The sequence below is a fragment of the Zingiber officinale genome, chromosome 7A (genome assembly GCF_018446385.1).
Source record: "Zingiber officinale cultivar Zhangliang chromosome 7A, Zo_v1.1, whole genome shotgun sequence".
In the NCBI taxonomy this organism is placed as follows: Eukaryota; Viridiplantae; Streptophyta; class Magnoliopsida; order Zingiberales; family Zingiberaceae; genus Zingiber; species Zingiber officinale.
Genome location: NC_055998.1, coordinates 51,738,057 through 51,810,145, shown reverse-complemented (window position 1 = coordinate 51,810,145; position 72,089 = coordinate 51,738,057). Strand labels below are relative to the sequence as shown.

Genomic DNA, 72,089 nt, shown 5'->3' with positions numbered 1-72,089 from the left:
CTAGTGTGACCATCATGCTTCTTCTGTGCCAAAGCCTTGGTCAAGGGATCTGCGATGTTAGCCTCTGTAGGTACTCTGCAAATCTTCACATCTCCTCTCTCGATGATCTCTTGAATGAGATGGAAGCGCCGTAGTATGTGTTTGGTCCGCTGGTGTGAGCGAGGTTCCTTCGCCTATGCTATAGATCCATTGTTGTCACAATAGAGCTCAATGGGGTCAGCAATGCTAGGAACCACCCTAAGTTCAGTGATGAACTTGCGGATCTAAACTGCCTCCTTTGCTGCCTCTGATGCAGCAATGTACTCGGCTTCTGTTGTTGTATCCTGCTTCGAACTCTTCCAGCTGACAGCACCACCATTAATGCAAAATACGAACCCCGACTGCGATATATAGTCATCCTGGTCGGTCTGGAAGCTAGCATCACTGTAACCCTTTACAGCTAGCTCATCATTACCTCCATATATCAAGAAATATTCTTTAGTCCTTCTTAAGTACTTAAGAATATTCTTGACCGATATCCAGTGACTTTCAGATTGATATCTGCTCGTCATGCTCAAAGCATACGAGACATCAGGTGGAGTACATAGCATGGCGTACATGATCGATCCTATGGCTGAGGCATAAGGGATCTGATCCATAAGGTCTCTCTCCTCTCTAGAAGAGGGACCTTGAGTCTTCGAAAGACTCACGCCATGTGACATCGGCAGAAATCCCTTCTTGGAGTTCTGCATGGCAAACCGAAGGAGTACCTTGTCAATATATGTACTCTAATTAGGCCAAGCAATCTCTTAGATCTATCTCTATAGATCTGTATCCCTAGAATACGAGATGCCTCACCTAAGTCCTTTATTAAGAAGCAACTCCCTAGCCAGGTCTTGACAGACTGAAGCATAGGGATGTCCTTCCCAATGAGTAGTATGTCATCCACATACAATATGAGGAAGACAATTATATCCCCTATAACCTTCTTGTAGACACAAGGTTCATCTTCGTTCTTGATGAAACCAAACTATTTGATTGCATCATCGAATCGAAGATTCCAGCTCCGAGAAGCTTGCTTTAGTCCATAAATGGACCTATGCAGCTTGCATACTCTACTAGTATGCTGTGGATCTACAAAACCCTCAGGTTGTGTCATGTACACATCCTCGAGCAGGTTTCCATTCTGAAACGTGATTTTGACATCCATCTGCCATATCTCATAGTCATGGTAGGCTGCAATAGCAAGCATGATCCGAATGGACTTAAACATCGCTACTGGAGAAAAGGTCTCATCATAGTCAATACCATGAATCTGCTTGAAACCTTTAGCTACCAAGCGACCCTTATAAATCAGTCCATCCATGTCAGTCTTTCTCTTAAAGACCCACTTGCACCCTATGGGTTTTACCCCTTCAGGTGGATCAACCAAAGTCCAAACTTGGTTGGTGTACATAGATTCCATCTCAGATCTCATGGCCTCTAGCCATTTCTCGGAATCTGGTCTCATCACAGCTTCCTGATAGGTGGTAGGCTCATCCTCTATGAGCATAACGTCATCATGGTCAGACAAGAGAAATGAGTATCTCTCAGGCTGATGACATACCCTATCAGACCTGCGAAGAGGAATGTCTACTTGAACTGGTTGTTGTTCCTCAATTCCTTGTGGAACATCATCCACAACACTTTGTGGTTCCAGTTCAATTTCCATCGAGGCATCAGTGCAATTGTTCGCATCTTGAACTTCTTCAAGATCGAACGCGCTCCCACTAGTCTTTCTAGAAACAAAGTCCCTTTTTAGAAAGACCCCAGCCTTTGCCACAACTACCTTGTGCTGACTGGGAATGTAGAAGTAATATCCCTTAGTTTCCTTGGGATATCCAATGAAATAGCACTTGTCGGATTTGGGTCCTAATTTGTCTGAGACTTGACGTCGTACGTAAGCCTCACAACCCCAAATCCTCATGAAAGACACCTGGGCATCTCTCCCAGTCCATATCCTATATGGTGTCTTTATCACAGCCTTGGATGGAACTCGGTTGAGTATAAAAGCTGCCGTGTCTAGAGCATAGCCCCAAATGTATGTCGGAAGATCTGTGTGACTCATCATCGATCGTACCATATCTAATAGGGTACGATTCCTCCTTTCGGATACACCATTCCACTGTGGTGTTCCAGGAGGAGTGAGTTGGGATAGAATTCCACACTCAGTTAGATAGTCACGGAACTCATGGCTAAGGTATTCTCCACCTCGATCGGATCGAAGTATCTTAATACTCTTGCCAAGCTGGTTCTGTACTTCATTCTTGAATTCTTTGAACTTTTCAAAGGATTCAGACTTATGTGTCATCAAGTACACATAACCATATCTACTGAAATCATCAGTAAATGTGATGAAGTACCTGTAACCGCCTCTAGCAGCAACATTGAAAGGGCCACATACATCACTATGTATGAGTCCTAACAAATCAGTTGCTCTCTCACTGTGCCCACTAAAGGGAGTCTTGGTCATCTTGCCTCGTAGGCATAACTCGCATACCTCATATGATTCAAAATCAAATGAGTCCAGCATACCATCCTTATGGAGCTGGGATAAGTGCTTGTCATTTATATGACCTAAGCGACAGTGCCAGGGGTAGGTTTGGTTCATGTCATTTGACTTGAACCTCTTGGTATTTATGTTATAGATAGGGCTCTCAAGGTCTAGAATATAGAGTCCGTTTATCAGAGGTGCACTACAATAGAACATATCGTTTAAATAGACGGAACAACATTTGTTCTTTATAGTAAACCAGAAACCTTTCTTGTCCAAACAAGAAACTGATATAATGTTCTTAGTTAATGCAGGCACTTAACAACAATCGACTAACTTTAGTACAAGCCCAGAGGGCAGAGATAGAAAGTAAGTCCCTACAGCAACAGCAGCAACCCGTGCTCCATTGCCTACTCGTAGGTCCACCTCGCCCTTTGTCAATGCCCTGCTATTTCTCAGTGCCTGCACATCAGTACACATGTGAGAAGCACATCCAGTATCTAATACCCATGATGTAGAAATAGATAGATTGACTTCTATAACATATATACCTGAAGTGAAAGTCTCACTTCGCTTCTTCTTAAGATCCTCCAAGTATACCTTGCAGTTCTCTGACCGCAGTGGAAGCAGGTAGCATCCTTGGCGACCCCTCCTTTAGGCTTCAGTGCCTTGCCTTTGCCCTTGGCTTGGGACTTTCCCTTGCCTTTGGGCTTGCCCTTGCCCTTATGTTTCTGAACCATCAGAACAGTGTTGGGCTTAGCCTTCTTAAGGTTTAGCTCAGCAGTTCTCAACATGCTAAGCAGCTCGGGCAGTGACTTGTCAATCTCGTTCATATTGTAGTTTAGAACGAACTAACTATAGCTATCCGGCAAGGATTGCAAGATCAGATTAGTGGCCAGCTCTTGGCCAAGTGGGAACCCCAACCTTTGTAGGTTCTCTATGTACCCAATCATTTTGAGTACATATGGGCCTATAGGAGCCCCGTCTGACATCTTGCACTGAAACAGTGCCCTTGATATTTCAAATCTCTCATGCCTCGCTTGTCCTTGATATAGTTGACGAAGATGTTCAACCATATCGTAAGCGCCCATTAACTCGTGTTGCTTCTGAAGCTCAGAGTTCATGGTCGCGAGCATTAGACAGGACACATCTAATGCGTCATCTTGATGCTTCTTGAAAGCATCTCGGTCAGCTCGCGGGGCAGTGGTAGGAGGAGCCTCCGGAATGGGCTGCTCCAGAACGTACAGTTTACGTTCCTGAGTGAGAACTATTCTCAGGTTCCTGTACCAGTCCAGGAAGTTTGCTCCGTTGAACTTGTCCTTCTCAAGGACAGATCGCAGGGAGAAGGTGTTCGTATTTGACGTCATGGTTATCTACAACAGAATAAAAGCAGAAATAAATATCATATTCTTAATCATTTAATTAGGCCTTTAACTAAATGATGCTCCCACTGAAATATATAATTCATGTGGGACAAGATCCACATCATACTAACCCTTGAGTTAGCTTTGGCTAATACGCCCAAGACTTAGTATGATCGGTAAGTAACGATTACCAATTACATCTCTATGCAACTCTTGTTTATAGGATGAAATCCGCATTTATATTAAAACTCGAGTTAGCTTTGGCTAATACGCCCGAGAATTAATATAAACGTGATTTTGTCCTATCTTTCCAACCATTGGAAGAATGCCTATAGTTGTACTCGATCCAACCGAGTAAACTAGGAATACTCAATCTAATTGAGTCTGTACTCGCCCATGCGTTGATAGGCGGGACCAAGATTGTCCCTCCGTACCCTACCAAGATAGTATGTGTTGCTCTGCTTTGGCAGATTCAACAACATCATGCGATCGAGGTAGTGGTAGGTATCACGGCATGGTAGGCATTTTGAGTTGTCGTGATTTAGATCTAATCTAAATGATGTTGTATCATATACACGAAATAGATCTAATCTAATCGATAGAGTGCATCTTGTACACGATGTAGATCTAATCTAATCGTAAGGGTGCATCTTGTGCACGATTTAGATCTAATCTTAATCGCTAGGCACTAATTAATTACTTAATTAAACATGCATCATCTACACAAGTAATTAACTAAGTTTTGTGATTAATCATGGCCCTACTACGATCTTCTCAAGCCAATGAGAAGACCGGATGGTCAACCTAAGGTCAACTTCTCAAGCGCCTTCCTTTTGACCACCTTGTGTTGCTCGCGCCTTCCTCGTAACTCCGTCTCGAGTGGACCTTCCACAGCTCCAATTTTTTGTACAATACAATTTTGAAACTCGAGTTACATTCGAGTCTAAATCTAATTTACAACCAGAATAAAAGAAAGGCACGACGCGCAGGTCGCGAAAAATAAAATAAAAATAAAATACAAGCACGCACATCACATAACGGCACGCAGACCGTATTATGAATTACAACATAATTGTCCAATCGAATTGGGTCTTTGGGCCATGATTATCACAAAATTAATATATAATTCAAAATTATATATTTCTGTAATTTTTCATAATTTTACAGATTTTATGAATAAATTTTTTCCGGCGGTCCCGATTAGCGATTTCGGGCGCAATCGCGGAGCAAATCCCCTTGCGGGGTTAGGGGCAGTACCCCTACCCGCGATCTAACCATCGCGAGTTGCTCCTAAGCGATCCAAGAGCACCTTATCCCGCTGTCCCAAAAAGATTTGGGTCGAAACGATGTCGTTTTGGGAAAAACTTCTCGGTAGTCGAAGCCTACAAGTGTATAAACACTTGTGCTTCGCTTCTACGAGAAATATTACTCTTAAAACTATAAAAATCATAAATTTACAGAAATGTACAGAAGCTTTAATTTTTCATAAAAATCAAATTAAACTCGTACAAGCTTCGCACGTGGCTCTGAAACCACTGTTGGATTTTTCGGGCCGCGAAAACCGCTTTTTCGCGTCGCGGAAACCCCGAATCACCCTAGCCAACGGATCTCGTGCGAAGAAAAATTCGAAAACATACGAGTACGAGTTACAAAACTTCTAGATCTACATGATGAAGATCTTTACCCTTGTTGCGTGTCCTTTTGCGTATCCCGCTCGTCCTCGGTACGCCGGATCTCAAAGTTGTCAATGTAGACAACTCTCTACACGTATCCACACGAACACACTAGGTGGAGGTGACCAAAAAACCAAGGTGTGCTAGCACCTATGTGGTTCGGCCAGGGAAGGAGGAGAGGGAGAGCTTGAGAGGAAGAAGATGCAATAATCACACTTGAATGAAAAATGAATCCATTTCATTCAAAAATGTGGCCGGCCACTTCTCCATGTGTAACCCCAAATTAATTGCATTAATTGCAATTAATGTGAAGCCATTAAAGAGAATGGCTTTGTAACTTCCATGAGGTGGCACCCATGATGATGTGGAGTAACATCATTGGTCCACATCAATGTCAACTCACCAATGAGGTGGCATAAAGTCAAGTCAAACTTGACTTTTAATCTTTCTCTCAAGTCAAGTCAAACTTGACCAAATCTCTTCCATGGTTGATCTAATCTAACCATTTGATTCAAGCCAACTTAATATAATGAATCTAATTCATTAAATTAAGTTGATTTAATGAGTCATAATCTAAATTAGACTCATTGAATACATAAATCCACTTGAGTCCAACTCAAGTTAGCCCAATTAGGATTACTCTTAATCCAATTTGATTCATCAAATGAATCTAATCCTCTTGGTTCATCATATGAACCTAATCTCCATCTAATTGTCCTTAGTGTGTGACCCTATAGGTTCTTGTAACGTTGGCAATGCCCTAAACTCATTTAGGAGCATAAGTAATGAGCGGTATCTAGCAACACATCATTACTACCCAAGTTACAAGAATGTCGAGATCCGACATCACCTTGTGACTACTAATTGTGACTCCTCACAAACTATGACAAGTGTCCTTCTATCCTAGACATCTAGATTGATCAATGTGAGGCATAGACCGTGTCATCCTCTGACCAATCTAAATCTTGAACGTCAAGTAGACTCACTAAATCAAATGAGCTCAATATCCTATATTGACTCATTTGGGCATGGTCATGCACTTCGTGGTCTCACTCTATCAAGAATACCGATGTCTCTCCCGTCATATAGGAGGGATAGATCCCATCTACATCACTTACATCCCTCTGCATAATTTGTTATATACCCAGTAATCGCCTTTATAGTCCACCCAGTTACGGGTGACGTTTGACGAAACCAAAGTACATAACTCCTTATGTAGGGATCTATGGTGACTTCAGGTCTAAGGACTAGTAGTCATACTAATAGCCACATGAGAAAGTATATGACACTCATATAACGATCCATGATACTTTCTCATGGCGGGTCATTCAGTATACATTCTCTAATGTATACCCATGTGTCAACTTGATATCTCTATATCCATGACTTGTGAGATCAAGTCATCGAGTTGACTTACATGCTAGTCTTATTGCATTAACATTGTCCCTGAATGTTAATACTCGACTAGGAATGATTAAGAGTAGTGTTCCCTTATATCATCTCACTATCGGTTCAACTAACCGATTGATATAGGTGAGAACCGTCTACTCAAGAACATTATTATACTTAGTTTATTTGGCACCAATACAAATAAGTATAATAACCAAAATCAAAATTCCTTTATTTATATAGAATATGATACAATAAGTCCAAAATACAATCATCAAATGATTGGCTCTAGGGCTCTAGCTAACATAAAGCACCCCCGACACTGGTGTTAGTATTAGCCCTTAGAGCCAATTATGAGATGATTGATAAGGGAACTTTTGTATCATATTTCATTAATAAAATATAATGGTTATTATATTTACTTTAGATTTTTGATAGATGAATAAGTATAATAATGTCCTAGGATAATAAGTTCTAGTCTACAGTATATCAATTGGTTGAATTGATAATAAGAAGTTGTAGATATATATAGAACACTACTCTTAACTATTCCTAGTCAAACATTAATATACAATGACAATATTAATACATTAAGATTACCATGTAGGTCAATTGATGACTTAATTCATAAGTCATGAATATAAGATATCAAGTTGACCCATGAATATATATTAGAAAATATGTACTGAATTGACTCGCCATGATAATGTTTCATGGATCATTATATGAGTGTCATAAACATTCTTATAGTAACTATTAGTATGAATAATCCTTAGATCTGAAGTCACTACGATTCCCTACATAAGAAGTTGTGTACTTTGGTATCAACAAGTATTACCTGTAACAAGGTGGACTATAAAGTTGATCACTGGATATGTAATAACTTATATGAAGGGATATGAGTGATGTAGATGAGATTGTTGGGTTTTTCGGGCCGCGAAAATCATTTTTCGCATCGCGGAAACCCCGAATCACCCAAAGCCATAGATCCGTGCAAGGAAAAACCGAATGAAATACAAGTACGAGTTTCAAAACTTTAGATCTACTCCTAGATCTATGTGTTGAGAGCTTTTACCTTTGAAGCGTGCCCTCGCAAAATTCCCGCTCGTCCAAACGGTGCCGGATCTCGAGAGTGTCAAAATAGACACTCCTCTAGAAGTATCCACACGAACTAATTAGGTGGAGAGAAACTAAACAAAGGTGTGCTAGCACCCTTGATCAGCCACGGCAAGAAGAGGAGAGGGAGAGCTTGAGAGGAAGAAGATACAATAATAATCACTTGAATGAAAATGAATCCATATTCATTCAAATTGTGGCCGTCCACATTTCCCAAATGTAACCCCCTCATTAATGCATTAAGTTGTCATCAAAGAGGGAATGTAACCTCCATGAGGTGGCACTCACTAGTAACTCCCATGAGGTGGCAACCATGATGATGTGGTGCATCATCATTGATCCACATCAATGCCAACTCACCAATGAGGTGGCATAAAGTCAAGTCAAACTTGACTTTTAATCTTCCTCTCAAGTCAAGTCAAACTTGACCAAATCTCTTCCACGGTTGATCTAATCTAACCATTTGATTCAAGCCAACTTAATATAATGAATCTAATTCATTAAATTAAGTTGATTTAATGAGTCATAATCTAAATTAGACTCATTGAATACATGAATCAACTTGAGTCCAACTCAAGTTAGCCCAATTAGGATTACTCTTAATCCAATTTGATTCATCAAATGAATCTAATCCTCTTGGTTCATCATATGAACCTAATCTCCATCTAATTATCCTAAGTGTGTGACCCTATAGGTTCTTGTAACGTTGGCAATGCCCTAAACCCATTTAGGAGCATAAGTAATGAGCGGTATCTAGCAACACATCATTACTACCCAAGTTACAAGAATGTCGAGATCCGACATCACCTTGTGACTACTAATTGTGACTCCTCATAAAATATGACAAGTGTCCTTCTATCCTAGACATCTAGATTGATCAATATGAGGCATAGACCATTTCATCCTCTAATCAATCTAAATCTTGAACTCCAAGTAGACACACTAAATCAAATGAGCTTAATATCCTATATTGACTCATTTGGGCATGGCCATGTACTTCGTGGTCTCACTCTATCAAGAATACTGGTGTCACTCCCGTCATATAGGAGGGATAGATCCCATCTACATCACTCACGTCCCTCCGTATAATTTGTTACATACCCAGTAATCTCCTTTATAGTCCACCCAGTTACGGGTGACGTTTGACGAAACTAAAGTACATAACTCCTTATGTAGGGATCTATGGTGACTTCAGGTCTAAGGACTAGTAGTCATACTAATAGCCACATGAGAAAGTATATGACACTCATATAACGATCCATGATACTTTCTCATGGCGGGTCATTCAGTATACATTCTCTAATGTATACCCATGTGTCAACTTGATATCTCTATATCCATGACTTGTGAGATCAAGTCATAGAGTTGACCTACATGCTAGTCTTATTGCATTAACATTGTCCCTGAATGTTAATACTCGACAAGGAATGATTAAGAGTAGTGTTCCCTATATCATTTCACTATCGGTTCAACTAACCGATTGATATAGGTGAGAACCGTCTACTCAAGGACATTATTATACTTAGTTTATTTGGCACCAACACAAGTAAGTATAATAACCAAAATCAAAATGCCTTTATTTGTATAGAATATGATACAATAAGTCCAAAATATAATCATCAAATGATTGGCTCTAGGGCTCTAGCTAACAATCTCCCACTAGCACTAGTGCCAATCAGTGTAGGCTCTAAGTCCAAATGACCTAGTGTGACCATCATGCTTCTTCTGTGCCAAAGCCTTGGTCAAGGGATCTGCGATGTTAGCCTCTGTAGGTACTCTGCAAATCTTCACATCTCCTCTCTCGATGATCTCTCGAATGAGATGGAAGGGCCGTAGTATGTGTTTGGTCTGCTGGTGTGAGCGAGGTTCCTTCGCTTGTGCTATAGCTCCATTGTTGTCACAATAGAGCTCAATAGGATCAACAATGCTAGGAACTACCCCAAGTTCAGTGATGAACTTGCGGATCCAAACTGCCTCCTTTGCTGCCTCTGATGCAGCAATGTACTCGGCTTCTGTTGTAGAATCAGCTACTGTATCCTGCTTCGAACTCTTCCAGCTGACAGCACCACCATTAATGTAAAATACGAACCCCGACTGCGATCTGGAAGCTAGCATCATCGTAACCCTTTACGGCTAGCTCATCATCGCCTCCATATATCAAGAAATATTCTTTAGTCCTTCTTAGGTACTTAAGAATATTCTTGACCGCTATCGATGACTTTCACCTGAATCTGACTAGCATCTGCTCAAAGCTTCGAGACATCAGGTCGAGTACATAGCATGACGTACATGATCGATCCTATAGCTGAGGCATAAGGGATCTGATCCATGCGATCTCTCTCTCTAGAAGAGGGACCTTGAGTCTTGAAGACTCACGCCATGTGACATCGACAGAAATCCCTTCTTGGAGTTCTGCATGGCAAACCGAAGGAGTACCTTGTCAATATATGTACTCCGACTTAGGCCAAGCAATCTCTTAGATCTATCTCTATAGATCTGTATCCCTAGAATGCGGGATGCCTCACCTAAGTCCTTCATTGAGAAGCAACTCCCTAGCCAAGTCTTGACAGACTGAAGCATAGGGATGTCCTTCCCAATGAGTAGTATGTCATCCACATACAATATGAAGAAGACAACTATATCCCCTACAACCTTCTTGTAGACACAAGGTTCATCTTCGTTCTTGATGAAACCAAACTGTTTGATCGCATCATCGAATCGAAGATTCCAGCTTCGAGAAGCTTGCTTTAGTCCATAAATGGACCTATGCAGCTTGCATACTCACTAGTATGCTGTGGATCTACAAAACCCTCAGGTTGTGTCATGTACACATCCTTGAGTAGGTTTCCATTCAGAAACGCGATTTTGACATCCATCTGCCATATCTCATAGTTATGGTAGGCTGCAATAGCAAGCATGATCCGAATGGACTTAAACATCGCTACTGAAGAAAAGGTTTCATCATAGTCAATACCATGAATCTGCTTGAAACCTTTAGCTACCAAGCGACCCTTATAGATAAGTCCATCCATGTCAGTCTTTCTCTTAAAAACCCACTTGCACCCAATGGGTTTTACCCCTTCAGGTGGATCAACCAAAGTCCATACTTGGTTGGTGTACATGGATTCCATATCGGATCTCATGGCCCCTAGCCATTTCTCGGAATCTGGTCTCATCACAGCTTCCTGATAAGTGGTAGGCTCATCCTCTATGAGCACAACGTCATCATGCTCAGACAAGAGAAACGAGTATCTCTTAGGCTGACGACGCACCCTATCAGACCTGCGAAGAGGTATGTCTACTTGAACTGGTTGTTGTTCCTCAACTCCTTGTGGAACATCATCCACAACACTTTGTGGTTCCAGTTCAACTTCCATCGAGGCTTCAGTGCTAGTATTCGCATCTTGAACTTCTTCAAGATCAAACGTGCTCCCACTAGTCTTTCTAGAAACAATGTCCCTTTCTAGAAAGACCCCAGTCTTTACCACAACTACCTTGTGCTGACTGGGAATGTAGAAGTAATATCCCTTAGTTTCCTTGGGATATCCGATGAAATAGCACTTGTCGGATTTGGGTCCTAATTTGTCTGAGACTTGACGTCGTACGTAAGCCTCACAGCCCTAAATCCTCATGAAAGACACCTGGGCATCTCTCCCAGTCCATATCCTATATGGTGGTGTCTTTATCACGGCCTTGGATGGAACTCGGTTGAGAATGAAAGTTGCCGTGTCTAGAGCATAGCCCCAAAGGTATGTCGGAAGATCTGTGTGACTCATCATAGATAGTACCATATCTAATAGGGTATGATTCCTCCTTTCAGATACACCATTCCACTGTGGTGTTCCAGGAGGAGTGAGTTGGGATAGAATCCCACACTCAGCTAAATAGTCACGAAACTCATGGCTTAAGTATTCACCACCTCGATCTGATCGAAGTATTTTAATACTCTTGTCAAGCTGGTTCTGTACTTCATTCTTGAATTCTTTGAACTTTTCAAAGGATTCGGACTTATGTGTCATCAAGTACACATAACCATATCTACTGAAGTCATCAGTAAATGTGATGAAGTATCTATAACCGCCTCTAGCAGCGACATTGAAAGAGCCACATACATCACTATGTATGAGTCCTAACAAATCAGTCGCTCTCTCGCTGTGCCCACTAAAGGGAGTCTTAGTCATCTTGCCTCGTAGGCATGACTCGCATATCTCATATGATTCAAAATCAAATGAGTCTAGCAAACCATCCTTATGGAGCTGGGATAAGTGCTTGTCATTTATATGACCTAAGCGACAGTGCCAGAGATAGGTGTGGTTTATATCGTTCGATTTGAACCTCTTGGTACTAACGTTATAGATAGAGCTCTCAAGGTCTAGAATATAGAGTCCGTTTATCAGAGGTGCACTACAATAGAACATATCGTTTAAATAGACAGAACAACATTTGTTCTTTATTATAAACGAGAATCCTTTCTTGTCCAAACAAGAAACTGATATAATGTTCTTAGTCAATGCAGACACATAACAACAATCGTCTAACTCTAGTATAAGCCCAGAGGGCAGAGATAGAAAATAAGTCCCTACAGCAACAGCAGCAACCCGTGCTCCATTGCCTACTCGTAGGTCTATCTCGCCCTTTGTCAATGCTCTACTATTTCTCAGTGCTTGTACATTAGTACAAATGTGCGAAGCACATCCAGTATCTAATACCCACGACGAAGAAATAGAGAGGTTAACTTCTATAACATTTATACCTGAAGTAGAAATCTTATTTCTCTTCTTGTTAAGATCTTCCAGGTATCCTGTGTTCCTCTTCTAGTGCCCTGCTTGTCCTTGATATAGTTGACGAAGATGTTCAACCATATCGTAAGCACACATTAACTCATGTTGCTTCTGAAGCTTAGAGTTCATGGTTGCGAGCATTAGACAGGACACATCTAATGCGTCATCTTGATGCTTCTTGTAAGCATCCCGGTCAGCTCGCGTGGTAGTGGCAGGAGGAGCCTCCGGAATGGACTGCTCCAGAACGTACAGTTTACGTTCCTGAGTGAGAACTATTCTCAGGTTCCTGTACCAGTCCAGGAAATTTACTCCGTTGAGCTTGTCCTTCTTAAGGACAGAACGCAGGGAGAAAGAGTTCGTATTCGACGTCATGGTTATCTACAACAGAAAATTTGCAGAAATAAATATCATATTCTTTTAAAATCATTTAATTAGGCCTTTAATTAAATGATGCTCCCACTGAATTCTATAATTCTTGTGGGACAAGATCCACATCATACTAACCCTTGAGTTAGCTTTGGCTAATACGCCCAAGGCTTAGTATGATCGGTAGGTAACGATTACCAATTACATCTCTATGCAACTCTTGTTTATAAAATCAATATCCGCATTTATATTAAAACTCGAGTTAGCTTTGGCTAATACGCCCGAGAGTTAATATAGATGTGATTTTGACCTATCTTTTCCAATCGTTGGAAGAATGCCTATAGTTGACTCGATCTAACCGAGCAACTAGGAATACTCAATCTAATTGAGTTTGTATTTACCCATGCGTTGATAGGCAGGACCAAGATTGTCCCTCCGTACCCTACCAAGATAATATGTATTGCTCTGCTTTGGTAGATTTAACAATACATGTGATCGAGGTAGTGATAGGTATCACGGCACGATTAGGCATTTAGAGTTGGTTCGATCGAGATCTAATCTAATCGAAAAGGATGCATCTTGTGCACGACTTAGATCTAATCTAATCGCAAGGGTGCATCATGTGCACGACTTAGATCTAATCTAATCGTAAGGCACTAATTAATTAATTACTTATTAAACATGCATCATATACATAAGCAATTAACTAATTAATCTATTTGTGATTTAGTCGTGGCCCCACTATGATCTTCTCAAGCCAATGAGAAGATCAAATGGTCAACCTAGGGTCAACAGCTTCTCCAAGCTCCTCCCTTTGACCACCTTGTGTTGCTCGTGCCCGCCTCGGAACTCCGTCTCGTGTGGACCCTCCACCGCTCCAATTTGTACATTACAATTTGAAACTCGAGTTACATTCGAGTCTAAATCTAATTTACAACCAGAATATATGAGAAAGGCACGACGCGCAGGTCGCGGAAAAATAAAAACATACAACACGCGCAAACACATAACGGCACGCAGGCCGTATTATGAATTACAACACAATCCAATCATATTGGGTTTTTGGGCCATGACTATCACAAAATTAATATATAATTCAAAATTATATATTTTCATAATTTTCTATAATTTTAAAATTAATTTTTTACAATTTTTACGAGTAAAATTTCCCGGCGGTCCCGTTTAGCAGTTTCGGGCGCAATCGCGGAACGGATCCCCTTGCGAGGCCAGGGGCAGCGCCCCTACCCGCGATCTAACCATCGCGAGGGTTCCTTTGCAATCCAACAGCGCCTAAACTCGCTGTCCCAAAACGATTTGGGTCGAGACATTGCCGTTTCGGAAAAATCTTCCCGGCAGGTTCGTTTTTAGCGATTTCGGGTGCAATCGCGGAGCAAATCCCCTTGCGGGGTTAGGAGCAGTACCCCTACCCACGATCTAACCATCGTGAGTTGCTCCTTTACGATCTAATGGCACCCAAGCCCGTTGTCCCAAACGGATTTGGGGCAAAACGAAGTCGTTTAAGGAAAAACTTCCCGGTAGCCGAAGCCTACAAGTGCCGAGATACTTGTGCTTCGCTTCTACGGAAAAATTACCCATAAAAACATAAAAAAAACTAAATTTTACAGAAAATCACAGAAGGTTTAGTTTTCATAAAACCAAAAAATTAAACTCGTACAAGCCTTGCACGTGGCTCTGATACCACTGTTGGGTTTTTCGGGCCGCGAAAACCACTTTTCGCGTCGCGGAAACCCCGAATCACCCAATGCCGTAGATCCATGCAAGGAAAAACCGAATGAAATACAAGTACGAGTTTCAAAACTTTAGATCTACTCCTAGATCTATGTGTTGAGAGCTTTTACCTTTGAAGCGTGCCCTCGCAAAATTCCCGCTCGTCCAAACGGTGCCGGATCTCGAGAGTGTTAAAATAGACACTCCTCTAGAAGTATCCACACGAACTAATTAGGTGGAGAGAAACTAAACAAAGGTGTGCTAGCACCCTTGATCAGCCACGGCAAGAAGAGGAGAGGGAGAGCTTGAGAGGAAGAAGATACAATAATAATCACTTGAATGAAAATGAATCCATATTCATTCAAATTGTGGCCGGCCACATTTCCCAAATGTAACCCCCTCATTAATGCATTAAGTTGTCATCAAAGAGGGAATGTAACCTCCATGAGGTGACACTCACTAGTAACTCCCATGAGGTGGCAACCATGATGATGTGGTGCATCATCATTGGTCCACATCAATGTCAACTCACCAATGAGGTGGCATAAAGTTAAGTCAAACTTGACTTTTAATCTTCCTCTCAAGTCAAGTCAAACTTGACCAAATCTCTTCCACGGTTGATCTAATCTAACCATTTGATTCAAGCCAACTTAATATAATGAATCTAATTCATTAAATTAAGTTGATTTAATGAGTCATAATCTAAATTAGACTCATTGAATACATGAATCAACTTGAGTCCAACTCAAGTTAGCCCAATTAGGATTACTCTTAATCCAATTTGATTCATCAAATGAATCTAATCCTCTTGGTTCATCATATGAACCTAATCTCCATCTAATTATCCTAAGTGTGTGACCCTATAGGTTCTTGTAACGTTGGCAATGCCCTAAACCCATTTAGGAGCATAAGTAATGAGCGGTATCTAGCAACACATCATTACTACCCAAGTTACAAGAATGTCGAGATCCGACATCACCTTGTGACTACTAATTGTGACTCCTCACAAAATATGACAAGTGTCCTTCTATCCTAGACATCTAGATTGATCAATATGAGGCATAGACCGTTTCATCCTCTAATCAATCTAAATCTTGAACTCCAAGTAGACACACTAAATCAAATGAGCTCAATATCCTATATTGACTCATTTGGGCATGGCCATGTACTTCGTGGTCTCACTCTATCAAGAATACTGGTGTCACTCCCGTCATATAGGAGGGATAGATCCCATCTACATCACTCACGTCCCTCCGCATAATTTGTTACATACCTAGTAATCGCCTTTATAGTCCACCCAGTTATGGGTGACGTTTGACGAAACTAAAGTACATAACTCCTTATGTAGGGATCTATGGTGACTTCAGGTCTAAGGACTAGTAGTCATACTAATAGCCACATGAGAAAGTATATGACACTCATATAACGATCCATGATACTTTCTCATGGCGGGTCATTCAGTATACATTCTCTAATGTATACCCATGTGTCAACTTGATATCTCTATATCCATGACTTATGAGATCAAGTCATCGAGTTGACCTACATGCTAGTCTTATTGCATTAACATTGTCCCTGAATGTTAATACTCGACTAGGAATGATTAAGAGTAGTGTTCCCTATATCATCTCACTATCGGTTCAACTAACTGATTGATATAGGTGAGAACCGTCTACTCAAGGACATTATTATACTTAGTTTATTTGGCACCAATACAAGAAAGTATAATAACCAAAATCAAAATGTCTTTATTTGTATAGAATATGATACAATAAGTCCAAAATACAATCATCAAATGATTGGCTCTAGGGCTCTAGCTAACAGAGATATATCCCTTCCATATGACGGAAGTGATATTTATGGGTCTCTTGATTAAGTAGGAATACTAATTGCATAGTTATGCTCAAATAAGTCAATATGAGATATTGAGCTCATTTGGCTATGTGAGTCTACTTGGAGATCAAGAAACACAAAGATTGATAAGAAGATGACATAATTTATACCTCATCAATCAATCTAAATATCGAGGATAGAAAGATTAAATCATACAAGATAATAAACACAGAAAAGGTTAGGTTGGATCTCTACATTCTCGTCACTTGAGTAGCAATGATGCATTACTAGATGTCACTCATTACTTATATTTCTAAAATGATTTTAGAGACATTGTCAATGTTATAAGAACTTATCGGGTCACACATAAAGAACATATTGATTTGGAAAAGAGTTTATTTTAATTTGACTAAAATATAATGAACCCTAAGATTATGGGATTAAATCTAATCTGAATTAGACTCCTTGAGTTAGACTCAAATGAATTTGGATTAGACTCATTGGATTAATGGGTTAGACTCATTGGCTTATTGGCTTAATGACTTATTGGATTAATGGTTAATCCAATATACTAAAATCCAACCCATTAAGAAGATTAATGTATATTGATGGAGATTAAATGGTATCATTGATGAAAGAAGACCAAAAGGCAAACTCTTTGTATTCCTTGAAGAATATAAAAGCCTTTTGAGTGAAAATTTTCATAAGAAACTTTTGATCTTCTTCTTTCCTTGGCCGAACAATTTATTGTTGCTAGCACAACAAGGTTGTTCTTCTCCGAATCTAAGTTTGTACAATGAACGTGGAACGTGTTCATGTAAATATCGAAGAGGCGTGTCCGCTCTGATTGTGCTGAGATCCAATGAATCAAAGTTGTTGCTGGGATTGTATCATTTATGCAATAAAAGTAATCATTCTATCTTGATGGAGTAGAATAACGTGTATACTGCATTCGCATGGATCTTTGGAGGGATCTCTTTTTTGGCTATGTATTTTATTATTTTTTGCATAAGATCACTATAGCTAGTTTATAAAGAAAAAGAGTAGGTGCAGATCCATCCCAACCGACTGGAAGCCACCACTCAAATAGCAGTCGATCTGATCCCAAAACTCAAAGCAGAGCTAACCATGTGTTTAACACATAATAATAATTCCTTCACCCGGACTTCCAGGAAATCATAGGTATATCACTAACAGTTATAGAACACAGGCTCCATATTTGCTCGAACGCTCGACTAGTCAACAAAGAAAGTGAGATTTCAGAGTCAAGCAAAACACAATCATCCAAGCTGAGTTAGATAAGCTACTTAAAACCTGATATATCCGAGAAGTACAGTTCCTAAGTTGGTTGGTCAATATGGTGTTGATGTCTAAACCAAGGAACAAATGACGCGTCTGTGTGGACTTTAGAGATCTGAATAAGGCGTGCCTGAAAGCTTGTCATCCTCTAACATACATCGACTAAGTGATAGACTCAACTACTGCTATGAGCTGATATGCATGTTGGATGCATATCAGGGCTACCATCAAATCCCTTTAGCCAAGAAAGACTAGGAGAAGTGTTTTGAAAGCAGATTGGAAGGAGCATAGAGGTGTATGTGGATGACATCCTGATCAAGTCTGTCCAAGTGGCTGATCTGTGCGCAAACATAAAGGAGATGTGTCAAATCCTGAGGGAGTATGAACTCAAGCTCAACCCTAGCAAATGCTTATTTGGGGCTAAAAGTGAGTGCTTCCTAGGTTACATAGTAACAAAGAGAGGGATCAAGGCCAATCCAAATAAGGCGCAAGCTCTTTGAGACATGGCCCCCCATGCAATCTGAAAGAAGTATAGTGTCTAATCGGGCAAATCACAGCTCTGTCTCAATTTATTTCGAGATCGTTCGATCAGAGTCTACCATTCTACAAAATACTTCGCCAAGTCACTAATTTCCAATGGGATGTCGAGTACGATAAGGCATTGGAAGAACTCAAAAATTATCTATCTGCTTTGCCTATACTTGCAAAACCCATAACTGGTGAGCCACTATGGCCATACTTGGCTGCCACTAAAAGTATCATCGGGTTGGTGTTAGTATGACAGGAGGGCAAGGAGCAACAACCATTGTATTTTTTAAGTCATTTATTAAAAGATACTGAATGTTGATACACTGTTATTGAGAAATTAGCGTATGGACTAGTCTTAGCAGCTCGAAGGTTACGTCCAGACTTTCTTTCTCATTCAATAATTGTATTGACTAATAGCACCCTGAGCCAAGTGCTCATCAACCTAGACGCTTTAGGAAGATTTATCAAATGACCTACAGAGTTAAGTGAATATGACATACAATATCAACCCCGAGCAGCCATCAAAGCTCAGGTCTTAGCCGATTTTGTAACCGAGATACTATAAGTACCCCAAGATAGTTTTCATGTGATCAACCAAGTTATGTTAGGTCCTGTTGGTATTTAACCCTTGTATCTAAGTGTGCAGAAACTTAGGAGCACAGGAAGCCGAGCGAAAGAAGCAGCTAGCTAGAAGGACGACACAAAAGAGAGCTAACGAGCCCGGTGTGTCTGAGGGATGAGGTACTGTGGAAGAGTATGCGGACGGATGAGAAGGAGGTGCGTGGCATTTTCGAGAGATGAGAAGCCGGAGCGGAAGATTACTCGAGAAGGCCGAAAGTTAGGTTCGGATGAGCCCTATTCCGGATGGTCAAGATTACCCAAGCAAGCGGAGTCAGAGTGGAAGACCTGGACCAATGCAAGCAGAGCCAGAGCGGAAGACCTAGACCAAGGTGAGTGGAAATGAAGCGAAAGACTAGGACTGAAAAATCAACAAAAGCTAATTTTTCTGTCCAGGGTGACCTGAGCTGGTCTGAGGCGTCCTGAGTTGGTCCGGGGCACCCCGAGCTTGTCTAGGGTGCCCTGAGCTAGTCCGAGGCAGCTAGACTTATCTGGGGTGTCTAGAGCAGAAAATTATTCGAAACGCGACGTGGCGTGTTCCCTTGCGACGGGGATAAAAGTTTATCTCCTCCCAGGAGTCTGGAACCCTTCCAAGCGCTCCGACTAGGGCTATTATTACAACCCTAGTCCCAATGATTCAGAACAACACTTGTAAATGCTTTTAGTTTGTTCTACTATTTGTTTGTGAGCCATCAACGCTGTAAGAGAATTTCAGCCTCAAGGAGATTGTTTACTGAGCTTTCAACTTCCTTGGATTAACAATCTCCTCAGTTGTAAACAAGTAACCCTTTCGTTCCTCTACTCTTAGTTTACTTCTTTTTCATTCTTTTATTTTGTTTATGCAAGTGTTAGTTTAATTAAGTTGTAAAAGTTTGAGGAAGGTTCGTTTTATATTGCAGGGTCATTTAACCCCCTCTTGCCTACCGCCAAGGGTTCTACAATTGGTATCAGAGCGGGTTCACTTCAGGAGGACTAACTACCGAATGAAGCACACGAGATGACCGGACTGAGCATCTACCCACTGAAATTCGAGGGGGAATTCTCGAGCTAGAAGAAAAAGATGGAGATATTTTTCAAAATAGATTTTGAATGATTAATAATTATAAAATATGATTTTGCAGCCCAGAAAGATAAAGAAGAATATTAGTGGACGGAGAAGGAGCAAGCCGACTTCGTGGCAAACGACAAAGTAGAGTTTCATTTACTTAGTGTTTTACCACCTTAAGAAGTCAACCGTATCGAAGTCTACGAGTCAACCAAGGAGCTCTGGGAGAAATTCTTGGAACTAGATGAAGGAACCTCGGAGGCAAAACTAGCGAGATGGGACCTGCTCCGGAACTAAATCAGCAACCTCCGGTTAGAAGAAGGTGAAACCGTTGCACACCTCCACTCAAGAATCAAGGAGCTCATCATCGGACTCATGAATCTAAGAGAAAAGGTAACCAACCAAGATTCACTAAGGTACTTAACTCATTTCCTAGAACTCCAGAATGGTTAACCTTAGTAGATGCGTATTTCGTCTCTAAGGATTTAAAGATAAGCACTTTAGAAGAACTTTTTTCAACCTTTAAAATTTATAAGTCAAGATGTGCTGGTATAAAGAAGGAATCAAGGAAAAACATTGCATTAAAAGCAAAAATGGATGAACCAGATTCTGAGACACCACTTGACGATGACAAAACGTCACTCATGGTAAGAAAATTTAAAAAATATTTAAAACTAAAAAAATTTAATCAAGTGTAGGGTAAAAAAGAAAAAGGAAAGTAAAATGCTACCACTGTAATGAAGAAGAGTATGTCAAAGATAACTGTCCAAAATTGAAGAACAAGGACAAGGAGAAGAACAAGAAGCCAGCCCGACCCAAGCATAATCTAAAGGCAAAGTAGGACGACACGTCATCCGAATCCGAAATCTAAGACTATGCCTGACTAGCCATAATGGCAAACCATCAAAAAGAAGACGAAAGCAGCTCAAAGATAAGCATCAATGAAAGGGAAGGATCATCAGAGGAAAGCTACTATGAAGGGAGAGCATCAGAATATGAGGTAAGTCAGGTACATGCCTTATCTCCTGAAAAGTCATTTCAATTTATTAAGATTCTTTCTAATTATTAGCCAATGCATGCCCCTTAAATTTGTTTGATAGTTTAAAATTAAAAAACGATAAATTGAAAATATAAATCGAAAGTTTGAAAAATGATCCTGCATGTTTGAAACTAAATAACTTTCAAAAACCAAAGTATGATATGTTAAACTGGTACATTAGAAAATACCAGGGATAAATTAGAAAAGTCCCCAGAAGTTACGTACCTCCCAAATTTTTAGTAAATCCAGTAGGTAGGAACCTATACTAGGTTCTAAAATCATATTTAAGTTAACTGTTTTTCTGGACTTAGGGCTTTTAGAAAGAAAATTAAATATTTAATTTCTTTAAAAGGCTTTGTCTACAAAGTGGTTGTTGTTCCAATAACCAAGAAAGTCTAGTGTCTCGCCACAACCTAGAAGTCAATTATTAAAATAAATATTTAATTGACATACTGTGAAGTATTTAACTAATGTTTTAAATTTTTATTAGAAAAATTTATTTAGGTCTGATCATTAAAATTTGTTTAAGTTATTTTTTTTAAAACTTTAATCTAAACAATCTGTTGAAAATTTTTCGTTAGAAAATTTTTATGAACTAATTATCAAAAAGTAAATTTTTTATTTTTGCCTAAAATTTAACTTTTTATGAAATTTTGATTTAAACAATCTGTTGATTTTTTTCCATTAGAAAATTTTTATGAACTAATTATAAAAATGCAAACTTTTTATACTACCTAAAATTCAACAATTAAAGGAGTTTTTTAAAATCAAAGTTTTTAAAACTTAATCTTTCATATATTTTTTTATTTTTCTCTTAGACTTTAAGTTAGTTTTTCTAAAGTTATTTAAAAGTATCCCATTTTTAATTTGAACAAAAGGGGAAGTAGTAAAGATTAAGTCTAGGGGGAGGGTAGTTAGTATAATTTTTGTTTTACCAGCAAAATTTGTTTAACTTGTAAAATTATAATTGTTATTTGTTTATGGTTTATTCTAACTTAACTTGGGTTTGCTCACATCAAAAAGGGGGAGATTGTAAGTACCCCAAGGTAGTTTTGATATGATCAACTAAGTCAGGTTAGGTCATGTTGGTATTTAACCCCTGTGTCTAAATGTGTAGGAACTTAGGAGCATAAGAAGTCGAGCGAAAGACGCAGCTAGTGAGAAGGAGGGCACGGAAGAGAGCCGATAGGCTTGGTGCGTTTGAGAGATGAGGTGCTGCGGAAGAGTACGTAGGCGGATAAGAAGGAGGCGTGTGACATTTCCAAGGGATGAGAAGCCGAAGCGAAGATTGCTCGAGAAGACCGAAAGTAAAGACCTAGACCAATGCGAGTGAAGCTGGAGCAGAAGACCCAAATCAAGGCAAGCAGAAACAGAGTGGAATATCGAGACGAAAAAATCAACAAAAGTTATTTTTTCGGTCTAGGCCGCCCCAACCTAGTCTGGGACGCCCGGACTCCTGGAGCCTAGAACCCTTCCGGGTGGTCAGAGTAGAAAATTATCCGGAACGCGACGTGTCACGTTCCATTGCAACGAGGATAATATTTTATCCCCTCCCAGGCGCTTAGAATCCTTTCAGGCGCTCCAACCAGTGCTATAAATATAGCCCTGGTTCCAATGGTTCAAAACAACACTTGTAAACGCTTTTAGTTTATTCTACTATTTGTTTGTGGGCCATCAATGTTGTAAGAGGTTTTTCCATCTGACGGAGACTGTTTACTGAACTTTTAACTTGCTTGGATTAACAACCTCTCCGGTTGTAACCAAGTAACTCATTTGTGCCTCTACTCTTAGTTTACTTCTTTTTCAGTGTTTTATTTTATTTATGCAAGTGTTAGTTTAATTAAGCTACAAAAGTTTGAGGAAGGTTCATTTTATTTTGCAAGGCTATTCAACTCCCTCTAGCCGTCCGCTAAGGGTCATACAGATACAAAGCCCGAAGCCAGAAGAAACTTGGAAAATTTTTATGGATGGGTCGTTTACTCAGCAAAGCAGTGGAGTCGAGATTCTTATGATATCACCTTGCAAAGATAGAATGTAATTGCCCATTTTGTTGGATTACTGGGCCACTAATAACGAAGTTGAATACAAAGCATTGATAGTCGATCTGCAAGTCATAAAGCACTTGGAAGCTGCCCGAGTCTTAATCTACTTGGATTCCCAGCTAGCAGCTCAACAATTGTCAGGCAATTTTAAGATTAACAATGAGTGACTAAAGTTGTACACGGAGGCCTTTAAGAGCTTAAAAGCAGGATTTCAAGAAGTGACCTTATAAAAAAATTCCTAGAATGGAGAACCAGAAAGTAGACGAGTTAGCCAAGTTAGCCGGTCCCTTAGTTCCCTGGGCACTAGATAGGTCAGTGGAGCAAACACTTGTAATAGACCACATTAAGCGGCAAGTTGAGCTAGAACTACAATGTGATTGGAGAGCACCTTTAATTTCTTTCCTCCAGCAAGAAATTTTACCCTCCGATTGGGAGAAAGCACGTATGATCAAGAAGAGGGTTGATCAATTTACCTTAGCAGGAGATCGCTTGTACAAGAGAGCTTTCTCTGGTCCCTTGCTTAAGTGTGCATGTCTAGAAGATGTACCATATATTCTACAAGAAATCCACCAGGGCTCCTGTGGGAGCTATGCAGGTGTCTAGTCGCTCGTTTGAAAGATTTTGTTAGTCGAATATTTTCAGCCCACCTGCAGGCCAACCCAGCTCGGCTAGTAGCCACTTGCTTATCATGTCAAAAGCATCAAAATATCTTGTACTATCCCACAAAGTTGTTGAAGACTGCAATTATTTTATGCCCATTAGATCAATAAGGGATGGATATTGTAAGACCCTTCCCGATGGCATCTGCTCAGAAAATATTTCTCTTAGTGGCTGTGGATTATTTTTCCAAGTGGGTGGAAGCTGAGGCATTGACAAAGATAACCGAGCAAAAGGTTATCAAGTTCCTATGGCAGAACATCATTTGCCAATTTAGAATTTACTACAAGCTTGTCTCAGATATGGAAGGCAGTTTTAGGGCCAAAAAATTTAGGGAGTAGTGCTCAAGTTATGACATCTTATAAGCTTTCACCTCTGTGGCTTATCCTTAGAGTAACAGTCAGGCAGAAGTCATCAACCGAGAGATCCTTAGAGGACTCAAAACCAAGATGGATCACGTTGAAGGGAGTTGGGTGGATGAACTACCCGGTGCATTGTGGGCTTATCGCACTACGCCTTGAAAGGCTACAGGTATAATCACTTTTCATCTGGGTTATGGTGGAGAAGCAGTTGTCCAGATAGAGGTTGGCGTGGATTCTAATCAAAGGCAATTTTATGATGAAGACAATGTTGGTTAGCACCTCATAGAGCTTGATCTGGTGGACGAGATCAGAGATAAAGCAGCAGCTTGGTTGGTAGCCTATTGCCAGTGGATGAAGCAAAACAATAATCGGAGGGTCATCCCTAGATTTTTTTAGGTGTGCGACCTAGTTTAGAAGCAAATCAAGCCTGTTGGGATGCTAGCAAGTTTGAGCCGTGGTGGGACATGCCATATAAAGTAATGCAAAAGCTCACCTTGGGTTCCTATTATCTTCAAAATATGAAAGAAAAGAATTTGGATCAATCATGGAGAGCAAATCATTTACAGCCTTATCATGCTTGAGAGTATGCATGTGATAACTTAATGTATCTTGTTAAATATTTATGCTTAATGAACGCAGGCAAGCTCAACTCACGAAGCATAATTTCCAGACTCTCGTGTTGATCGATCGAGTTATAACTGTGCTTACTCATGCGCCAATGTCCTAGACTCTCATGATGATCGACGAAGTTATAAGCATGCTTGCTCACGCGCCTATATCCCAAACTCTCGTGTTGATCGACCGAGTTAAAAGCATGCTTGCTTATGTGCATATGTCTAAGACTCTCATGATGATCGAGCGAGTTATAACCATGCTTGCTCACGCGCCTATATAGTTATAAGTGTATTTGCTCATGCGTCTATATCCTAGACTCTCATGCCAATTGGGAGAGTTATAAGCGTGTTTGCTCACATGCCTATATCCTAGACTCTCTTGCGAATCGGCTGAGTTACAAGCATGCTTACTCATGTGTCTATATCCCAGATTATCGTGTCAATCATTCGAGTTATAAGTGTACTTGCTCACGTGCCTATGTCTCAGACTTTCATGTCGATCAGCTGAGTTATAAACATGCTTGCTCACATGCCTATGTCCTAGACTCTCATGCCGATCGGGGCAAGTTATAAGCATGCTTGCTCATGTACCTATGTCCTAAACTCTCATGTCTATCGACCGAGTTATAAGCGTTCTTGCTCATGCACCTATGTCCTAGACTCTCATGTCGATCAGTCAAGTTATAAGTGTGCTTGCTCATGCACCTATATCTCAGACTCTCATGCAAATCGATCAAGATATAAGTGTGCTTTCTCATGTACCTATGCCCCAGGCTCTCATGTTGATCGATCGAGTTATAAGCATGCTTGTTCACACACTTATGTCCTAGACTCTCGTGTCGATCGACTGAGTTATAAGCATGCTTGTTCACATGCTTATGTCCTAGACTCTCGTGTCAATCGATCAAATTATAAATGTAAGTATCTTGAATTGATTTTGGCTCAACGATCTAATATTTATTTTTAGCATCTTATGTAACCGTTGTTAGGGAATCAAGGGAATATTCTCCTTGTCAGCGGTACATAGGAAGTTTCTACCTTATAAAGTGCAGGAATTACGGGTATATTCTAGGAAAGGTGTCAGGATGCCATAATGGTTGTTTCTATTTTGGTAATGCATTGAGATTCGTGTAGAAAGGAAAAGTAATACTATATAAGGGGATCTCTGCCTATAGGCGCAGGCACATTAAGCATTGCTATCAAAGTTCATTTCTTCATCGTTTGGGACGAAGCCACTCAAGGTTTGTCCTGGGCTATAGCACAACCCTTGAGTGGCTCCATCATCCATGACACTAAGTAAGAGAGAAAAAAAAAACCACAAACACCATAATTCTCAAGTCCCAATCATCTGGTAAATACCAAGTCAATGAAAAAAAAACATATGCTACTTTGTTTTGAATTATTTTCTTTTTATTAATTCAAAATCTTTTAATTTACTTGTGAATTGGAGATAATATGACTGTGAGTCCTTCGTATTTTTACAAAAATTTTTGGCACCCTATAATTTTATTTTTAATTCAATTATATATTTATTTAATTATTATTTTTATTATAATTATAAATACGAATCTCATTTTTCCGGTCCAACTTGTAATATACTTATTTGTTATTTCCTTAGCTATCAGCTAACTCTAGCTGTGGACGGTAACTATTGCTTCTATCCTCCTCGTCTTCGACTTTGAGACGACGCTCCAATTCTCCTTTAACTTTAGTTGTCTCACTTGCTCCACTCCTTCCGTCATCATCTTCTACCCGTCCTCCCTTGACTATATCGTCTGCCTTCTCAGTCTCGCTTACTCTTCCCCATGTCCTTTCTCTATCACTGCTTGTGGCCAGACTCTCACCCCCGAGGTGTAGTTATCAACAAGACTGCTCTCAGCCACTATGACCTCCAAATTTTCAATATCTACTAATTGAATATTAATACCGATAAATTAACTTACCGATTTCATAAATAATAAAAAAATATTTTTTTAAAAATAAAATTTGGTGAAATATAGGAAATGATGAAATGGTAACATGATTGCACGAAATGAACTAATACTTCTTCTATGACGTCCTTGATAGACTTAATCAATTCAGAATTAGCCCAGTCCATCTCTAATTCCTAAATCCGTCCCTGTTCATTGTTATTGTTCATCTTCTCCACCACCGTTTACCTGAGTTGAGCGTAGAGTGCTTGCACCAGGAATCCCTCCTTGGTCCGGTGACTGACATTTTTCACCTCTAGTTATTCTATGTGGTACGCAGATCCGGTAGCGGTGCCATAACCTTATTATTTGAAGTCTCCTCATGGTCAATATCGACATCACATAACCAATATACTATCTTCCTCGATTTCAGACAAATCATTTATGAATATATAAAAATTCAATGTAAATTATAAGAACAGTGATAGTTAAGCTTGATTAATAATGTTCATAAAAATATTCATGAGCAAGTGTGAGTTGGACTAGAGCTCGATAATATTTTTAATAAACAAGTTTAAAGAAGCTTAATAAGTAAATAAATAAGTTCCAAGTTAAACTTAGTTTGGCTGGTCTCATTTACACTTATACCATCATAGTAAAATTGCTTAACTTGATTAAAGTCAAAATGGCTTAGTAACATAATTATAATAATCATGGCCATTACTAATTTAATATTGTTAAAATAGTTTTGATTAAGTTCAAATAATTTTAATAGAATTTTTTATGATAAAAAATATTTTGATACACAGTACTCCAAATATTATAATTTTGATAAATTAAAATGATTTTATTTTATATTTTTCAAGATGAAAACACATGATAAGGTATCTTTTAATATTTTTTAAATGGGCCGCCTGGGCCTTTTTTTGATTTTTAATTTCACACTATATTAAATTTAGAAAAGAAAAAGAACAAGAAAAAATAAATATAAGCTTGAGTTTAAATGGTTAATCAATTATAAAAGGTAGTTTTAGGAATATAAATGTGAAATCGTGTGGGTTAATAAATAGTTTTAAATCAATGTCGATCAACTATACAACTGATGTGCGAAAATAAAAATAAAAAAAATACAAAAATGTTATTATGCATATATGAAAATACATTAAAAAATAATTACAATAGATTTAATAGACATAATGAATTTGTTTTTCAGGTGTTAAGTAGACCTTATGCTGCACAAAAAGGCTCATTAAAAATCATCTGTTGTAATTAAGGGGGCGTTTGGTATGAGCATGGGAATAGAAATCGGAATGAGAATCATTGTATTGTGGAATGGGAATGGGTATGAGCATGGATATCACTCTTAAAAGCAATGTTTGGTTAGTTGCATACTTTCTATCGGAATAAATTAATATTTCCTTTTTTACCCTTAAAGGAAAATAAGAGAAAAAAAATTAGATGTGAGAGAAAGATGGATGTGAGAGAAAAATATGATGAAAGAGAATGATGAGAGAGAAAGTATGATGAGAGAGAAAATGTGATGAGAAAAAATAAAGAGAGAGAAAGTGTGATGAGAGAAAATGAGAAAAAAGAGTGGGATAGAAGAGAGCATGATGAGAGATAAAATATGATGTGAGAGAAATTATGATGGGAGAGGTTGAAGAGATAGAAAATGTAATGAGAAAAAATGAGGGGAGAGAGAGTGTGTGATGAGAGAGATTGAGGTGAGAGAAAGTATGATGAGAGAGAAAGTGTGATGAGAAAAAAAGAGAACAGTGAGTGTGGTGGGAGAGATGATGAGAGAGAAAGTATGATGAGAGAGAAAGTGTGTTGAGGAAAAAAAGGAGGAAGTGTGACAAAAGAGATTGAGGAGAGAGAAGGTGTGATGAGAGCGAAAGTGTGATGAGAACGAAAGTGTGACGAGAAAAAAAAGAGTGTGATGAGAGAGATTGAGGAGAGAGAAAGTATGATGAGAGAGAAAGTATGATGAAAAAAGAAGGAAGAGAGTGTGATGGAAGAGATTGAGGAGAGAGAAAGTATGATGAGAGAGAAAGTGTAATAAGAAAAAAGAGGAAAGAGGGTGTGATAGGAGAGAGAAAGTGTGTGATAAAATGATAAGAGAGAAAATATGATGAGAGAGAACAAGGAGAGAGAAGTGATATTAACAAAAAAATAAATAAATAAATTTTGATATTTGATATTAAGGGAGAAAATTTTAGTTTTAGGTCAAGGGTATTTTTGGAATAAGAGAATATTTTGATTAATGAAAATAGGGTAATGACTCATTGAAGGGGAGGTACATGGGAATGAGTTATTACCCAAATTCAAGGATTCATTCTCTTATTCCTATTCCTATTCCTATAATCCAAATATTAACAATGACAATCAATGATTCTCATTCCCATTTTTCATTCCTATTCTTCTAAATCAAACGCCCCCTAAGGTCTTATGATGTGCTCAACTATTTTAAGGCCTACACATATCTCTCTCTTTTTGTCTTTCCTCATCGCGTGTCTTTCTCTTTCGTCTCCGCTTTCTCCGCCGGCAGACAGCCATCAACCTTCTCCAGTTCCTTCCAAACCCTCTGAAAGAATATGTTCAGTATATGCGTTATCCTCTGAATCATTCTCCAATATGCCATGCATATCCAACGCCTTAAGACCGATCGACACCAGATGCTGGGGAGTAGGTGGAGCTGGAGGAGGCGGCACTCTCTGCCAATCTGCCAATTTGTTGATTTAGATTTTGATGGAGGACCTTCAGTTGGTACAGAGTCAGAGCGGTGGAAGCGTGAAGGAGGAGGAGAGGGAAAGGAAGAAGGGGTCGGCTTACTCGTTGCTGCGGAAGATGGAGTTAGAGAGCCGCTACGCCTCCTCCTCCTCCTTCGCGTCTTCTTCCAAAGTTGTTATCTTGGCCTGCGACGCCACGAGGGAGCATAACGAGGTCGAGATGCGCCTGACGGTGAACGCCATTCGCATGAGAGGCGACATTCTCTGCGGCCGAAACACCCTGATCGTCCTCGGCGTCCTCCACATGGTCACCAACCCCAGTGAGATTTCGTTCAAATTTCCCAACGTTTTTTTATATTTGCATGATCTTGTTTTCTTTGAGAGAAAATTAGTGACGGCTAGAAAATTGTGTGAATAGCATCCAATTTTATTTCCAACTGTCAACACTGAGAAGAAAGTAACCTTTTTTCCCTCCCTTCCCTAAATTTAGCTACTCATCCCTTCCCTTCCCTTCCCTCAACTCTCACTCTCCTTCCTTTCAAAAGCTGCTTTGGTGTAGAAGTAATTTCTCACAAGTGCCTCCTACTGGCATTGCATGGTATAAACATGGACTATGTTGTTTCCTCCCATTGCTTGGTATATACATGTAAACTGCAATTTCTACCACCACCGCCACTACTGCTCATAGTTAGCACCACTAGTATCTTCTTCACTAGCGTCTCTGTTATACCCATCACCATTGTTAATATGGCTCAGGTACTATGCTATACGCAAATTTTATAAGACAACTATGTAACATTGGTTAATTGTGGTAATGATGGTAAAATGAATAGAAAATATGTTTGATAAAGCCTGTAAAATGACTATACACTTTATCTTATAGTCATCATAAATTTTGGTGACCTATGTTCTAGCTTCTAGTGCTTGCTAACAAATCTATTGTCGAATTAGCTCATGTTTCTCATGACTCAAGAGTTTTCAGTTTAGCATTTTAATTTACAGTTTTGACAAACATTTACTGTGCCTGATTTCTGAAAAAATAAATCTAGGAAAATTACTGTAATCAGTAGAATCAGATACTGATTGAATAATTGTTGATTGTATGAAATAATTGTGAATCATTGGCTTTATCATCTCCAAACTCCGAACTAATTATCCATCATAAGTTTTGCAGGAATAATTGGTTCACATTGCGATATAATACCTATTTATGCAACAAAGTGGAGTGTGTGAAAAATTACAACATTTTATTGTTATCTGATGTTTGCAATTTGATTTGATGGTCAATATAAGTACAGAAGAAGTGGAACTTGTAATTTGGCATGCTTTAGTGTGTGTTATCTCATGATCATTATATTTCTGTATCAGTGGGATATCAAACAAAAGCATGCACTGATTCATTTGGTGGGACAAGTTCTCGGGCTCTTGAAGAGGAAGTCTGGAGGAAGCTTGATAAATATGAAAGCATGCTTCAAGAAAGTGTTGAGAAATGCAAAAATGAAGCAGTAAGACTTTCCTTATCTGTTATGAGCTGATTTACTTTTATCCTTTTTATTTATAGAGCTTCTGAGAAGATGAAGTTTCTGCACTTCATTTATTTTCACATTCTAATTTTTCACTGTGATTGTCTTTACATATTTATGCCCTATTATTTCAGTATATACTGATACTAAATGAATTTACTAGCTAAGAAAATATCTTTATGTTGTATGTTATTGTTGTCCTAATTGATGGGGAGCTTATATATACTAAATTCATAGCTTGAAATTCAGAGATAAGCTTGAGGAAGTAAGGGCATGTTTGGTTCATGAAAAATTGAAAATACAATACAACACATATAACATAACATAAATATGATTTGTGAATACTATTATATTACTAATTTATAATATAATAATATTATTATATTATAGGAATAGTATATCATTATATATTAAAAATAATTAAATAGAGAAAATACAGGTCAAACTTAAATACAAAAATATTATAAACACTATATAAAATAATTTTTTTGCATTGTATTGTAATTCTATGTAAATATTATTTAATATTACAATAATATAATTCTTTTACATAGAAATAATAAATTATATTCAATAATATTGTAATATAGGTAGTATTTGTTTGTTTAAGTTTATAAAATACAGATAGATACATGAATAATATTATTTAATACTGCAAACCATCATAATTATGTGTTTTTATTCAAAAATTTATATATTAAGCTTTCTTTTTCTACAAAATATAATATTTAAAAATACTATACAATATAATATAATCTAACTCAAGTTCCCTTGCTTGTATTATCAAACAAAATAACACCCAACTTCAGATCCTTACCCAAATAGCAGAAACTCTTGAAAACATCCATACTGACCTTCGAAAACTCCTTGCAAATAAGAGTCCTGCACCTTTACCTGAAGATCTTATTGAAAAACTCCAAAATCTCTCCCTCCGACAAATCGAAAAACCTAAAGAAAAGCTAGGAAAACTTCTAGTCTTTAAAGATCCCTATCAGATTCTCAAGTAAGAACAACATAAGCTTAAATGACTACAAGAACTCAAACCATGCAAACTCCAAACCCGACCCCTTTATTCGAAGACCAAATTAGAGAATACAGACAAAATCAAAGGCGTTTGCATAATGCACAAAGGGCAGTCCGAAGGATAAGCAGAAGACTAACTGGAGGAAGCACCCCAGTATATACGCTTGAGCAGCAGCTTGAACCTCAAGTACAACTTCAGATTTCCATGCAAGAAAGAGCATCAATTATTCCTGTATAAGTCCTTTACCATTCGAGACGAGACAACATACACCATAGAGTGTACATGCACAGGTCAGAAGAACCTATACTTGTCATAAATTCTAACCAACTAGACAGACCGTTTATACAGGAGGAAAGCTTTAATCAGCTCCAAAAGAGTCAAATGCAATTTATACACATTGACATCCTCCAGGTTAGAATTCAAACATTACATCGCCAAGAAGAAGGAGTCATGACGCTCATAGTCTTTCGAGACAACAGATGGCTTGGAGATCAATCAATTCTGGCAACAATGGAAACTGATTTTACAAGAGGAAGCCAAATGGTCTATGTAATCCCTGATATGATGATGACTATCGGAGACTTCTTTAGAAACATCCAAATAACCATTCTTACCAGAGGGTATGATCAATGGCGAAACAGTGAAGCCAATTTATTAATAACAAGGGGTATGGTTGGACGCTTATCTAATACCCCCAACGTTGGTTTTGAATACTCCATTAACGGAGTTGTTGATTATCTAATAAGTCATGGAGTAAGAGCCCTTCCTGGACGAAGGTATTCTACTAATGCACTCCAAGGACTTGATTGGGTAATAAGACCCACCCAAGTAAATATACCTTTACAACCATAAGAGGTAAATAGCCTCAATTTAATTGATGGAAGAATTTCTTTAAGTTTTACTAATTATACTGCAGCAAGAACAAATCCCTAACTTGAGCACGCCAAGAAGAATTTCCATTCGTCTTGGTACACTTACTTTCTAATACAGCTACAAAACCCGAGACAAAGTCCTCAGGCGTTGTAGGATTTGATTTATCTGCCGACGCGGATTGTATCATAGAGCTCAGAGGGCGAGCCCTGATATCTACAGGACTAAGCCTGGAAATTCCCTGGGGAACGTATGGCCGAATAGCAACAAGATCAAGTGCCACATGGAAACTTGGCCTTGATGTGGGAGCAGGAGTGATTGATTCTGATTATAGAGGTGAAATAAAAATCCTAGTATTTAATCACTCTGACAAACAAGTTGTGTCTTTCAGGGGATGTTTGTTGCATAAATTATTTTCGAAAAGATTATATACCCTGATATTTATATCGCTCCATCCCTTTCTGATACAACAAGAGGCAATCAAGGATTCGGCTCAACGGATGAAGCATCACCATCCCAAAAACAGCCGCACACCACCAGACACAAACCAATTGGGATATTTTTCTACCAAAAGAAAAACAAATAATCTCTGCATTTGCGGAAGAAGAAACTCTCATCTGGCATCTACAGAAAAATCTGGGGTTAGACTATGCAGGAGATACAAGCCCAGGGGCCACTGTACTCTAGTCCATAGGCCCTGCCCTAGAAAATCCTATAGACGAAGATGATGATTTATCTTACATCCAATATCTTGCAGAACTTTCATCACAACCAATCACTTCAACCATCTGGGATGAATATCCAGATGATGATGAGTGGCTAAATCCATTCGCAGAAGGTGGTGGGGATAAAACCCAATTACTAGCGGTAGGTCACGAACTCGAGTACCCAATTCTAAGGGAATTAGCAACAACAGTACTCCCTGAACAACAACAAATATACTCCACAAGTACTGTGGTATCTCCGTATAGACCATCGCAAGACACAGCCATGGGCCCCTCGGATACCCACCAGCAGCCCAAGATCTAGGGACTTCTCAGCCAATACAACCTACCTTTCATAAAAAAACTAATAGCAGGCTATGAGGAGGAGTAAATAATGAACTATGGACGCTCCCCTCTGCCCAACAACAAGGGGGAGCTATCTTTGTGATTCCTGAACAGCTCGACCTCTTCCATGATGTTTTCTCAAGATGGGAGTCAATAACCCTAAATCATGTGGCAGCCCAAGGGATCACTAACTCTAGTGATAAAATAGAATATATAGAAAATCTCTTAGGCGAGATTGAAAAATTAGTCTGGATCCAATGGCGCATGATGTATCCTGAGGAATATGTTGCACTAATACAAGCAGGAGAAGGAAGAAGAAGTACTCAGAACATAATTTTCCAAATGCGTCGGGTATTTTCTTCAGAAGACCCAACACAAGGATCCACCGCAATACAAGATGATGCTTATAGAAGTCTCGAAAAATTATCTTGTGACAACATGAAGAATATTATTCAGTATATGAATGACTATATGAGGCTAGCATCAAAATCTGGGAGATTATACACAGGATCAGAATTATCAGAGAAATTCTGATTTAAGATGCCAGGTGACCTTGGAAAAAGAATTAAGGCTGCCTTTGATGAAAAGTATGCAGGACTTACTATAGGTGTAATCCCTAGAGTCTTATTTGCTTATAAATTTCTGGAGCAAGAATGCAGAGATGCTGCATTCAAAAGATCACTAAAGGACTTATCTTTCTGCAGTCAAATTCTCATCCCTGGGTACTACAAGGGACAAGGGCAGAAGAAATATAGTGTACGAAGAAGTCATACCTACAAAGGTAAGCCCCATGATACACACGCTCGCATAGAAAAGAGGAAGCACCTTCTGAAAAATAAGAAATGCAAGTGTTATTTATGCGGCCAAGAGGGTTATTTTGCTAGGGAATGTCCCAACGACAAAAAAAGTTCAAAAAGAGTAGCCATGTTTGAGCAACTCGAAATCCCTGATGACTGTGATATCTTGTCCGTCCAAGAAGGAGAAGAGCAAAGCGATGTTATATTTAGCATCTCTGAAGGAGAAGAAGATAATAGTGATCTCATCAGGTCTGTCCAAACTGTAACTATAAATGAAAATATCTATATGTTAGGACAGGTTGACGGTGGCTACCGGCAAAAGATAAAAGTTACAGATGAGCAATTCCAATGCCAACATGACTGGCAGTCTAATGAAGATATCTTCCTGCCACAACCAACAAAATGCACAGGGTGCATGATGGAAACTATTAAGCGGGCGAGAATTCACTGTTCCAAATGCCTTGTTACCTCGTGTAACTTATGCGGGCCATATTATTTTAACAAAAAGGTACCTATAGCACCAGCTTCTTCAACTCCATTCTTTCCTAACCGTTTACTACAGGAACAACAAAAGTATATTCTCTGGTGTGAGGCAAAAATCAAAAGACTTCAAGACGAGGTCACATTCTATAAAGGGCTTCTAATGGAAAAGGAGCTTGAAAAAGACTTTATTACCCTAAATAAAGAAAGAAGTTCTGAAGATGAACAAGAAGCAGCAAATATGCTATACACATAAAGAACTAAAAAAATATCAGCAGCAGAAGGGCAAGGCCCATGCCTTATTAAAAATATGCTTTACAATCTCCAAGTAGAGATAGATATCCCGGGAATTCCAAAATTTCTATTACGGGCTATATTGGACACAGGAGCAACAATCTGTTGCGTGGACCAGAGGTCAATACTTGAAAAGGCTCTTGAAGAAAATACATTTATAATCCATTTTAGTGGTATAAATTCCCAACAAACGGCAAAGTTCAAGATGAAACAAGGGCGAATGACAATAGGGGATAATAATTTAAGGATCTCTTATATATACAGTTTTCCAATGACATTAGGAGACAAGATCCAGATGATTATAGGCTATAATTTCATACGAGCCATGAACGACGGAGTTAGTATGGAAGGTAATGTAGTTACCTTTTATAAAAATTTAACTGTTATAAATACACTCCCCACGGCTAATACTGCAGTAGCAATTGAAGAATTGGACCTTGAAGAAAATGAGTATATTCAAATCAAAGAAATTATTTCTTATTCGATTGGAAACTCCTCTCAAAATTTTACAGAACAGTTTGGGCCATTACTCAAAGAATTAAAGGACCAAGGTTTTATTGGGGAAAACCCCCTTCAACACTGGTCCAAGAATAAAATCTTATGTTATGTGGATATTAAAAATCCAAACTTTATCATCGAAGGTAGGCCGTTAAAGCATCTTACACCCAAGCAGAAGGAAGCATTTTCAAAGCATATACAGTCACTATTAAATATTGGAGTAATCCGGCCAAGTACAAGCAGGCATTGGACCACTGCCATCATAGTCAATTCAGGAACAACAGTAGATCCTGAGACAGGAAAGTAAACAAAAGGAAAAGAACGAATGATATTCAATTATAAGAGGTTAAATTATCTTACAAACAAAAATCAATACAGCTTACCGGTATAAATGCTATACTTCAAAAGGTAAGCCACAACTCCATTTACTCTAAATTTGATTTGAAAAACGGGTTTCACCAAGTGGCAATGCACCCCGAATCCATAGAGTGGACCACCTTCTGGGTACCTGATGGGTTATATGAATAGTTTGTTATGCCATTTGGGCTGAAAAATGCACCCGCAATATTCCAGAGGAAGATGGATAATTATTTCAAGAGGACAGGTGATTTTATTGCTGTTTATATTGATGATATCTTAGTCTTCTCCAGGAATGAAGAAGAGCACTCAAAGCATCTCCCTTCCTCTCTTTGTTTGCTCTTACCTTGAAGATTCTTCTTGAGCCTTAGGAAGCTTCCTTCTTTGTTGTAGAGTTTTGGGTGGATTTTGGCAAGGTATTGGTACTCCTCTTTCGTTATTGTTCTTCATGAAGGTTTGTTTTTGGAGGAGTCTTCCAGGATTAGTTTTTTTGACAACCTTGGTGCTTGGTTTGGTGCCTCCTTTTCTTTTCTTCATGAAGAGGCTTAAATATTTTTACATGACTACGGCATGGTGCCATCCCTTCTTTCCTTCATCTGATCCCATGGACTCTTTTTATAGAGTCTCAATCTATAATTTCCTCTCTTAACTAAGGGATGTGAATTGATGAAAATATTTATTTCCTTATTTTGTCTGCTTGCCATGGGCGATCGGAGATTATAATCTCATCATCATAGGGATTACAAATTTAGAGAATTTCTCCTTATTTTGTTGTAGCAATCAACAACCTCACTTTTGCATATATTTATATTAATTAATTAAGGTTCTTTCCTAATCTTTTTGATATATACTTGATGCTTTTGGTTCGTGTATGGTGGTGTTTGATTCTTCAAGATGCATATCCAATATACTTTGTGATGGTTATCCAATCTTGTATTGGTCCCATAGGATCTTGAACCAATGTTTTTTTTCTTCGTTTTTTCAATTTACATGTGTACATAATTTGTTAGAAATCATGACGGTCCAAAAAAAAAAAAGAAAATTTAACCTCAACAATAATCAACATGTTATATTGTTGAATTGAATCAATCAGAGTTAAAGGTGTAATACGACAATAATCAATATGTTAAATAGTTGAATTGAATCAATTAGATTAGAATTAAAGATATGACTTAGAAGTATCAAATAATTTCATATTAATTAGAAGTGCTTCAAATAGTTGGGACAAATATGAGATGATGATGATGAAACATAATCGATCTAAATCACCCAAGAATTCATAGGCAGAATGCAATTCATGTAGCTTTACTCAAAGAGTTGGGATATATACAAGTGCTTCTTAAGAATTAATTGATGCCATTGTATCTTTATTTATAACAGCAAGATTTTCCATTCTTACCTGGTTTCTGAGTTGAACCTTTTCCTTTGTCAATACTGAATAGTTTATCCAATTGAACTTACTAATTTATTCCACTCTTAAAATTCTGATCCTTGCATATATTTTTCTACAAGGCAACCTTAGACACTTTGAATATGCTTTTAAAGAATTCAATAATCTACTGATTGTCTCTTTATATATACTGTTGCTTCTTGTGCTAGGTTAGCATCAATATCAAAATAACCGCTGGAACACCAGCCAAAATTGTGGTTCTTCAGGAAGTTCTTAATAATAAACCTGCCTGGCTTATCCTTGATAGGTACTGTTCTTCTGCTTCTGATTGTTTTGATTCTAAATTTTGTTGTGCCATGGTACCAATAGGGAGTTTATGGATATGGTTTACTGTGAATAGCTACTACTAAGTACAGAAGTTCTATATTGAGCCAAAATCTGATTCAAATTTGTAAATGCACGTTAGACCAAGTCCTCCACATTTTACTTCAACAATAGCCAAGTTGTTTTAGACAGAAAAGTCTTTGATCCATGTGCCTGCGCGTCTGACAATTGATTTCATCTAAAAATATAGCAAACTTAATGGTATATATGTGTGTGTGTGTGTGTGTGTGTGTATCTGATGCTTTTAAATTTTTAGATGTGATTTCATTTATAGATGAGGTTTTCAAGTTCATGTTCATGTTCATGTTCATGAAGCTTACATAAAAATGTGTGGAATTCAGATAGCTCTTTAATTGTTTTTGTTAAGAATAATCCATTTCACATTCTTGTTTATGTATTCAATTAAAACACATTAATTGCAAAATGTTTATCTGCTTCAACAATCATAAATAAATATTGAATATGGACATTTCACTTCTTTAGAAAATAAAATGTGAATCCCAATGCTTGAAGTGCTAACCCATGCTGGTCGTATGGATGTACTTTTACATGCGAGTCTTCGTTAGTATCGGAGCATCGGTGTGTCACACAATAAAGAGGGAGCGAGATAGGGAGAGAAGAGAGACCAAGGGAAAGAAGGGAGGGCAGGGGAGAGAAAGTACTTGAAAATTTTGAAAGAAGAGTACCATGGAGAGAGAGTGGAAAGAGCGGTGGGTGACTAGCAAGGGGTATGTGTCAATTGACAAGTGAAAGGAATAGGAGGAGAGGAGTATGTGGAAAGCAAGAGAGGGGATTTAAAATTAATTTTTAACCTACTAAAATTACTACTAATCCACCAACCCCACCTAGTGGGATAGGACTTGGTTGTTGGTTTAATTAGTCATCTACAAACTTTTTGAAAATAATTAAAATATAAAAATTTAAATAGGATAAAATTTGATATTTAACATCAATGAAGTTTTTTTCCCTTCATATTCTAACTTTTTTGAGGCCAGTAGAGATGAGAGATTTGTGCAAGCAAACAATGGGAAAACTAGGGTTTAGTTAGATTGTCTTGAGCTTGTTCTCCTCTTTTGAATCTTCTCTCAGTTTTGATTAGGATTAGACACATTGATTTGATTAAGTTAAAAAAAGTAATTTATCTATTTTTCTTTTAGTAATTTTAAATTATTTCAGTAGAATATCAATGAAGATAAATGATTATTGCAATAGATGGGCACTGATAGGATCAATTTTTGTTTATAAAATATTTATTTAGTTCAATTTAAATGTATAATTTTTTTTTAAAAAATTTGAATATTATCTTATTGAAAAAAACTTGCATTCATAATTTTCAATTTTGATTGAGTTGAGTTCAAGGTTTAGGTTTTTAGAGATTTTATACTTATAAAATTAAATAAATTTAATTACAAAATTTAAAATCTAATTTTAACCTAAAACATATTTTACATCCCAAAATTTGAAAAATCATAGATCTCTCTATTTTTGTCCACTCTAATAATGGTAGTTATGTATAAGAAACAAAACCAAATTAAAACTAAGGATTTTGAATTATTTCAGTGTATTAAAAAATTTTATTTAGTTTTTATTTAATGCTCAAAATTTGTATTAAATGCTCATGAACAAATTTTAAATATAATTATATAAACTTATAAAAATATACATTCATTTTAAAATGACAATTACATCTTCAACAATGAAAACGTCTCGAGTCTCCAAATTTAAAATTGCTTCAATGTGCAGAATTTGAAAGCGACACATGCTTTAGTTTATAGAGTAGCAAGGGAGGTCCTATTTTCTTGTTTAATATTTTAGCGTTTTTCCGGCAAAATAGATTGTAAGTGCAAATCATTATAAAAAAGTACACAATTTATATGTGGCTAAATCTTAAAATAAATCTTAATTTGTTGCAAGTATTTTTAGCTCTAAATTCTTAGATGATAAAATTAATCAACAAATATAAGCACAAGAATAAACATGTCTTAGTAATTTAATTCATTATTTAGTAAATAATTAATTATAATAAAAAGTTAATTAAAATTTACAACTTATACTAAATAAAATTAATCATATTATTATTAATAGTTTAATTAAATAAATATTAAAATGGTATTTGCATGATACAATATGATATAAAATCTTATTGTACCAAAACTCCAACATGGCTTGTTTATCACAATAATCATATTATTCAATAGCAAAGATGAATTTGCTTTAAATGTTAGCCAAATTGCTTTGGTTAGTTTCCATGAATTGTGAAAATTTTTATTTTCTGTTTCACCTAGAAGTGCAGCACAACATAAAAATTTGACTTCCCATGGAAACAGCGGATCTCAACTCCCAATTAATAGTAATGTATCTTAAATAATGTATCCTTTGATAAATGTCAGTGCAGGGTGGATAAACATCTGGTATATTATAACTATATAGACTGATATTTTTGTTTCTTAAAACAGGAAACTACCAGGTAGATAAATTGAAAAAGGATAAAGTAGATAAATAAATTAACAAGATTTCTACTCAGCTACTTCTTTTGCTGGAATGGAGTTACTTAATTTCTTTGACCTCTTTATCTAGGTTCTTTTCACCATGTTTGGTTCACATCTTGCTTCTGCCATGATTAGATTGGTTTGGAGCCATCTTCTCTAAAGCTGCAAAGTTGATTTTTTTGTATGTCCAGTTGGATAGAATAGTTTGACCAAGTCACTCCTCTGTGAGCCCATTTGCTTTATAACCATATCATTTACCAAATGAAATAGAAAAAGCTATATTATAGGCATCTGACAATATTGTCAAATTCCTTCTGCTTTAACTTTACCCATAAACAGCTACAAGGAAACAACAAAGAATTTACAATCCAAGAGATTCCTATGCGAGACTCCAATATAATTCCATATTGAATTGTGGGGGAGTTTGTACTGTCAAGATGTCTATACTCTATTGTGTATCAATATTTTGCTTGATGGTTCACGGTTTTCAATGTTTATGGGCCATTTTTTGGGGCTAGGTTGTATTAGTCCTAAACATGTACCCAAAGGACCACAAATAAACTATAAATCTTAACTATTTAGGGTCAAATACACAATTCTTATTCCTCCTTCAAACTCTATGTAGGACTATATCCTTACTAATAAGTCATTCTTTGCATATTGGGAAACTGAATGGAGAATGAAGAAAAACCATAATTGATAAAAAAGAATCAGTTGATACTGATATGGCTTGCCTAAGTTGCATCAATATTAGCAAAGTCTGACCCAATTTTTCTTGAGATCAATATCTCATATTAGATCCATAGTTTAAAGAAAGTAAAAAATTTGAAGAAATTATCTAGAAATAGATTAACTCCACTGGAAAATATATTAAATTGATTGAAAGCTCATTAAATCAAAATGAATGAAAATGATGCAATAGGAAGAAATTTTATCAAACGAAATTGAATTAAAAAAGTCAACCAATCTAGCGAACTGTCTCTATTTTGCCTAAATATTAGTTAAGGCATACAGTACATTGATATGGTCCTTGTTGCTCCTGTGAATTTAGAATAATCTTTATTGTTTCAAGTGATCTACCACTATGTCGATGAATCAGCTTATCTATCTCTTCTTCATTCAATATTGATAAATGGCTTTATAGACCAGTATTGCCTCAAAGTCCATTTTCAACTAAACCCAATAATATGAAATATTAAACAATAATAATCTATTTTAGTAAACAACATATTAATATATGATATTGTTTATTACTCTATTGATAATGCAACAGAATTTATTAGTATATTTTTAATTATTCATGCTTTATTTTCTCTCCATCAATAAGCTAAAGACATAAAAGGGCATCTCGGTGAACAAAACTCTTGCCAATGCGGGTCTTGGGGAAGAGTCTGTACGCAGCCTTATTCTGCTTTACAAGAGGTTGTTTCCGAGACTCGAACCCATGACCTCTAGGTCACACAGCAATAACTTGATTGTTGCGCCAAGACCCCCCTTCCAATAATCTAAAGACATACATTTAGTTAACAATACAATAATGTTTGATATGTCTAGAATATGGTTACAATCTAGTGAAAGCTGATATCATGCTCACTATTAATAATGCTAAGGGTAGAGTCATAAGGTAAGCCCCTCCTTTTATTTTAAGTGCTAGTTCTGAGTCAACTTTTGCTTCTCAATAGTAAACTGGTTCTGTAGACATATGCAGTCTTTCGCCTGCCAGTTCATCCATTGCATGTCGTGCCAGTTAAACAAATAGTTAGACAACCAGTCAGCCACACAGGAGTAGGGATAATGGTTTACAGGACATTTGCTTTCCATGAAGGAAAGTGCAAGATATGGAATAAGTGAGCAAGATAGGCTATTAATCCTTTTACAGTAGTCTGTAGATGTTCCCTTTATTTAGAAGTTTCATTAACATCTTGATCTCATTGTTCCTCTAGAGATGTCAAGTATGATCAGGTTAAGTCTATTTCAGAATTCCTTTCCATCTCATTAAATAATGATAATACAATATTGTTAACCTAATAATATCAGTAATATGAAATCACTGGTAATTCCATTAATCTAATTAATTAAATATACTATTTCATTAATTGTATTGTGTTATTATGTTATCTCATGAGAGAAAAATATTATCCTTACTATGACTCTAATTATGACTAATTGTCATGTTTTATATCATAATTATTTAAGACTTCATCAATTTTGATTTCACTTCTCCTACCAACCAATCCAATCAATACTTAGATTTTTTGACCATCCAGTCCCAATACAGATACTGATTTTGACAACTATGGTGAAGACACCTCTGCCACTTAGGGTAACAACCTAGAGTCACAATAAATTTGGTTAAGATCCATGTACAGTAGATATACATTAGGTTATTGATATAGTTTTGTGCCTGTTGTTAAGGCCTAACACAAGCCTTCCTTTTTTTTTGCCATCCAATCTTGGGACTCATATTATCCACATTATTTAGGTAATGAAAGGAGACTTGAGCCTTGATGTGGAGTTAGCATCACATAAGTTTGAGGATTTTGAGAGCTTGTATCCGTTTACTTGTGCTAATTGCTAAATCTGCCAAATTAATGTGTTGAAAATTGTCCATGCTAGGATAAATGAGTATACTTTTTCCAGCATAAGATTTCCCTGTATCCATGGATTTTGCACATTCAAACTGCTACATTCTTCTCATTTTTTTGTCTGCTTTTTTCCTTGTGCTAATTGTATAGATGCAAAGACATATATGATTTTATGGTACTGATGCGTGGTGTGAAGTGCTTAATAATGATATACATGTTGAAAGGCACTTGCGGAGGGACATGAAATTTTATATGAAACACATAACCTGCAAAGTCGCATCTGTTTCTGATAATCTATTTGTTGCTGTGCCAAAACCATTTGTTACAAATGCTTCAAGTAAAGAAACAGTAGAGCAGAAGCTATTTTCTGTCTCCAGAAGTGTTCAACCCAGTTCAAACATGGAGGAAGATGACAAGAACATAGGTGAAGCCAATGTGCGCTCTTTGGTGTCTTTTTCAGATTATTATTCTTCTATAACTTCCCAAGATTACTCCAATACCTTTAAGCTGAGCATGCTATCATCATCCAAATCAAGGTTCGAGGACTCTAGTATAATGGCATTTGATGGAGTTGCCACTTCAGGTAAGAAAATTGCAATATCAGAGGGAGAGAAGGCATTTCTCTTCTTTTCCTACATAATTTGTGTCTATATGCCTTTTCTTTGTGTGTGTGTGTGTGTGTATATATATATATATAGCATGTGCGTATATATGCTTGTTGCCAAAGTGGAAATGACATCAAATATTAAATTTCCTTGTGCACAAGGATCTTATAGGTTGGTCTTATTTTCATGAAGGTCCATGAATTATGCATTTTGCATCCATGGTAATCTTGACAATTGTAATCTAGAGGTGGTTTTTCCTCGTGGAGTATTTAGCCTTTTTCTTAATATATGCCTTCTATTTTCATGTTGATAGTTTATACTTTACAGCTCCAGCTATAAAGTTCATACTTGCACTTCTTTTACCCCTTTTCTGGGTCTGGGTTGATGCTACTGGATTTATTTGTGCTCAGTTGAACATGGAATTTTACAAGCAACCATCCACATACCTTTCAGAGCTGTGATCTTCATTTCTGTTAGAGTTACCCTGGCATGCACATGCATTCACGTCCTCACAGATATATGTTCAGTGAAGAAGAGATCATAACTAGTTTAGGTAAAACTAACAACTTTTGATACCAATATTGAACTAGATTCCAATCTTGGGTTATTTTGGAAAAATTGGAAAAAGTGGAAAAAGGAAAATGCTAATAGTATATCTTTAGTTGTCCCTATGCCACTAGCATTCTATATTGATCTTGTATAGAAAGTTAAATTATATATGTAATAAGCAGTTTTGGAAAACCAACACCAAAATTTGATAGCTAAATTTGTCATAACAATTGAAATAATTGAAAGTTTGGATAGCATCAATGAGTTAATGTGAATAAGTATTGTACTGGAGATGCTAGCTACTATGAACAATCTGAACATCTGATTCATCTTTTGAAGTCTCTACAAGGATGTCTTTCATTGTTAACTGTTTGTGGTGATGGAAAGTTCCCCTTGCCCGTGGTTTGCAGCTTTAGTAATTGTTTAACTGAATTGAATATATATGTATTCTATCCTCTAGTATGTAGCAACTATGAATTCTATTCTCCAAGTATTATAAGCTTTTAGTGATCTGAAGTTGACAGAAAATGACTTTTCTGTGATCTAATCACATTAAGAACGATTTCTATCAGCAGGAAATTCCTTTTATCTTAGTTTTCCATGATCATTGTCCTTTCCAGGGGTATGTTTTAAAGAACAAAGAAATCTGTCTGGTAAGCAGGTCCTGGAGGGCAATAATGATTTAGTTTTGCAGTATGATTCCTCTGAAAAGCCAATTCTTTGTGCTGCTTGTGGACTAAGGTCAATACTTTATATCAAGGAATCTATGAAGTTCCAATTTTCAGAGATTCAGGATGCAACTAACGATTTTTCAAAAGATAATTTATTGGGAGAAGGTGGATTTGGTTTTGTATACAAAGGCCAACTTAAAGATGACCAGTTTATTGCAGCAAAAGTACGAAAAGATCAAAGCACCCAAGGATACAATGAATTCTTTTCTGAAGTGCATGTTCTAAGCTTTGCAAGACATAGGAATATTGTGATGCTTTTGGGTTATTGTTGCAAGGAGAAACATAATATCTTAGTTTATGAATATATCTGCAACAAGTCTCTTCATTGGCATCTTTTTAGTAAGTAGTAGACCTATTGCTGTCATATTGGAATCAACAAGTGTCAAATATTTTCTGGTTTGGCTGCTATAATGTTGAATGAACTTTTTTGTGGATTATGTAGATGAATCTGCTGAGCTTCTTGAATGGGATCGTAGACATGCTATTGCTTTGGGAATAGCAAAAGGTCTTCGTTTTCTGCATGAAGAATGCCGTGGTGGTCCAATTATTCATAGAGATTTGCGACCAAGCAATGTTCTGCTTACACATGATTTTGTTCCCATGGTAATTTTTTTTAGCATTCATATCCGTTGGTTTCTGCTTCAGCATTACTATTTCAGATGATGAATTTTGGTTTTCTATGAAATAAGAGACTGGAAACTACATGAGGCAACTGGTTAGGTGATAGGATAATTTATGATGCTATAGTACAATTAATTTTAGGAATTGTGGAATCCATTGTAGTATTTGATTTTACTCCTAAGAATGATACATGCTAAGGAGAATCACATGACAATGAACTTTATTATCTATCGTGAGATATAAACTAACTCACAACTCTATAGGTTCAATTAGCAAGAAAGTTTTGCTTGGTCTCATGCGTAAGTCTTGCACAGTGCACTAAATTAATGAAATTCTCCATATTATGTCCAACATCAGTGTGATGAGATTTCACATGTCAATCAGTATTGATTGACACAATCAATGAATCATCCCAATCACCAATTGATATTGATAGTGTGGTATGAGTAAATGTAGACCCGACCCCGGGCCGGACCCGGCCCGGGCCCGTAACCGGGCCCATAACCGGGTCAACGGGCTGGTTGATCGTTGACCCGGTTCGCCGGGTCGAACTGGAACCGGCCTGGCAACTTGCCGGGCCGGTTCCGGTTCATTCGCTGTAAAACCGACGAACCGTCGTAAAACCGACGAACCGTCGTAAAACCGACGAACCGTCGTAAAACCGACGAACCGTCGTAAAACCGACGAACCGTCGGTTAACCGGCGGGTTGAACCGCCGGTTCAGTCGATAATTTTTTTTTTTCTTAAACGGCTTGAACCGCCGGTTAACCGGCGGCTCATAGCCGTTGGAACCGCTGGTTAACCGACGGTTCGTAGCCGTTGGGAGGGTTTTTTGGGTATTTTTTTTCAACGGTTAGGATCATTTGACCGTTTTTTGATCAATGGCTATGATTTAGTGTTCGTTACTATCAAAACTCTATAAATAGAAAGCTCATTTCAACATTTTTTACACACATCTTCTCTACTCTTAATCTCATTTTCGTATTCTCTAATCTCTAGACTCTACACGCTTTCGTTTTCAATTTTCAATTACAATGGAAGGAGGCCGCGGAGGTGCATCATCTTGAGCTCGGAAGGGAAAGCAAATAATGAATCCGCGGGAGGACCCCAACATTCAATCCACCGATGATGAGATCGAGCATCTTCCGAATCCGACACCCGAAACACAGGGAAGTACCGATGCAATTACTTCTAAGGTTCGGGAACTTCCTCCTCTAAAGTCTTCTATTTTCACTAAACATTTTGAGAAGGTTACTCTTCCGTCGGGAGAAATGCGTGCAAAATGTAAGCACTGCAATGCTTCCTATAAATTCAAAGCCGGCGGCGGCTATGGGTCGTTGAAACGACATGTAGAAACGAAGCACCCGACGGAATATGGACTCGGCTGTTTTCAAACACAATTATCAAGATTTTCTTCAATTAGCGGTAGTACCGATTCCGGTTTATTTTTATATTCGGATAATAAATTAAGAGAATTATTAGCTAAATTTATTTCCATAGAACATCTTTCTTTTAGTTTTGGATCTAAATGCACATTTGAAGATTTTTGTAAAGAATCTCTTAATCCATGTGCTAATGTGTTCCTAGGACTACACTTACTCGTACAATTAAAAAATTAGTAAAACAAGGAAAAAAAAATTTAATTGATGAATTTAGTAAATTAGATAATAAAGTTTCTTTATGTTCCGATATTTGGAGTGATCATTGGCAAACACATTCGTATATGGGTGTGACTTGCCATTGGATCGATAACTCTTGGAACTTCCAAAAAAGATTATTAGCTTATAGAGTTTTTGATGAATCACATAATGCTCATAATATCGCACAATTATTATGTTTAATTTTAGAAGAATATGGTTTAACTCATAAAATATTTTCAATATCATTAGATAATGCTAGTTCCAATACCGCTTGTATAGATGATCTAAAATTTGTTTGTCAATCTATTATTGGAGGTTTATTTTTTCATATTCCTTGTGTATACCATGTTTTAAATTTACGTGTTCAAAATGGTTTAAAAATTTTAGAAAGTTATATTAAACCAATTAGAATTGCAATTTCTTATTTATGGTCTCATCCATCTATAATGAAACAATGGGGTAGGTTTTGTAAAATTAATGGGATGAGACCTAAAAAATTTCCACGTGATGTACCAACACGTTGGAATTCAACATACCAATTATTACAAGATTCATTTTAATATAAAGAATTATTATGTTCATTTTTTGCACAAAACACTAATACTAATATATATTTATTTTCACAACAATGGAATATTTGTAGTAGTATTTGTGAAATTTTAAAAGTATTTAATGATGCAACCGAACAACTTTCCGATGTTTATTATCCCACTGCTCAATTAGTTTTAGAAAATTTTTCTAATATAGTATTAGTTTTAAATGAATATATTGATAATGAATCTTTATCTCCTTGCATCTTAGTTATGAAAACTAAATGGGAAAAATATTTTTATTTAATTCTTGAAATTTATTTAATTGCATTTGCTTTAGATCCTAGATTTAAATTAGAAGTTTTACAAGAAATGTTAACTTTATATTATGACGCTTTAATTCCAATTAAATATTTTTCTTCCCCTGATCCAGTTAATATTATATATAATGTTAGAATTTATTTATATGATATTTATAATCAATATTATGCAAAATATGGAACACAAATTAATATTTCTGAAATACAACAAACTACTAGTAGCAATTTAAAACTTACAAAAGCACAACTCTTATTAAAAGAACGGACAAAACGTCCACGAGGATCCTCAAGTTCCACACAGAAACTTGAGAATTATTTTATGACTTCTTTTGATTTTAATGAAGCAGATAGCGAAAACTTCGATATCTTAAAGTGGTGGTCACAGATAGGGGTGCCAAAAATGAACCCGACCCGACGACCCAACCCGAGTTGACCCGAAAAAAATCAGGTTCAGGTTGGGCATTTTCGGGTTCGGGTCGGGTTCGGGTTGGAGGGTTAAAGAGTAAAAAAGTTTTGGGTTGGGTCGGGTCGGGTTCGGGTTGACCCGGGTTGACTTAAATATAGGATTTTGTGGGTTTTTTTGGGGTTAAATCAAATTTTATTTTAAAAATTTAGATGTTTTTATGTATATTAATATCATGTTTGTATGATAATGATGGAGTATTGAGATAAAAGTGAAGAATTATAGGGAAAATAGTCCAAAAAAGTCGTTTTGAATCGGATTTTCGGGTTATATGGGTCGGGTTCGGGTTGAGGTGTTTTGGGTTGAACTCGGGTTCGGGTTGGGTTAAAAAAAAAAAAACTCAACCCGACCCAACCCGACCCGACCCACCCGAATTGACATCCCTAGTCACAGAAGGCTCAAAGCTTTCCCGTTCTCTCCGTGATCGCAAAAGAAATTTTAGCTTGTCCAGTGTCAACTGTTGCTGTGGAGCAGACGTTCAGTGCCGGCGGTAACATATTAGATGAACGACGATCAACTTTGTCTCCCGACTCGTTGGAAGCCCAAGCATTACTGGACGATTGGACCAGAGCGGAGAAAAGAATCCAAGGAATGCAACTTTCAGATGACGAAGTTGAAGATTTTGATACTGAAGGAACAAATACGACAGGAACAGGAAATGGTAATGAGTGAAAATATAAAAGGATAAAAATGTAAAAGAACTACGTGGGCTTTGATTCCCCTAAAGGGATACGTAGGCAATTTAAATAAGTGCAAGCTCTTTTTCCAATAAATTTTAATTTTTAATTTTTAATGTTTAATTTTTAATGTTTAATTTGTTTAACATAATAATCTTGAACCGTGGCAAGCCGTGACGAACCGTGAACCGAACCGTGAACAGGCGGTTCCGAACCGTGAACCGGCGGTTCCGAACCGTGAACCATAACCGTCTTGGGCGGTTAAGGTTAAGGGTCGACCTGTTTGGAACCGTCGAACCGGCGGTTCCGAACCGTCGGTTTCGAACCGTGGTCAAGTCTAAGTAAATGTCACTGTGTCACTCATGTCCATAGAGTTTCAGTGGTAGTACAAATCAAGATAGGATTATATTCTCGCAGCTCATCCTTTGATTGTCATTCATGCGGAGATGAAATATTATAAAAAGAGAGGGAAAGGGAAGAGGGGTGAGCACCAAATGGAGCTCCAGAAGCAACAAACACGAGTAACACTATAGCCAAAGAAACCGAGATGTATCTATGATTTGTACCCCACTTGTTTCTGCTCTAATTGTATGATATAAGTCCAACTCCTAGTAATTTATTGGCATGTACTGATGTATATATGGAGATTCGAATATTAGATGTCTTGAGAGCATTAATTAATTTCAATTTTAGAATATTGTGGAATTAATCTCACAAAAATATTACAAAAAATTTTCTCATTCAATCTATGACACTCATTCTGGTGTTACTAAGGTATAAAATTAGTTGATAGACTTGTTATATTTTTATTACTTGCTTTTCAAAATAATGACTTTGCAGTTGTTATACTTTTGAGAGGTAGACAATGTAAGTGGAAGGAATTACATAAAACTAGATACTTGAAAGTGTGCTATGTCAACACAAGATAGTAGCGAAATCAACGTTTCAAGTTTCGATTTATGCAAGTCATCACAGGCGGAATTTACTATTCTGCTCGCTTACTCACACCTCTAGCCTACCCACGCCACCCACCTACCTACACTGCCTGACTACCCACACACGAAATGCTCAACATTAGGCAAAAGCGAAATAATTGGCATTAGACGAAAGCTTAGAGACAGAGAAATAAAAAAGAAAGATTGAGGGGAGAGAGAACCAGAAGGGAAAGAAATTAGTAAGAGAAGTGATGGAGGACGATGAAAGGGATGACTGCGGTGAGCATAGTGGGCGTTCCAGGGGTTAGGGTGCGGTAGCTATGGTAGACGTCCATTTCGATAATGGACAGCAAGGGTGGGCAAGTTGCGACCATTTAGATACTTGAAAAATATATAATTCATAACATTATGAAAATACAACCAACTTTATTAAATACAGCCGAACTTGATTTTCCTATATATAAATTTGGCTTAATTTTAAAATAGACCAAAATAAATGCAAATCAAGTTCAATTTGGATCCATTTAATTCTAATCACCATATCTACTTGAATATCTTTATTTAACCCTAAATCAACTTCCACTCGACTATAAAATTTCAAATATTTGTTTGATTTAACTTAATTAGTTATCTAAAAAAAACTTTAAACAAAAATTTAAATGTCTAGGTTCTTGTCCTCTCCTTTATGTATTCTCTCAATTTTGATTTGAACATCAGCAAATAACCTGGATTTTACACATCACTTTGATTAATTGAAAAATTATTTAATTACATTTTATAAATATTTTTTTTTCCATAATTTTAAATTTATTTTATTAAAATATTATATTGTGATTGTGAACTCATAACATAAAATTATTTTTTTTAAAAGTCTTTATTTCAAATTTTGATGTGACTTTATCAAACAAACATTCTTCAATCTAAAACTTTTAAATTTAATTCATTCAAGTTTAAACTGAGTTTCATATATTTAATTTTTAGAAATTTCATACTTGTAAAATTTAATAAATTTAGTTATAAAATTTAAAATTTATCTTAAATGTAAAATATAATTTTGTAATCCTAAAATTTGAAAAATTATGAATTTTTTATTTTTCATTAATCTAATATGGAAGAAATAAAATCAAATTAAAATTAAATAATAAGTTTTAAATTATTTCATTGCATGCATCCAAGAGTTTTTTATTTAGGTTTTATATTGAATAGATTTTAAGTTGGTGCTTTATAACCAAAAGGCCACTGGTTCGAATCCTAAAAATAATCTCTTGCAAAAAGCAGGATAAGACTATGTACAATGGATCATTCCCCGGGACCCCGCATGGCTAGAGCTTCGTGCACCAGGCTGCCTTTTTTCTTTTTATCGAATAGATTTTAAGTGTAAATTGTTGTGAAATGGAAGAAATATAACTAAAGCTAAAAATCAAAACTAATGATTACAAACATTTTTAATTTTAAAACTAAGATAATTAAATTAATCGACAATGATGAATAAAAGAACAAATATATATTAACAACAACAACAACAACCATGCCTTATCCTACTAGGTGGGGTCGGCTATATGGATCCTTTTATACCGTGAGCTCTATCGCCTACTATATTATCATCTATACTTAAATAAATTTTATCTTATTTTATTGTTGCTAACCAAGTCTTTTTTGATCTTCTACTTCCTCATTTGATATGCAACAAATATATATTACAGTATATATTTAAATAATTACTAAGTAAATAATTAGTTATAATAAAAAGTTAATTAAAAATTATGTATATTAAATAAAATTAATTATGTTATTATTAATAATTTCATTATAAGTATCAAAACTTTATTGACACGATATGATAAGGTACCAAAACTATATCGTTCTAGTCAACGATTGAAACTCCGACATGACCAAGGTTTTAAACCTTGAGCGAAACTATAGTATTCTAGCTGGAGTCTGGAACTTCAAAACGCTACTCTAAACCTTAAATCACATTTTTTTCACCTTATTTCTTTGGTGCAATTTAACCTTTTGAGAGTGTCATATTAAAGCAAGAGTATTAAGTTCACGTGATTCCTACAAAAGCTTGAATTGTACCCCCATTGTTGTGCTTTAATTTTTTTTTTCTTTTACCTAGCTTTCTTCATTTGTGTATGAGATATCACATTTATTCATATTTTTTCACAACACAATATGATAAAAAGTGCTTTTTGAACAGCTTGGGGATTTTGGTCTTGCTAAATGGAAATCTAATAATGATTCATTCCAAACACAAGTTCTAGGAACTTCTGGGTAGGAATCTTCTGTCTCTTATGGTTCGCTAATTTAATATTTCTATGGACATCTTTGAACTTTTTTTGGATGTGAATAACTTTCTGATATTTTGCAGGTATCTTGCACCTGAGTATGCTGAATTTGGTATTGTCTCAGTAAGGACTGATGTTTACTCATTCGGAGTACTTCTTTTTCAGCTGATATCTGGACGTCCGGTAATTGATGAAGACAGTGGGCATTCCCAGCATATATTGCAATGGGTATGAGCTTTATATCTTTATTTAAATTATTGTGTTGCTTATCAGATTCTAAAAGATCCTGTGCATGTAACTCTATTCTTTGGTAATTGTAGGCAGAACCGTTAGTTGAAAATCTTGCACTTCATGATCTTATTGATCCTGTCCTTGGAGAATCTTATGACACTTATGAGTTATATCGTGTGGCTAGAGCAGCATTTCTCTGTGTTAGGAGAAATCCTGAAATGCGTCCATCTGTGGGAGAGGTTTGTATACAGATCCTTTTTGTTATTTTGTTTTATGAAACACAAGATAAGTACTTCCCTTTGATAGATGGTTTCATTGTGTCTCAGATTTTTGTTTAATCTACTGAATTCATTGGTTGTTTCATGCATATCTTTTAAAAAAAAGCATCAAAGATTATGTTATGACTATCATATTAACAATAATTGAAGTCACCTCTCAAATATTATGTTTGTTATGAATATAATTTTTGATCGGATACGTTAATCCCAAGTCCATCTTACTGTATTAAAGCCAACAATCTTTATCTCAATAGGGCATGTTAAGGAAAGTAATTGGTGAACAATGTCTAAAACTGTTGTTACATTCACATTGCATCAAATAACTGCCTTTCAATATTACTCCATCTTCCTCCTACAGAAATAATTTGACCTTACGAGAGAAGAATTTCAACCGTGTTTGGATTAAGTGTGCAAATGAGATCTAGAATCCATTATTGATTGTGATGTCAAGATTAAGCGGATATACCTGTATATGTTTATCGAACAACATGATCTTTATGCATTCGCTATTTCATGAACCTATGTATTTTTGATGTAATATCTGATGACCTTTTGCATTAATCCTTAGTGGTTATTGAATTATGGAAACTTTGGCTTTTGAGGAATTTGAGTTGCTCATCTTCAAATAGTTTATTTTGAGTTGCTCCACTAACTTACTTTTACTGGAACAGGTTGTTCATCTTCTCGAAGAAGGCCATGTCCGAGACTTAGCACAGCAGTTTGTCCCATACTATACAAAATGATGATCATTCATGGTGATACCTCAGTGCCACATATGCCTGTAGACCATTTAGACTATCAATATCCTTTCGTCAAAGAAATGTGCTCATTGTCATCTATGTTCATGATAATACGTTTTTTTTGAGGAAAATGGAAAACCATAACTCTACCAGGATCCATAGCTGGTGCCATACTAGGAAATGATATGTTGCCATCAATGACCCATACACTTTCACTCTATTTGCGATGGAAGCAAATGTCTTTGGTGGAGAAAGAGACACCTTTCCTCCGATGGCTCTCCTTTGCTAGCAATCAATGACGAGCAAGCGAAATTATGTTGCATGGGGGCAAGGGCATGGTAGGCAGTGAGTGGGTCAGAGTTAGGTTGGTGCAAAGATATCTGGATGCAGCAAACTGGATTGGGGTGAGCTCATGTCCAATCTGAGGAAGTGGGTGTGAGAACAAGATCGGAGGTAGGTCAATGAAGGTAGTGGCAACAGAGGTTAGTCTGGAGGGTAGGGGATGAAGGCCATCAGAAGTCAGTAGAGTTCAGGGTTAGATGCAATGCTGAATGGGCAAGGGGAGAGGGCTGTTTGATAAATGCATTTCTTTCAGACATTTTCCCTTCTTGTTTTTCCTTATCATTCCCATAAGAATGAATACTATGATTGCATTTTGAACAGGCATAGATACAACATCTATGGGATTACTTCCATCTTGAGAGTTAATTGTTGGTTTTGTACCATACCTGTGATCTCTCCTTATTTGTAATCCAATACACAAATCAATTGGTTCTGTCATATTAGCTCTTCCCCTCCTAAGCAATCAGTTTTTTCCCAACCTTTTCTCACCTCCTTTCTTTCTCCCTTTTTTTTTTCCCAGGGTAAGCTGTAAACCTAACTGTCCGGGTCATTTAGAACAGAATTTCCAATTATTATGCTAGTTTTTTAGCTGAATAAAGATAAAAAAGAAAAATCACAGCCAGATGTTGAAAAACAATAGACCGTGTTTTTATGAGTTGCTACAACAGTACTCATTCATATGTCGTAAAATGTAAAATTTAGATATCATGCATTCGATTTAGTCAAAATCTCATTTGATATCAACAAAAGACGTAAGGACTTGCAAGATTCCAAGAATAGCACTGTTTATACATATTCAAGGTAGCACATTCGTTTGTGCATGTTGGTTTCTTAATAATGGCTTCAATATAAATGAAAGAAAACTACAAAATATTCACTTTGATTAAGGAGATGAAAATTAACTCTATAGAAAACAACAAAACTGCTGTTGCTTATTTTTTCACTTCTGACTCGTTATCTTAGTTATTTGGCCTATTGATAATAATGAAATTGTTGCAAATTATAACATGAGATTTTTGTTTTTAAATTATTTACATGACAGTCGACTTTGCATTTCTTCTGTTAAATACTTTTCCCCATGCGTTATAGTTCATCCCTATTCATATATCACTTTATGAACTTTGCCTACTCAAACTTATAAAAGTATCAAATTCATATCAATTCCCCTTGATGCACTAAAATTCTTATCAGAATATTTTGTGGGCACATCCTGATTTGGCTCAACTTGCTTTCATCTTACCAGGCTAGCAATTGGATAGACCAATGATGAATGTATGAATTACACAAGCATTCACTTTTGTTATTGATGTGATTTGTTCCGTCCACATTCATTGCACTGGAAGGATTGTTAGGGAATTGATATTGTTGCCTTCCATTTACTCATAGTTATTGTCGATTTATTAAATGAGGGTGGGTGGCTTCAATTGTTCTTTCCACGTAACAAAAATGGAGTATTTGTTTATAAGTTTGATAAAGGGGAACTTTAGCATAATGATAAAATTATTGTGACCTAAAGTAAATTCTTGTATAGTAGGATAAAGCTATGTAATAGATCCTTTCTCAGGACCTATTATTAGTAAGAGTTTCGTGCACTAAACGTTTTTTCTTTACAATCTGATATTTCACTTGTTTTCACTCACATAAGCTTCAGTGCTCAATGTTAATATGTTGTTTTGGTGGAAACTGAGATATGGATTCTGCATTGAACAATTTATTAATCTTTTGGATTTAGTGTACTTATTATTATTAAATGATTATTTGCCATTTAAAATTGCACTAAACTTCAATTACACAGCTCATTCATACTAATCCCACTTCATGTCATGCTCACATTGATTGCTCACCTTCAATTTGTTGTTTTGTTTTTATTTTGACAACACTTATATTTATCATCTTTCTAGATCAGCTTGATCAAACAACAGTTCGTAATGCAAATTAACATTGTCAGGCTCCTCAAATTCTAGTTCTAAAGAAAAAATAAAGCATCGGTGCTGTGCTGTCGATTAGGGGATACTACCACAAGGAACGGAGAATCACCATAAGGAACGAAGACTAACAATGTAGGAGTTTTCTACGAGTGAGACGATAATTCTAAGAATGTTGGTTGCTTAGATGGAATTTTGTGAACGTTTTTTAATTTATTTTGGTAGTCGATAAAAAATTTCTGTGGAATTAGATTAATCATCTCCATAATTAATTGATTTGAAGAGCTGAACACTTATATTATCCCCCCTAAAAAAAACTCAATGAAATTGCCCCTGTCTAGGAAAGTTGTTTGGCTAATGCTAATAAGCCTCCATGATTTGCCCTATTTCAGAGTGTGGGTCGTCCCGGAGAGGTCGCTAAGATGACGATTTTATCTTTTACCACCAGAAGATTCACAATGTAAACTCCTAGGTAATGGTGCAGCTGCAGGGTATCGTTTCAGTTTCCTAAACATCTAAGGATCGAGTTCCAGTTTCGGTGAATTAATAAATGAATTTTCCTTGATGAATAGTTGACTTAAGAATGCTGGGTTGATGGGTCACCTGTTGTGAGTATTTCTCGATTTATCCTACTAATCAGTGGGATATTTCTGTGGGGTTGGGTCGATCATCCAAGGATTAGGTCTAACCTCGGGTTGGGTCTGAATTGGGCTTGGCCCGACTTGGACCTAGCCTTGAATCGGACACGACCCAAACCTGGAACTTGACCTGGCTCAGACATGGAACTAGAATCGGACCTTCCATAGACTCGACTTAGACCTGAAACAGGGTCAACGTGCCAGGTATCCGCTGACCTGGTTCCAGTTCATCCTCTCCATAAATTGCCCATTAGCGGTGAATTATCGGTTCGAATCGACAGTTCTATTTATTTATTTATTTTTTTTTGTGTTTTGGGCCATTAACCAACGATTATAGTGGTTGGGATAAAAAAAGAAGGGATTTTTTTTTTTTTGTATTTTTTCAATGGTTGAGATCGTTTGATCATTTTTTGATCAATAACTACGATTTAGTGTCAATTGCGCTTCAAACTCTATAAATAAAGAGCTCATTTCATTATTTATACATACATCTTATCTATTCTCATTTTTAATTTCGCAATCTCTACACGCTTTTGATTCCAATTCTCTACACTTTAGACTTCCTCTTTCGAATTCCAATTATAATGGAAGGAGGCTGAGGGCGAGGAGGTTTTATAATGTCATAAATTTCCTCTATGTCAAAAGAGCAAAAATAAATAGAAGACAATAAAAGAAATAAAAATAGATTTACAAATAGCCTCGGGCTAGAATTGAACCCAAGACCTTTTATTTAAGATTAGTTGAAGTTGCCATTAGGGTGATGGTAAAGCATCACATTAGGAATAGGAAACAATTAATTATAAGTAGATTTTGTGTGAAAAGATGCTTCAACTTCCACTTAGTATAAAAGGGAAAAGAAGAGATGAAAACCTAGCTTTTCATCTTCCTCTTCTCCTCTCTAACTGAAATCTCTCTTTCCTCCTTTCAAGTTTCGACCAAGAAACCTAGGGCTTCAAGTCTCTAAGCTTTTCAAGGGAAGAATCTAAGGGGAGAGTCTCTCCCAAGGAAGTAGAACGTGCAAGAAGGTGTCTTGGAAATTAGGGAGAGCAAGAGAAGATTGTCTTCCCTACATCTTATACTAGTAAGATTTAGCAAAAGGATGTAAGTACTTCTCACCTGCGGTATAAGTTGCTTCGTCGATGCATGTTGTAGTATGTATCTATGTAAGTTAAAAGAAGATTCATGCCATAATATGTTTTATGTATGTTAAAGGAGATAGATGTTATGATTGTAAGATGCCCTCTAAAGTTTGGGACCAAGAGCACATTTAAAGTATTTGATTTGCTTCCCATTAAGTTTGGGACTAAGAAGCATAATCAAGTGCCCCAAGGTGCTTCCCTATAAGTATGAGGGATTAAGCACACACAAGGTGTTTGTTGAAATGACAAGTTAGTGCAAGTATAAGAAAGAAGTATTAAAAAGAAAGTATTTTACTTTAAGATGGCATGTACTGGACACAAGGTCCATGGGTGGGCTCCTAGATCGCCCCTAGGCCCCTAGATCGCATAGTAGTACCTTAATTAAGGATGCACGCAAAGTGGTACAATGTCGGGCCCAAATCAAGCGATTATTATTTTCACTAGTATGTAAGATAAAGTTTTCAAAGCTCATTGTTTTGTTAAAGTGAAAACATTATTAAGTTGAGAACTAGAGGTAGAGAGTGCAGAGTTTGATCCCTATAGCATAGCAAATCTTATGTTTTTCATTGCATGGTTTTAAGTGGATATTTTGTATGATAAACGGATTTTAAAATGTATGCCATATACATATTTCCGAGTTATGTATTCTAGCATGAATAATTGTTAAGTGCATGTTTTGGGTTTCCACAAGCAATTTGAGAAAAACATGTACTCTTTGAATGCATTGTTTTGTGAGTAGATGGTACTTACTAAGCGTTTGCTTATATATTATTTTTTCTTATACTACAGATAAAAGTAAAGAAAAGCTCAAATAAGGAGGGGCAGCAGGAGCAATGGTTGCTGGTGTGTGTGACGGAACAGTGGGAAGTGATCTTGGAACTTACTAGTGTATGGAATATGTTAGATTTTGGTACTGATGAACCTATTTTCTTATCCCGCTTAGTATAAAAATACTATTAAGAATTGTGTATGATGACATTGACAGTTTGTTAGTAATTAGCATGTCAAAGACTCTTCCTGAAGAAATGGGAGAGAACGGTAAGCTAAGAGGGAGTACAAAAGGGAGAACCAACCTCCTTTGTAGTGCTGTGTGTCGTCCTGCACGGCTCGTGAAACGGCCGTGTGGCTTCACACGGCCATCACCCGCTCCCTCTAGACCAGGGTGACATGGTCATGTGGGTTCACACGGCCATCACATGCTCCCTCTCGGCCAGGGTGTTACGGCCGTGTGGTTTCACACGGCCGCGCACCTCCTCCTATCGGCCGGGGTGACACGGCCGTGTGAAGCACACGACCGTTCACCTCTTCTCCTCGGGTAAGATGACCCGACCGTGTGGTTTCACACGACCGTGCATCCCTTCTCACAGCCGAGGTGACACGACCACGTGTGCCACACGGTCGTGCCCCTCTTCCTCATTGCCCAGGTGACACGGCTGTGTGGAAGTCACACGACCATGCCCTGCTCCAGCAGGGGAGGCCTTACACGGCTGTGTGGCACACACGACTATGCCCAAACTTAGGTCTGGTAAGGCCACACGACCAATCATCACCACACGGCCATAGCATGCCCCTTCACGGGTAGGGCCACAGGGCTGGTTAGAGTCACACGGCCCAGACCCCTCAACAACTATAGAGTTCCTCTCAGCTTTGCTTCGCTCCAAACCATTGCTTAACAGTCGAAACAAGTTCAGACTAGATTTCTAAATCGAGCAAAGTGCAAATAACAATGTCCTTAGATGGTATATAAAAAAAGAAAAAAAAAATAACGTCCATGCTCTAAGTTAGGGTTTTAGAAAGGCGGTCGTTACAGTTTGGTATCAAAACGATTCCATCCTTCCGCCACACACATACAACAAACATTGATCCTGCAGCTCCCAAGTAAGAAAGTATCTGCTCACAACATTTATGCATTTTATTTTTGTTATGATTAGTAAGAAATGCTTGTTAAGATTCAGCATGCTTATACATGAAAGTAGTAATTATAACAAGTAGGAATGAGGAGTGGCTGACGTATATTTTCACTGTTTTTGACTTATGATGTGTAAAATGGCTAGAGGAAGACCAGCTAGATAGCCGAGGGTTAATGAACCTCAACTAGGTGAAAATGAGTCTGCACCACAACCCAACCTTTTAGAAGTAGTAGCTCTGCTTCAAAAACAAGTAGCTGAGCAGCAGCAAGTTATTGCCGCCCTGACTGCTAACCAGCAAGCTCCCTCTGTGGTTCCACCGGAAGTCAATATGGTAACACCTACTATAGCTGAAGTACCATCCGTTACACCTGTAACCCCAGCAAAGGTGGTGAGGCAAGAAGCATACCTCATCCAGTAGCAGAAATTGAAACCAGAGAATTTCTCTGGCACCAATGAACCATGGGATGCTCAGGCATGGTTCAAAACCCTGGAGAGTATACTGGAGCTACTGAACTGGCCGGAGGTAGAAAAGATTAAGTGTGCCTCCTTCTGCTTCACTGGGGATGCAAGAATGTGGTGGGAATGGGTCAAGGAAAAACGAAAAGTAGATCAAATGACCTGGTCTGACTTCGAGACTGAGTTCTTCCATATGCGAGTCACGAACAAACATTACAATGAGTTCACGGAATTCCGGCAAGGAAGTTTATCAGTAGATGAAGCCGTGAAGAAATTCAATAGGTTGGCTCGCCTATATCCTGAGCTGGTCAGCACAGAAAGAGAAAGGGTAAGACTAATGCTCAAGATGCTGAGGTTAGAGATAGCTCTGAATGTAGCTGGCAGAATTAATAGACCGCAGACTGCAGAAGAGATGATTAGTAGTGGCCTGATCACGGAGCATTATCTGAACAGTATTAAGCAACAAAAGCCAGTACTGATGGAGAATAAAGGTTAAGGGAGTTTTGGCACTCAGAAATCCCAAAGTCATGGGTCAACCTGGAAAGGGGACTCCAAGAGGAAGCAGTGGAGTAATAAGAAGGGAGGATCCGTAAATAAGCAACCTAAGTATGCCACCTGTTCCACCTATGGGAAGATACATCCTGGAATCTGTCGCAAGGGCATGAGTGGTTGTTATACATGTGGTCAAGAGGGGCATATGACCAAGAATTGTCCGACCAAGATCAACCTTCCTCCTGCACAACCTGTGCAATATGGAGGCAAGCAAACACAGCTACACCAGATGCAGACCGCGTTGGAGGGTCCTCATATTAGCCAAGGTAGTCTGGAAGCTCCACCAAGTTCTACAAATGCTCGAGTTTTCTCCCTTACCAGAGAGGAGGTAGTAAACGCCTCCACCGTTGTCACAGGTCAGATATGCATTTTTAATCAATATGCAACTGTGCTATTTGATACCGGGACAACCCATTCGTTTGTCTCCATAGTATTTGCTGAAAGAATAGGTATACCTCGGAGATCCTAAGCGGACAATTCTTTACGACACTACCCTTGGGAGGATAATGACATCTACGTACTGGCTGCGAACTGTGCCAGTCAAAATTTCAGACAGAGAACTGTACAATGATCTGATCTTGCTGAACATGTCTGATTATGATGTTATTTTGGGATGGACTTCCTGAGCAAGTATGGTGTTTCCATCGAGTGTCGTAAGCGAAAGGTTCTATTCCAACCTGAGGTAGAGTCTAAGTTTGAGTTCATCGGAGATTCAAAGAAGAGAACCCAAAAATTTTTATCGGCCCTGAAAGCTTAGAAGATGTTAGCCGATGGATGTGCTGGGTTTCTAGCTCATGTGGTTAATACCTAGCAAGAAAGAAATCAAGAGCTAGAGGAAGTTAGAGTTGTATGTGACTACCCGGAAGTATTTCCGGACGAATTGCCAAGCTTAGCTTTGGATAGGGAAATTGAATTTGAGATTGAACTCATCCCTGGTACCCCTCCAATCTCAAAAACACTCTACCGCATGGCGCCAGCAAAATTGAAAGAACTTCAGGGACAGTTACAGGAGCTACTCGACAAGGGCTTCATTCGCCCTAGTCACTCACCATAGGGAGCTCTGGTGTTGTTCGTAAAGAAGAAGGACTGGTCCATGCAAATGTGTGTGGACTATCGAGCGTTGAACAAAGTAACAATCAAGAACAGGTATTCCTTGCCGAGGATTGATGATCTATTTGATCAGTTAAAGGGAGCCACAGTCTTTTCCAAGATAGACTTGCGGTTCGGATATCATCAAGTGAAAGTGAGGGCAGATGATGTACCGAAGACGACATTCCGAACGAGATATAGACACTACGAGTTCGTAGTCATGTCTTTTGGAGTGACGAACGCTCCGGCTACGTTTATGGATCTGATGAACAGAGTGTTCAAAGCGTATTTGGATGAGTTTGTAATTGTCTTTATAGACGATATTCTTATATACTCTAAAAGTCAGGAAGAACATGCTGAACATCTGAAGATAGTATTACAGATTCTTCAGCAGAGATAGTTGTACACAAAGTTCTCCAAGTGCGAGTTTTGGCTCGATCACGTGTCCTTCCTAGGTCACATTATTTCCAAGGATGAGGTCATGGTAGACCTGACAAAAATAGAAGCTGTGAGTAACTGGAATAGACCCAAGAATGCTAATGAAATCAGAAGTTTCCTTGGATTAGCAGACTATTATAGGAAATTTGTTGAGAACTTCTCAAGGATTGCCTCTCCATTAACAGCACTTACCAGAAAGAATAGAAAATTTGAGTAGACAGAAGATTGTGAGAAGAGTTTCATTGAACTAAAAAGGAGACTGACCAGTGCTCCAATTCTGACTCTTCCAAAAAATAGCGAGAGTTTCGATATGTATAGCGATGCCTCCAAATTGGGACTCGGAGCTGTACTGATGCAGAATGGCAAAGTCATTGCCTACACCTCGAGACAACTCAAAGATTATGAGAAGAACTATCCCACTCATGACCTCGAGTTAGCAGCAGTAGTCTTCGCTCTCAAAATCTGGAGGCACTACTTATATGGAACTCAGTGTAAGATTTACATAGATCACCAGAGTCTGAAGTATTTCTTCACTTAGAAAGACCTAAACATACGACAACGGAGATGGCTTGAGTTAGTCAAACACTATGATTGTAAAATCCTCTACCATCCAAGGAAGGCGAATAAGGTGGCAGATGCGCTAAGTAGAAAATCTTGCGCAACTTTATTGTCCTTATCTGCCATATCCCAACCCCTACGGAAGGAAGTAGTAAACTTTAGGCTAGAAATTATTACTGGCAGCTCTCCACTTTGACATTAGTGTCAACCTTGCTTGACGATATATAGAAAGGGCAGGATGAAGATCCTAATATTCAGAAGATCAAGCAGGGAATACAAGAAGGAGAAAATGGGGAGTTTCGAATATCAGACCGTAGGATGCTATATTATGGTAATCGTCTTTGTGTTCCTAATCAAGAAGAACTATGAAAGAAAATTCTAGGTGAAGCCCATACTATGCAATGCATCCTGGTTCCACCAAGATGTACCAAGATTTAAAGGAACGCTTCTGGTGGTCTGGAATGAAGACAGATGTTGTTAGATATATCAGTACTTGTCTAACGTGTCAACGGGTTAAAGCATAACATCAGAGTCAGGCGGAGTTCTGCAGCCTATCCAGATCTCAGAGTGGAAGTGGGAGGATATATCTATGGATTTTATAGTAGGATTACCCAGAACTATGAACAGTTATGATGCTATTTGGGTAATAGTAGACAGATTGACCAAATCTGCTCATTTCCTAGCAATCAGAACATCCTACTCTATTGAGCAGTTGGCATAATTATATGTGAAAGAGGTCATCAGATTGCATGGAGTTTCCAAAACCATAATTTCTAATAGAGATGGTCGTTTTACTTCACACTTCTGGGAGTGTGTTCAGAGAGTTCTTGGCACTAAGTTACGATTCAGCACTGCATTTTATCCTCAAACTGACGGGCAAACAGAACGGGTGAACTAGATTTCAAGGGGAGTTGGTGTCAATACCTATGCTTAGCAGAATTCGCATACAATAATAGCTATCAAGCTCCTATCGGAATGACACCCTATGAGGCTCTATATGGGAGGAGATGTAGATCTCCTATTTGTTGGTATGAAGGTGGTGAAAAGGAAGAAATGAGACTCCAGACATACCTCATCGAAGACATCACCAAAGCTATTCAGAACATTCGCCAAAGAATAGAAACTGCTCAGAGCCGGCAGAAAAGCTATGCGGATGTGCGCCGTAGACCGCTGGAATTTGAGGTTGGGGACTCAGTGTTCCTCAAAGTAGCTCCTATGAAAGGAGTGATGCGGTTTGGGAAGAAAGGAAAGTTGAGTCCATGATATGTGGGGCCATACTTGATCACCAAAAGAGTTGGCAAGGTAGCTTATACGTTGGAACTACCTCAGGAAATGTCAGCTGTTCATAATGTATTTCATGTCTTAATGTTGAAGAAGCATGTTCCCGATGCAAACTAAGTGATTGCACCACAGACGATACAAGTTCAAGAGGATCTTAGTTATGAAAGTCGACCTATTCAGATAATAGATCGAGAAGTTAAGAAACTGAGAAACAAAGAGATACCGTTAGTAAAAATGTTATGGTAAAGTCAACATTATGAAGAAGCAACATGGGAACGTGAGGATGATATGAGACAGAAGTATTCACAATTGTTCTAAGTTCGAGGACGAACTTTTTATAAGGTATGGGTCAACATTATGAAGAAGCAACATGGGAACGTGAGGATGATATGAGACAGAAGTATCCACAATTGTTCTAAGTTCGAGGACGAATTTTTTATAAGGTATGGGGAAATGTAATGCCATAAATTTAGAATTGAACCCAAGACCTTTTATTTAAGATTAGTTGAAGTTGCCATTAGGGTGGTGATAAAGCATCACATTAAGAATAGGAAACAATTGATTATAAGTAGATTTTGTGTGAAAAGATACTTCAACTTCCACCTAGTATAAAAGGGAAAAGAAGAGATGAACACCTAACTTTTCATCTTCCTCTTCTCCTCTCTAGTCGAAATCTATCCTTCCTCCTTTCAAGTTTCGGCCAAGAAACCTAGGGCTTCAAGTCTCTAAGCTTTTCAAGGGAAGAATCTAAGGGGAGGGTCTCTCCCAAGAAAGTAGAACGTGTAGGAAGGTGTCTTGGAAATTAGGGAGGGCAAGAGAAAATTGTCTTCCCTACATCATATACTAGTAAGATTTAGCGAAAAGATATAAGTACTTCTCACCTGCGGTATAAGTTGCTTCGTCGATACATGTTGTAGTATGTATCTATGTAAGTTAAAAGAAGATTCATGCCATGATATGTTTTATGTATGTTAAAGGAGATAGATGCTATGATTGTAAGATGCCCTCTAAAATTTGGGACTAAGAGCACGTTTAGAGTATTTGATTTGCTTCCCATTAAGTTTTGGGACTAAGAAGCATAATCAAGTGCCCCAAGGTGCTTCCCTATAAGTATGAGGGATTAAGCGCACACAAGGTGTTTGTTGAAATGACAAGTTAGTGCAAGTATAAGAAAGAAGTATTAAAAAGAAAGTATTTTACTTTAAGATGGCATGTACTGGACACAAGGTCCATGGTTGGGCTCCTAGATCGCCCCTAGGTCCTTAGATCGCCTAGTAGTACCTTAATAAGTTCGGGATTAGCTACCTCAGACTTTATTAAGGATGCACGCAAAGTGGTACAATGTCGGGCCCAAAGTAAGTGATTATTATTTTCACTAGTATGTAAGATAAAGTTTTCAAAGCTAATTGTTTTGTTATAGTGAAAACATTATTAAGTTGAGAACTAGAGGTAGAGAGTGCAGGATTTGATCTCTATAGCATAGCAAATCTTATGTTTTTCATTGCATGGTTTTAAGTGGATATTTTTAATGATAAACGGATTTTAAAATGTTTGGCATATACATATTTCCGAGTTATGTATTCTAGCATGAATGATTGTTAAGTGCATGTTTTGGGTATCCACAAACAGTTTGAGAAAAACATATACTCTTTCAATGCATTGTTTTGTGAGTAGATGGTACTTACTAAGCGTTTGCTTATAGATTACTTTTCCTTATATTACAGATAAAGGTAAAAGAAAGCTCGAGTAAGGAGGGGCAACAGGAGCAATGGTTGCTGGTATGTGTGACGGACCAGTGGGAAGTGATCTTGGAACTTACTAGTGTATGGAATATGCTAGATTTTGGTACTGATGGACCTATTTTCTTATCCCGCTTAGTATAAAAATACTATTAAGAATTGTGTATGATGAAATTGACAATTTGTTAGTAATTAGCATGCCAAAGACTCTTCCTGAAGAAATGGGAGAGAACGGTAAGCTAAGAGGGAGTACAAAGGGGAGAACCAACCTCCTTTGTAGTGTTGTGTGTGACGCCCTGCACGACCCGTGACACGACCGTGTGGGTTCACACGGGCATAACCTACTCCCTCTCGGCTAGGGTGACATGGTCGTGTGGGTTCACACGGCCATCACCTGCTCCCTCTCGGCCAGGGTGCTACGACCGTGTGGTTTCACACGGCCGCGCACCTCTTCTTGTTGGCTGGGGTGACATGGCCGTGTGAAGCACACGGGCGTTCACTTCTTCTCCTGGGGTAAGATGACACGGCCGTGTGTTTTCACACGGCCGTGCACCCCTTCGTCACAGCCGAGGTGACACAGCCGTGTGTGCCACACGACCATGCCCCTCTTCCTCGCTGCCCAAGTGACACGGCCGTGTGGAAGCCACACGGTCGTGCCCTGCTCCAGCAGGGGAGGCCTTACACGGTCGTGTGGCACACACGGCTGTACCCAAACTTGGGTCTGGTAAGGCCACGCTGTCAGTCATCATCACACGACCATAGCATGCCCCTTCATGGGTAGGGCCATAGGGCTGGTTAGGGTCACACGACCCAGACCCCTCAGCAACTATAGAGTTTCTCTCAGCTCTGCTTCGCTCCAAACCATGGCTTAACAGTCGAAACAAGTTCAGACTAGATTTATGAATCAAGCAAAGTGCAAATAACAATGTCCTTAGAAGGTATATAAAAAAGAAAAAAAAGTAACGTCCGTGCTCTAAGTTAGGGTTTCAGAAAGGCGGTTATTACAGGTTTATCATCTTGATCTCGGAGGGGCAAAGAAATAGCGAATCTGAACATTCAATCCATCGATGATGAGAGTAACTTCCAAATTCGACTTCGACACTCGAAACATAGAAATACCACTACAATTACTTCTAAGGTTCAGGAAGTTCTTCCTTTAAAATCTTCTATTTTTACTAAACATTTTAATAAAGTTACTTTTTTGGCTGGAGAATTGGGTGAAAAATATAAGCACTGTAATGCTTCATACAAATTCTAAGCCGATATCGATTATGAGTCATTTTAAGAATATCTTTCATTTAGTTTTGAATCTAAATGTTCTTTTGAAGATTTTTATAAAGAATCGTTTAATCCATTTGCTAAACACATACCTAGAACTACACTTATAAAAATAATTAAAAGATTAGTAAAATAAGGAAAAATAAATTAATTGAAGAGTCTAGTAAATTAAATAATAAAATTTTTTTATGTTCTGATATTTAGAATAATTATTGGCAAACATGTCATATATGAGTGTGACTTTCTACTGGATCGATAATTTCTGAAATATCCAAAAAAAGATTGTTAACTTATATAGTTTTTGATGAATCACATAATGCTCACAACATCTCACAATTATTATATTTAATTTTAAAAGAATATTGATTAACTTATAAAATATTTTGAATATTATTTGTTAATGCTAGTTCTAATATTGTTAGTATTGAAGAACTTAAATTTATATACCAACTTGTTATTTATGGTTTATTTTTTTTTCATATTAGCTGTTTTTTCATGTTTTAAATTTATGTGTTCAAGATGGATTAAGAATTTTATCAATTCATATTGAACCAATTAAAATGTTATTTTCTATTTATGGTCGCATCCAATATCAATAATCAAACAATAGGATATATTTTATAAAATTAATTGAATGAGACTTAAAAAATTTCTACATAATATACCAACACACGCTAGAATTGAACATATCAATTGTTATAATATTCATTTAAATATAGAGAATTATTATGTTCTTTTTTTTAATAAAATATTAATAATATTAATATATATTTATTTTCATAACAATGGAATATTTATAGTAATATTTGTGAAATTTTAAAAGTATTTAATGATGAACTGAACAAATTTTCTTTTTTTTTTATTATCCCACTCCTCATTTTATTTAAAGAAAATTTTGTAATATAGTAGTATTAGTTTTAAATGAAAATTGTACTAATGAATTTTTATTAGCATTGAAAACGAAATAAGGAAAATATTTTTTTTATATTCCTGAAAATCATTTAATTGTATTTTCTTTAAACCCTAGATATAAATTAGAAATTTTACAAGAAATATTAGGTTTGTATTATGGCGCTTTACTTCCATTTAAAAATTCTTCTTCTGTTGTTCCAAATAATATTGTATATAATATTAGAAATTATTTACATGATATTTATAAAGAAATAATATAAAATATGGAATACAACATTATATTTTTAAAATAAGAATACTAATAGTAATAATTTAAAACTTATAAAAGCATAATTTTTATTAAAAGAACGGACGATGCGTTCATGAGGATCCTCAAGTTCCACACAAGAACTTGAGAATGATTTTATGATTTCTTTTGATTTTAATGAAGAAGATAGGGAAGTAGATTTTGATGTCCTAAAGTAGTAGTCATAGAAGGCTTAAAATTTTTCTGCCATCTCTATGATCACCAAAGAAATTTTATCTTGTCCAGTGTCAATAGTTGCTATGAAACAGATGTTCAACGCTAGCGGTAACATATTGGATGAACGAGGATTGATTTTATCTCCCGACTTATTGAAAGATCAAGCTTTACTTGATGATTGGACCAGAGCCGAAAAAGAATAAGGAAGAATGCAACTTTTAAATTATGAAATCAAACAATTTGATACCGAAGGAACAAATACTACAGGAACCGTAAATGAAAGTGAATAATAACGTCACTTCTTAGTTTCTCAGATATCTAAGGATTGTGTTTCAATTTCGATAAATTAACGGATGAATTTTTCTTAATAGATGGTTGACCTAAGAATGCTGGGTTGATAAGCCACCCGCTTGCTTTCTGATTTACTGCCAGTAAAAAACTTTTGTTGGGTCGGATAGGTCATTTCTAGGATTAATCAGAATAAGTTGGATATTTAATGCCAATTAAAAAATAAAAAGAAAAAAAACTCACAATGTAACAAGAAGCAAAATACTGGGCCTTTCCTCAAGATGAATTGACTATTGTCTCTTTTAAAGATGCGATGTTGGAAAACTTTTGTGACCCAAGTAGAGGAAGATGAACCACGAGAGGAAGATGAAAGTCTACTAGAAACAATGCCTAAAGCTTAGCTCATCATCGCACTCACGGAACACCTTCAGCCACTGTGTTCTTAGTGACTATTAGTTAGAGCCCTAGAGCCAATCATTTGATGATTGTTGTATGGACTCATTGTATCATATTCTTGTATATAAATAAAGGTATTTTAGTTTTGGTTATTATGCTTACTTGTATTGGTGCCAAATAAACTAAGTATAATAGCGTCCTTGAGTAGAAGGTTCTTACCTATGTCAATCGATTGGTTGAATCGATAGTGAGATGATATAGGGAACACTACTCTTAATCATTTCTAGTCGAGTATTAATATTCAGGGACAATGTTAATGCTACGAGACTAGCATGTAGGTCAACTCGATAACTTGATCTCACAAGTCATAGATATGGAGATATCAAGTTGACACATGGGTATGCATTAGAGAATGTATACTGAATGACCCGCCATGAGAAAGTATCATGGATCGTTATATGAGTGTCATATACTTTCTCATGTGGCTATTAGTATGACTACTAGTCCTTGGACCTGAAGTCACCATGGATCCCTACATAAGGAGTTATGTACTTTGGCTTCGTCAAACATCACCTGTAACTAGGTGGACTATAAAGGCAATTACTGGGCATGTAACGAATTATGCAGAGGGATGTGAGTGATATAGATGAGATCTATCCATCCTATATGACGGGAGCGACATCGATATTCTTGATAGAGTGAGACCACGAAATGCATGGCCATGCCCAAATGAGTCAATATGAGATATTAAGCTCATTTGATTGAGTGAGTTTACTTGGAGTTCAAGATTTAGATTGATTAGAGGATGACACGGTCTATGTCTCACATTGATCAATCTAGATATCTAGGATAGAAGGACAGTGTCATATATTGTGAGGAGTCACAATTAGAAGTCACAAGGTGATGTTGGATCTCAACATTCTTGTAAGTTGGGTAGTAATGATGTGTTGCTAGATACCGCTTATTACTTATGCTTCTAAATAGGTTTAGAAGCATTGCCAACGTTACAAGAACCTATAGGGTCACACACAAAGGACAATTAGATAGAGATTAGGTTCATATGATGAATCAAGATGATTAGATTCATGTGATGAATCAAATTGGATTAAGAGTAATCCTAATTGAACTAATTGAGTTGGACTCAATTTGATTCATGTGTTCAATGAATCTAATTTAGATTATGACTCATTGAATCAATTTAATTAAATGAATTAGATCCATTATATTAAATTAGCTTGAATCAAATAGTTGGATTTGATCAACCATGGGAGTTATAATGCCAAATTTGACTTGACTTGAGAGGAAGAGAAAAAGTCAAGTTTGACTTGACTGTATGCCACCTCATTTGTGAGTTGGCATTAAGTGGCCAATAATGGTGTTACACATCATCATGTTTAGCACATGTGTGTGCCACCTCATGAAGGTTACAAATCTCCTCTTTAATGGCCACATTAAATGAGAATGGAGGTTACAACTCCATTAAGTGGCCGGCTACTTATAGTGTGGATAAAAATTTGATTTTCATTCAAGGAATTCATTCCATCTTCTTCCTCTTGCTCTCAATTTTCTTCTCCCTCTCTTCTCTTGGCCGAACACTTCATAGGTACTAGCACACCTTTTGTTTGGCCTCTCCACCTAGTTTGTTTGTGTGGATACTTCTAGAGTATCATACGCTTGACGATCTTGAGATCCGGCGAACCGTTGGACGAGCGGGATTGCGAAGGGCATCGCATCGAGGGTAAATTCCTTCTCTTTGTAGCTCTAGTTAGAACTAGCATAAGAAACTCATACTCGTAATGTTTTTCAAAAATTTTACTTCGCACGGATCTGGTGGCATGGGAATTGGGGTTTCCGCAACGCGAAAAAGCGGTTTTTGCGGCTCGAAATTCCCAACAGTGGTATCAGAGCCACGTGCAAAGTCTTGTACAAGTTTAATTTGTATTTTTTAGAAAAATATTAGTTCTGTAATTTTCTGTAATTTTATGGGTTTTTATGGTTTTATAGGTATTTTTCTCGTAGAAGCGAAGCACAAGTGTTTCAACACTTGTAGGCTTCGACTACCGAAAAGATTTTTCCGAAACGGCAAGGGTTCGCCCCACAACATTTTGGGACTGCGAGCTAAGGCGCTGTAGGATCTCTAAGGAACACTCGCGATGGTTATATCACGGGTAGGGGTACTGCCCCTGGCCCTGCAAGGGGATTCGTTCCGCGATTACGCCCGAAAACCCGCTAAACGAGACCGTCGGGAATTTCACTCATAAAAATTGTAAAAATTGTGGTAAAAATTACAGAAAATTATAGAAAATACATAATTCAGAATTATGTATTATTTTGTGATAGTCATGGCCTAAAAGACTCAAATTGGATTTGAAAATTGTGTTGTAATTCATATTACGGCCTACGCGCTGTCATTTGTGTTGTGTGTACTGTATATTTGATACGCGACCTGCGCGTCATGCCTTTCTCCATTTATTCTTATTGTAAATTAGTTTAGACTCGAATGTAACTCGAGTTTCAAAATTGTAATGTACAAAATTGGAGCGGTGGAAGGTCCACTCGAGACGGAGTTACGAGGAGGGCGCGAGCAACACAAGGTGGTCAAAGGGAGGAGCTTGGAGAAGCTGTTGACCCTAGGTTGACCATCCGATCTTCTCATTTGCTTGAGAAGATCGTAGTAGGGCCATGACTAATCACAAATAGTATAATTAATTGCTTGTGTGTGTGTATTTGAT

General features: G+C 37.3%; 1 protein-coding gene across 3 annotated transcripts; it reads left to right on the top strand.

Moving 5' to 3' along the window:
• The first annotated feature begins 29,377 nt into the window (after positions 1-29,377).
• On the top strand, positions 29,378-56,309 carry LOC122001400 (receptor-like cytosolic serine/threonine-protein kinase RBK1). 3 transcript variants are annotated; one of them, XM_042556116.1, is made up of 11 exons: positions 29,378-29,925; positions 30,974-31,110; positions 38,097-38,194; positions 43,570-43,928; positions 45,120-45,569; positions 45,673-45,833; positions 52,617-52,690; positions 52,788-52,932; positions 53,025-53,174; positions 53,885-53,968; positions 56,244-56,309. In XM_042556116.1, exons 1-10 carry the CDS (start codon positions 29,625-29,627, stop codon positions 53,954-53,956), a joined length of 1,947 nt encoding a protein of 648 aa, XP_042412050.1. In that variant the 5' UTR covers positions 29,378-29,624; the 3' UTR covers positions 53,957-53,968; positions 56,244-56,309. The 3 variants fall into 3 exon arrangements, with proteins under 3 accessions (XP_042412050.1, XP_042412049.1, XP_042412051.1); XM_042556115.1 differs by lacking the exon at positions 56,244-56,309 and adding an exon at positions 55,539-55,875; XM_042556117.1 differs by lacking the exons at positions 53,885-53,968; positions 56,244-56,309 and having other exon boundaries at positions 53,029-53,171.
• Positions 56,310-72,089: the final 15,780 nt, after the last annotated feature.

What these genes read in the sequence shown, in the direction of transcription:
- LOC122001400 (XM_042556116.1), top strand. Translation starts at nt 29,625, where the DNA reads ATGGAGGACCTTCAGTTGGTACAGAGTCAGAGCGGTGGAAGCGTGAAG. An exon ending in AGAAATGCAAAAATGAAGCA is followed by an intron (nt 31,111 to 38,096) that starts GTAAGACTTTCC and finishes TTCTTGTGCTAG; the next exon opens with GTTAGCATCAATATCAAAAT. An exon ending in TCTTCATTGGCATCTTTTTA is followed by an intron (nt 45,570 to 45,672) that starts GTAAGTAGTAGA and finishes TGGATTATGTAG; the next exon opens with ATGAATCTGCTGAGCTTCTT.